Genomic DNA, 72,089 nt, shown 5'->3' on the forward strand with positions numbered 1-72,089 from the left:
GGCTAGGACCGCATCTGCGAGCACTGGGCCGCACCTACGAGCCCGCTCCTGCGGTCCCCAACCGCTTCTGCGCCTCCGCTTTTGCGGACCCCTCACTGCATCTGCGGACCCAGCTGGACGAGGCCCATATCCAATTCTGCGGTTCCTTAGCCGCTTCTACGGCTCTGCACCTGCGGCCCAAAGAGTGCAGATGTGAAAACACCAAGTGCGGCAACTTCAGCAAATTGCATAAGTCTCAAACCAATCCGTTAAGCACCCGAAACTCACCCGAGGCCCCCGAGACCTCAACCAAACATACCAACCAATCCTAAAACACCATACGAACTTATTCGAGCACTCAAATCACATCAAACAATGCTAAAAACACCAATCATCCTCCGATTCAACCTTAAAGAACTTAAAACTTCCAAATTCGACAACCGATGCCGAAACCAACCATACCACGTCCGATTGACCTCAAATTTTGCACACAAGTCATATTAAGCTCTACGGACCTACTCCAACTTCCGGAATCGGATTCCAATCCCGATGTCAAAAATTCCACCACTGGCCCAAAACTCCAAAATTTTGACTTTCGCCATTTCAAGCCTAAATGAGCTACGGACCTCAAAAATACAATCCGGACACGCCCCTAAGCCCAAAATCACCCAACGGAGCTAACGGAATCAACGGAACTCCATTCCGAAGCCATTTTCACACCGATCTAACTACGGTCCAAATCTTAAAACTTAGGCTCCCATTTAGGGACTAAGTGTCCCAAAACACTTCAAAAACCAAAACGAAACCTCCCGGCAAGTCAAAATAGTAGAAATAGATACAGGGAAAGAAATTAATAGGGGATCGTGGCTCTAACTCTCAAAACGATCGGCCAGGTCGTTTGTGGAATTCGGAAGTTTAGAAGTTCTTAGGCTTGAATTCGGGGGTAATTTGGTGTTTTGATGTTGTTTTGAGTGATTCAAAGGTTCTACTACATTCGTATGATGTTATGGGACGTGTTGGTATGCTTGGTTGAATTCCCGAGGGCCTCGAGTGAGTTCCGGGTGGTTAACAAAGCATTTTTGGCCTTGGTGAGATTGCTTACATCTGCTGTTGCATTTTTCTGGTTTCCTCTTTTGCGATCGCGAGAGGGCCCTCGCGTTCGCGAAAAGTGTTTTTGAGATGACGAGGATTTGTTCTTCACGTTAGCGAAGGGGTAGACGCAAACACGAAGGTGTGTTCTGCGTGTGCATTGCGAATGCAGGAGCAGGGTAGCGTTCGCGAAGTGGGGTGAGGTAGTTAGGAACCCCAGGTCCTTGTTCTATGCGTTCGCGAGGTGATGGTCGCGTTCGCGAAAGACTGATCTAGCAAACCATCGCGTTCGCGAGGCATGTGTCGCATTTACGAAGAGTAAAGTGAAGAGGCAGTCAAGTTGTTCTACGTGAACACAAGAGGACGGTCGCATTCGCGAAGAAGGAAATCTGGGCAGACAGTGTTAAATTCAAAATCGAGGGTTTGAGCTCATTTTTCATATTTTGAGCTAGAGATCACGGATTTGGGCGATTCTTGAAGGGATTTTTGCGGAGTTGATTGGGGTAAGTGTTTCTCACTTGGTTTTGGTTAAATCCCATAATTATATCTTTGATTTTATCATCTAAATTGTGATTTGGGGTGAAAATTGGGGAAAAAGTGGAAGTGTTCTTGAGATGGAATTTTGAGGTTTTGAATGTGATTTTGTTGTCGTATTTGACTAAATCTGGTATGGTTAGACTCGCGAGTGAATGGGATTTTGGGTTTTGTGACTTTTGTCAGATTTGGAGACATGGGCCTGGGGGCCGGGTTTGAGCCGATTTCGGATTTTGGCTATAATTTGGTATTTTTTGTGGAATTGGTATCTTTAGCCTATATTGATCGTATTGTATTGCTTGTGGCTAGATTCGGGACGTCTGGAGGCTGATTTGAGAGGCAAAGGCATCGCACAGTAGGATTTTGCTTGGTATGAGATAAGTAACGCTTCCAAACTTGGTTCTGAGGGTACGAAACCCCGAACTATGTGTTATGTTATTAGTATTGAGGTGATGCACATGCCAAGTGACGGGCGTGTGGGTATGCACTGTGAGAATTGTGACCTGGGTGATTCCATGGCACCGTTTAGTGACTCTATCATGTTGACATCCATGTTTTCATCATGTGATAAAGTAGTTGAGCTGTAAATCATGCTAGATATCATGTTTAGGCTTTGTGCCGGTATTGTTTGGACCCTTAGCGGTTGTTTCTTGTTGTCATCTCACTAGTTTTCATTTAATATTCCATACTCAGTCGTGATCATGCATTTTTTATATTATATCTCAGTCTCAGTTATTTATTGATTCATCATATCATTGTTCCGGGTTGTTTTCATGATATTGTGAGCCCGTGGTGAGATTGGAGAGGTTGATGACTGAGTGAGGCTGAGAGCCTGGTTATGAGTGATAGTTATGGGATTGGGCTGCACGTCGTAGCGGTTATATTGATAAGCGCTTGGGCTGCAGGAGCCCTGGAGTCTGTAACACACCCCCAGTGAGCGTCGATGATATTATTGAGGATGGATTTCCCTGGACATGGATTTTTCCGAAGTACTTGATACCTGGAGATGGATTTCTCCACAGGGTTGGATTGCCCTTTTTCCTCGGTACTGGGTGACTTATTGTCAGCGTTGTATATGTTCAGGGATGGATTTCCCTAGGCCGGGTGGCCATATACAATACCGAGTGGTTGAGCACTTGAGAGTGAGAACACATGGTGCATTTCATACAGTCTGTGCATTGGCATGTAGAGATAGCTGAGTTGTATACCTTACACTGTTCAGATCTGTATTTCCTTTACTGTTTTGAACTGTATATTTGACTTGAAAGTATGCCTACGTTTCTGTACGTTTATTTCTGTTATACCTGTTGAGGTTGAGTTTGTCACTACCTTTCAGTCCAAAATTTGGACTTGTTACTTACTAAGTTGGTGTACTCATGTTACCCCTGCACCTCGTGTGTAGATCCAGGCGATACCAGTCGTAGCGCCGATTGCTGATCGAGGTTCTAGAGTTTTGAGATTATCGAGGTAGCTGCATGGCGTTCGCGGGCCTTGACTCTCCTTCTTTATCTTTATCGTACTTTTAGTTTATATCTTTAGACACTGTAGCAGACTGTATTTTCTGATCTAGACGCTCATGTACTCAGTGACACCCTGGTTTTGGGCTGGATATTATCACTTTGGGATTTTCTTATGTTTCGAACAGTTTTTCTCTAATGATTAGTGCTTCCGTTAATGTTTTCAAACTTATTATTGTTGGTGATGGATTGTTGAGTTAAGGCTAGCCTAGTTTCACGATAGGTGCCGTCACGGCGGTTGATTCTGGGTCGTGACAAGTTGGTATCAGAGCCTAGGTTACATAGGTCTCGCGAGTCATGAGCGGGTTTAGTAGAGTCTCGCGGATTGGTACAGAGACATTTGTACTTATCTTCGGGAGGCTGCAGAACTCTTAGGAAACTTCACATTCTTGAATTCTAATCGTGCGAATCTCTTGATACTGGTAACTAAACTTTTGTTACTCTATTCTATTCATAGATGGTGAAGACACGTGCTACTGGGAAGGACGAACAGCCGCCAGTACCACCAGTCAGGGCCGCGAGAGGCCGAGGTCGCGGTCGAGGTCGTGGTAGGGGCAAAGGTGTAGCCCGCATAGCAGCTAAGGCAGCACTTGCAGATCCACCAGTTGCCCCAGTTCAGGATCAGGTCCCAGTTGTGGATGCACCAGTGGGACCAGCTCAGGCACCAGCTGTGCCCTTCGTGATTCCAGGTTTTCAGGAGACCTTAGCTCAGATTCTTACCGTGTGGACCAGTCTTGCGCAGACGGTCTCTGTTTCTACTGCAGCAGCCACTTCCCAGGTCGGGGGAGGTACTTAGACTCCCGCCGCCAATACACTAGAGCAGGTGGTACAGGGACTCCAGACACCGGGGGCACCACCAGCCCAGCCGGTTGCACCTACTCAGGACTATGTGGTTCCAGTCATGCCTGATGATGAGCAGCGTAGATTGGAGAGGTTTGGGAGGCTCCAACCTCCGAATTTCAGCGGTGCAGAGGGTGAGGATGCCCAGGGTTTCTTGGACAAGTGTCAGAGGATTCTCCGTATAACAGGTATTCTGGAGACCAGTGGGGTCTCGTTCACTACTCTTCAGTTCACTGGAGCTGCCTTCACTTGGTGGGAGGCTTATGAGAGGCGTAGGCCGGTTGGTGTAGCGCCACTTAGATGGCAGGAGTTTTCTGTTCTCTTCTTGGAGAAATATATGTCGCGGTCTCACATAGAGGAGCTGCGCAAACAGTTCGAGTAGTTGCATCAGGATGGTATGACGGTGATGCAGTACGAGATGAGATTTTCTTAGTTGGCCCATCATACTTTTGGTTGGTTCCCACAGACAGGGAGAGGATCAGGAGGTTCGTTGATGGCCTCAGATACCATCTGCTAATACTTATGACTAGAGAGAGGATGTCTGGTGCTACTTTTGAGGAGGTTGTTGACACTGCTCGGGAGATAGAGTCGGTCCGCAGTTGGGAGCGGGTTGAGAGGGATGCCAAGAGGTCTCGTGGGTCAGTTTCATCGCGGCAGAGGTCGTCTTTATAGGCATGCTCAGACAGCCCGCCCAGTTCACCGTGGTGCATCATCTGGCCACGGTTCTCACAGTTCTCATCAGGGCCACACATCACTCAGTGCCCTTCCAGCTCAGAGTTTGTCTCATACACCATCAACTCAGGGTTCATCTATGTCGGGGCCTTCTAGTGGGTATCCCGATACTTGGGGTTCCCTTCAGTCCCCATCGCCAGTGGCTGGTAGAGGTTGCTTTGAGTGTGGAAATTTGGGTTATATCAAGAGGTATTGTCCCCGCCTTATAGGAGGATCGTCTCAGCAGAGGAGTCAGCCTTTGACTTCAGCACTAGTTACTTCACCACCCGCCCAACCAGTTCGGGGTGGAGGTCAGTCAGCTAGGGGTCGCCCTAGAGGGGGAGGCCGATCAGGTGGCGATCAGGCCCGTTTCTATATAATTCCTGCCAGACCAGATGCCATTTCTTCAGACACAGTGATCACAGGTATTATTCCTGTATGTCATCGAGATTCTTCTGTATTATTTGACCCTGGTTCCACCTATTCATATGTGTCGTCATATTTTTCTCATTATCTGGACATGCCCCGTGAGTCTCTAGATTCATCTGTCCGTGTATCTATGCCGGTGGGTGATACTATTGTTATGGACCGTGTATACCGATCGGGTGTAGTGACTATTAGGGGATTAGAGACTAGAGTTGATCTGTTGCTTCTTAGTATGGTTGATTTTGATGTGATATTGGGCATGGCTTGGTTGTCTCCATGTCATGCTATTCTGAACTGTCACGCTAAGACGGTGACGTTGGCTATGCCGGGGTTGCCACGGATTGAGGTTCGTTGGATTATGTTCCCGGTAGGGTAATTTCATTCTTGAAGGCCCAGCGGATGGTTGGGAAGGGTTGTCTTTCTTATTTGGCCTTTGTGAGGGATGTCAGTGCAGAGACTCCTACTATTGATTCAGTTCCGGTGGTGCGATATTTTCCGGATGTGTTTCCTGCAGACCTGCCGGGCATGCCACCGGACAAGGATATTGACTTCGGTATTGATTTGGTGCCGGGCACTCAGCCCATTTCTATTCCACCGTATCGTATGGCACCGACAGATTTAAAGGAATTGAAAGAGCAGCTTTAGGAACTCCTTGATAAAGGGTTTATTTGGCCTAGTGTGTCACCTTGGGGTGCACCAGTTCTATTTTGGAAGAAGAAGGATGGCACTATGAGAATGTGCATTGATTACAGGCAGTTGAACAAAGTCACAATCAAGAACAAGTATCCTTTGCCTCGTATTGATGATTTATTTGACCAGCTTCAGGGAGCGAGGGTGTTCTCCAAGATTGATCTGAGGTCAGGGTATCACCAGTTGAAGATTAGGGACTCGGACATTCTTAAGACAGCTTTCAGGACCCGATATGGTCAGTATAAGTTCCTTGTAATGTCTTTTGGGCTGACCAACGCCCCAGCAGCGTTCATGCATTTGATGAATAGCGTGTTTCGGCCTTATCTCGACTCGTTTGTTATTGTATTCATTGATGATATCCTGGTGTACTCTCGTAGCCAAGAGGAGCACGCTGAGCATTTGAGGGTTGTATTGCAGCGGTTGAGGGAGTAGAAGCTTTATGCCAAGTTCTCCAAGTGTGAGTTTTGGCTCAGTTCAGTAGCGTTCTTGGGACACGTGGTGTCCAACAAGGGTATTCAGGTTGATTTGAAAAGGATAGAGGCAGTTCAGAGTTGGCCCAGATCGTCCTCGGCCACAGAGATTTGGAGCTTTCTTGGTTTGGCTAGTTATTACCGTCGGTTCGTTTAGGGTTTCTCATCTATTGCATCGCCCTTGACCAAATTGACCCAAAAGGGTTCTCCTTTCAGGTGGTCGGATGAGTATGAGGCAAGCTTTCAGAAGCTCAAGACTGCCTTGACCACAGCTCCAGTGTTAGTTTTGCCATCAGCTTTTGGTTCTTATACCATATATTGTGATGCTTCTCGGATTGGTATTGGATGTATCTTGATCCAGGAGGGGAGAGTGATTGCTTATGCTTCGCGTCAGTTGAAGCACCATGAGAAGAACTACCTCGTTCATGATTTAGAGTTGGCTGCCATTGTTCATGCTTTGAAGATTTGGAGGCATTATCTTTATGCTGTGTCTTCTGAGGTGTTTACTGATCATCGTAGCCTCCAGCACTTGTTCAAGCAGAAGGATCTTAATTTGAGGCGGCGGAGATGGTTGGAGCTGCTAAAGGACTATGACATTACCATTTTGTACCATCCCGGAAAGGCCAATGTGGTGGCCGATGCCTTGAGTAGAAAGGCAGTGAGTATGTGTAGTCTTGCATTCCTTCCTATTGGTGAGAGACCCCTTGCAATTGATGTTCAGGCCTTGGCCAATCGGTTTGTGAGATTGGATATTTCGGAGCCCAGTCGGGTCCTAGCTTGTGTGGTTTCTCGTTCTTCCTTATTCGATCGCATCAGAGAGCGCCAGTATGATTATCCTCATTTGCTTATCCTCAAGGACAAGGTTCGGCACGGTGATGCCAGAGATGTGACTATTGGTGATGATGGGGTATTGAGGATGCAGGGCCGGATATGTGTGCCCAATGTGGATGGGCTACGGGAGTTGATTCTTGAGGAGGCCCACAGTTTGCGGTATTCCATCCATTCGGGTGTCGCGAAGATGTATCAGCATTTGAGACAGCACTATTAGTGGAGAAGAATGAAGAAAGACATAGTTGGGTTTGTAGCTCGGTGTCTCAAATGTCACTAGGTGAAATATGAGCATCACCATGGATTTCGTAGTTGGGATCCTACAGACTTCGAGGAAGTTCGATGCTATTTGGGTGATTGTGGATCGGCTGACCAAGTCCGCGCACTTCATTCTTGTGAGTACTACCTATTCTTTAGAACGGTTGGCTGAGATTTACATTAGAGAGATTGTTCGCCTTCATGGGTGCCAGTTTCCATCATTTCAGACAGAGGCACGCAGTTTACATCGCAGTTTTGGAGGGCCGTGCAGCGAGAGTTGGGCACTCAGGTTGAGTTGAGCACAACATTCCATCCTCAGACGGACGGACAGTCCGAGCGCACCATTCAGATATTGGAGGACATGCTACGCGCTTGTGTTATCGATTTTGGGGGTTCATGGGACCAGTTTCTTCCACTAGCGGAGTTTGCTTACAACAACAGTTATCAGTCGAGTATTCAGATGGCTCCGTATGAGGCTTTATATGGGAGGCGGCGTAGATCTCCAGTGGGTTGGTTTGAGCCGGGTGAGGCTAGGCTTTTGGTTACACATTTGGTTCAAGATGCATTGTACAAGGTGAAATTAATTTAGGAGCGACTTCGCACGGTGCAGTCGAGACAAAAGATTTATGCTGATCGAAAGGTCCGTGATGTGTCTTACATGGTTGGGGAGAAGATCTTGCTAAAGGTTTTACCCATGAAGGGTGTTACGAGATTTTGAAAGAAGGGCAAGTTGAGCCCTCGGTTTATTGGGCCGTTTGAGGTGCTTCGGAGGATTGGGGAGGTGACCTAGGAGCTTGCTTTGCCACCTAGCTTATCGAGTGTGCATCCAGTATTTCATGTTTCTATGCTTCAGAAGTATATCGGCGATCCATCTTATGTTTTGGATTTCAGCACAGTTTAGTTGGATGGTGATTTGACTTATGGTGTGGAGCCGGTGGCTATTTTGGGGCGTCAGGTTCGAAAGTTGAGGTCAAAGGATATAGCTTCAGTAAAGGTGCAGTGGAGAGGTCAGCCCGTGGAGGAGGCTACTTGGGAGACCGAGCAGGAGATGCAGAGCAGATACCCACACCTATTTGAGGCTCCAGGTTTGTTTCTAGACCCGTTCGAGGACGAACGTTTGTTTAAGAGGAGGAGGATGTAACGACCCAACTGATCGTTCGACAGTTCTAGCCCTGTTCCCCCATTTCCTACTTCTTCAATGTTCTACAGCAATATTATGATATACCGGGTTAGTTGGTTCGGGTCCGGAGTGGTTTCAGAGTGAATTGAGACACATAGTCTCTTATTTGAAAGCTTAAGTTGGAAAAGTTGATTGGATGTTGACTTATGTGTAAACAACCTCGGATTTGAATTTTGATGGTTCCACTAGCTCCGTTAGGTGATTTTGGACTTAGGAGCGCGTCCGGAATATGATTTGGAGGTCCATGGTAGAATTAGGCTTGAAATGGCGAAATTTAGAATTTTGGCAAATTTGGCCGGGAGTGGAAATTTTTATATCGAGGTCAGATTGGATTTCCGGAAGTTGGAGTAGGTTCGTGGTGTCATTTCTGACTTGTGTGCAAAATTTGAGGTCATTCGGACGTGGTTTGGTAGGTTTCGGCATCGTTTGTGGAATTCGGAAGTTTAGAAGTTCTTAGGCTTGAATCCGGGGGTAATTTGGTGTTTTGATGATGTTTTGAGTGATTCGAAGGTTCGACTAAGTTCGTATGATGTTATGGGACGTGTTGGTATGCTTAGTTGAGGTCCCGAGGGCCTCGGGTGAGTTTCGGGTGGTTAACGGAGCATTTTTGGCCTTGGTGAGATTGCTGATATCTGCTACTGCATTTTTCTGGTTTCCTCTTTCGCGTTCGCGAGTGGGCCCTCGCGTTCGCGAAGAGTGTTTTTGAGATGATGAGGATTTGTTCTTCGTGTTCGCGAAGGGGCAAACGCGAACGGGAAGTTGTGGTCTGCGTGTGCATCACGAACGTGGGAGCAGGGTCACGTTCGCGAAGAGGGGTGAGGCAGTTGGCGACCCCAGGTCCTTGTTCTACACGTTCCCGAGGTGGTGGTCGCATTCGCGAAGGTCTGAGCTAGCAAAGCATCGCGTTCACGAGGCATGTGTCACATTCGCGAAGAGTAAAATTAAGAGGCAGTCAAGTTGTTCTGCGCGAACGCGAGAGGACGGTCGCATTCGCGAAGAAGGAAATCTGGGCAGACAGTGTTAAATTCAAAATCGAGGGTTTGAGCTCATTTTTCATATTTTGAGCTAGAGATCACGGATTTGGGCGATTCTTGAAGTGATTTTCGCGGAGTTGATTGGAGTAAGTGTTTCTCACTTGGTTTTGGTTAAATCCCGTGATTATATTTTTGATTTTATCATCTAAATTGTGATTTGGGGTGAAAATTTGGGGGAAAAGTGAAAGTGTTCTTGAGATGGAATTTTGAGGTTTTGAATGGGATTTTGTTGTCATATTTGAGTAAATTTGGTATGGTTACACTCGTGAGCGAATGGGCTTTCAAGTTTTCTGACTTTTGTTAGATTTCGAGATGTGGGCCCGGGGCCGGTTTGAGCCGATTTCGGATTTTGGCTATAATTTGGTATTTTTCTTGTGGAATTGGTATCTTTAGCCTAGATTGATCGTATTGTATTGCTTGTGGCAAGATTCGGGACGTTTGGAGGCCGATTTGAGAGGCAAAGGCATCGCGGAGTAGGATTTTGCTTCGTTTGAGGTAAGTAACGCTTCCAAACTTGGTTCTTAGGGTTCGAAACCCCGAACTATGTATTATGTGATTAGTATTGAGGTGATGCACATGCCAAGTGACGAGCGTGCACCGTGAGAATTGTGACCTGGGTAATTCCGTGGCACCGTTTAGTGACTCTATCATGTTGATATCCATGTTTTCATCATGTGATAAAGTAGTTGAGCTGTAAATCATGCTAGATATCATGTTTAGGCTTTGTGCCGGTATTGTTTGGACCCTTAGCGGTCGTTTCTTACTGTCATCTCACTAGTTTTCATTTAATATTCCATACTCAGTCATGATCATGCATTTTTTATATCATATCTCAATCTTAGTTATTTATTGATTCATCATATCATTGTTCTGGGTTGTTTTCATGCATTGTGAGTCCGTGGTGAGACTGGGGAGGTTGATGACTGAGTGAGGCCGAGAGCCTGGTTATGAGTGACAGTATGGGATCGGGCTGTACGCCGCAGCGATTATATTGATGATTATGATAACGCTTGGGCTGCAGAAGCCCCTCCGGAGTCTGTAACACACCCCAAGTGAGCGCCGATGATATTATTGAGGGATGGATTTCCCTGGACATGGATTTGTCCGAAGTACTTGATACCTAGAGATGGATTTCTCCACAAGGTTGGATTGCCCTTTTTCCTCGGTACTGGGTGACTTATTGTCAGTGTTGTATATGTTCCAGGATGGATTTCCCTGGGTCGGGTGGCCATATACATTACCGAGTGGTTGAGAACTTGAGAGTGATAACACATTGTGCATTTCATACTGTCTGTGCATTGGCATGTAGAGATAGCTGAGTTATATACCTTACACTGTTCAGATTTGTATTTCCTTTACTGTTTTGAACTGTATATTTGACTTGAAAGCATGCCTACGTTTCTGCACATTTATTTCTGTTATACCTGTTGAGGTTGAATTTGTCACTACCTTTCAGTCCAAAGTTTAGACTTGTTACTTACTTAGTTGGTGTACTCAGGTCACCCCCTACACCTCGTGTGCAGATCCAGGCGATACCGGTCGTAGCGGCGGTTGCTGATCGAGGTTCCTGAGTTTGGAGATTATCGAGGTAGCTGCATGGCGTTTGCGGGCCTTGACTCTCCTTCTTTATCTTTGTCGTACTTTCAGTTTATATCTTTAGACACTGTAGTAGACTATATTTTCTGATCTAGATGCTCATGTACTCAGTGACACCCTGGTTTTGGGCTGGATAGTATCACTTTGGGATTTTCTTAGGTTTCAAACTGCTTTTCTTTAATGATTAATGCTTCCGTTAATGTTTTCAAACTTATTGTTGTTGGTGATGGGTTGTTGAGTTGAGGCTGGCCTAGTTCCACGATAGGCGCCACCACGACGGTTGATTTTGGGTCGTGACATTTTATTGAATTAAAATCCAACAAATTTTGTATGCCTACAAATGCCCCCTACTTCAAGATTTGTCAGGGTATATATTTTGTCCATTGAAGACAAGGCTTCAAGTATCAACTTAGTTTTCACGTGGCATTCTGTTAGCCATAACGTTACTATCCAACTTTTACTTCTTTATTAGGAATCTATTATACTATCAAATTCCAATGGTCAAATTTAATGTCCGGAGCCAATTCTTAATTGGTTTAGACTTTCAAATTAACCACTCCACAATTTGTCGTCCGCAGAATGCATCTCCATTTCTCATTAGGAAACTAATTCCCTCCTTATTGTAATGATTAGATAACTTCACGTGTGCATTTTAATTCCAAATAGCAATGCGAGTTACCTTTGGATTCCTGCAGTAGCCGAATCCCATCCGGAATGCAAAATACATAATCCCATATCGGTAATTCGCCTTCAAGATCTGCCTTATGACTTCTATAAATACAATACTCTTTATTCTATTTGTTTCACTTTAAGCATTTGCAAACCACTTTGAGTCTATTTTGACGACTTGGAAGCATTGACGCGAAGGTAATTTCTTCTTCTTTTCTTGTGCTTTCTTCTTTGTTTTACTCTGATGTCTCTTTTTTCTTTTTAGAAGTAACATCATAAAACTATGAATTCCTTTATAAGTTCGAGACGAAGACCTTCAAAAGTTCACATTGAAGACATTTAAAATTTGCGGCGGAAACCGATAAAAGTTCGCGATGAAGACCTTTAAAATTTGTGGCGAAGACCCATAAAAGTTCGTGTAAAGATCCTTAAAATCTCGTGGTCAAGATCTCTAAAAGTTCGCGGTGAAGACCTTTAAAAGTTTGCGGTGAAGATCTTTAAAATTCATGGCGAAGATCCATAAAAGTTCGTGGCGAAGACCCTTAAAAGCTCGTGGTAGAAATCTTTAAAAGTCGGCGATGAGGACCCTTTAAAACTTGCCACGAGCACCTTTAAAAGTTCGAAACATATGACTTTTAAAAGTTCGGAATGAAAACCTTAAAAAGTTCGAATGCCTTTAGTAGTTCGAGATGAACACCTTTATAAGTTCGCAACAAAAACCTTAAAAATTTGAATGCCTTTAAAAGTTTGAGAAAAACACCTATAAAGGTTCGCAATGAAAACCTTTAAAAAAACTCCTTCAGAACTGTCCCAGACAACATTTTAAAACCAACTTTATATTGCACCACGCTGGCGATTTCAGATTTGCGCAGTCTCATCAAAATATTCATATCTTGGTGTAGAAACGTCGAAATTACGAACCGTTTGATTTCTTTGTTATAATTCAAAATATAAAACATGTCCAAAACTTGGTATTTAATACCTTAAAAATAGTTTCAAATAATATTTCAAAGTCAACTTAAAATTCCGACACGCTGATGATTTCAAACTTGCACGACTTCACCAAAACTCTTATATCTTGATGTAGGAACGTCGAAATCACGAACCATTTAATTTCTTGAAAACAAGAATTCAAAATATAAAATAAGTCCAATATAGGATTTAATACCTTAAGGATAGTTTCAGATAATATTTTGAAGTCAACATAAGATTTTGAAATACCGACAGTTTCGACTTGGCGCAATTTCGCCAAACTTTTATGTTTTGGTTTGGAAGCCTGGGAATCACAAGACGTTTTTCTTGCTATCAATTGAAATTCAAGACCTCCATTCTCACCAAACATCTTGGGTTCAAGTCGCACTGAATTTGAAACGTTGTGCCAAGGAATCTTTCTTCTTATATTTGTGTTCCCTTTTGACGCCTCTCTTCTCTTCCCCCTTTTTTTTAGGGCAGCGACCGGATATAAAGACCAACAAACTTGAAGGTTATGAGAACATGAAGACATAGCGAATCCCCAGACTTTAATGCAAATATTGTCATCATTTCAGCAAAGATACCATTTTACCATAGCAGCTTGCCCCCTTTGAATCAAATGGGATCCAAAGCTTAACAGAAGAATGGTATCTCAGCTCGATTTTCAAGTACTGATTGAATGGATTAGATTCCATCGTACTTTATGCAGACAACGATTGGGGGATTATGTATCTTTTGAACTTATGCGACTAAACATAGAATGAAACTCTAAGCTGCCTACGTACCTCGGTGAAGAGGATCAAGTCATACCGTAGTTCAGAATGGGTGGATTTTTTTTAATTTTATTATGTCCTAACTTTTGCCTAGGCCGCCTCTTTCGAGGTTTTCAACCTAGCGGAATTTTTTTTTTGATGTCCTAATTTTTGCCTAGGCCGCCTCTTTTGAGGTTTTCAACCTAGAGGACTCTTTTTTTTTTGGGCCGTACACAGTTTATACTCTTGCGGGCCAGGAGTATAGGAACGTGCTGTTTAGGCTCATGCATTAAGGAGTGGTTCAACTTCAACGATAATACTTCAAAAACTTGCCATTGATAGGGCCGATTCTCATGTCATCTGCATAACCAGCTTGTAAGCCCCACTTGAGTAAGATTCTTGTACGACATATGGCCTATCCCATTTTGAAGTGAACTTCCCTACAAGTTTATGGGAAGTAATTATGGGTCTTCGCACGACAAGGAATTGATCTCCTACTTGAAAGGATCTCGGGCGAACTCTTTTATTGAGGCACGAGACAATCGAGCTTGATAATATTCAAGACTCGGTTGAGCTTTCAACCTCTTCTCACCAAGAGCCTCCAACTCTGCTAATCGAAGTCGAGCATTTTCTTCATCAGTGATCCCTTCTTGAATAACTAATCTCAATGGAGGTATTTGACGCTCGAGTGGCAAGATAGCTTCGACTCCATAAACGAGTGCATAAGGGGTCGCTTGTGTTGGCGTGCGGTGAGTTGTCCTAATGCCCACAAAACTTCTTCCATACGGTCATGCTAGTCTCATTTGGATTTAGAGACGACTTTCTCCAACAAGTTGCATAGAGTCTTGTTGAATGCCTCGGCTAGACCATTGGCGGCAGCACTGTACATAGAAGAGTTGCGTTACTTGAAGCCAAAGAGATCATAAATCTTGTTCATCAACCTATTATCGAATGGCTTGCCATTATCCGTTATTATGTAACGAGAAATGCCAAAGCGATAGATTATGTTTACTCAGATGAAACTTGCAACATTCTCCTTCTTTACTTCCTTAAGAGCAACAACTTCAGCCCATTTCGAGAAGTAGTCAGTTGCAGCCAAGATGTATATGTGCCCACCAGAGGACTTTGGCAGTGGTTCAACAACATCTAATCCCCAAGCGTCAAACGTCCAGGATGCAACAGTTTGATGTAATACTTCAGGAGGCTGATGAATAAAATTTGCATGAAATTGGCAAGCCTTGCATCTTCGAGCGTAGTCCAAGCAATCTTTCACCACCGTTGGCCAATATTATCCCATCCTTTTTATATGAAAGTGGAGCTTTGGTCCATACAGGTGTGACCGACATACACTAGAATGGTGCCTCTTGCAGAGTTTGGAGTGCTTCTTCTTCCCTTAAGCATCGCAAGAGCACTCCCTCGAATGACCTTCTATATAGAGTATCTTTGTAGTAAAGGAAGCGAGGTGCACGACGATGGATTTCAGTCCTTTTTCTCGGATTTTCTGAAAGTGTCCCATAGCTTAATGGGTTGTCGCCATTCTTCTTTCTCAGCTTCAGAAACAACGACAAGATGCTTGAGATCATTTTCTTCACCTTCAGCCTCATGTGGCGGCGGTACTACCCATTTTTTGCAGACAGTAACTTGCACTTGATCAAGCAGGGTTAACGATGAAGCTAGGGTAGCTAAAGCATCAGCCTTCTTGTTTTCTTTCCCTGGCACATGTTGAATAGTCACGTCACCGACGCACCCCATTAGTTTTTTATCATAATCACGATATGGGCATAGTTCAGGTTTCTTGACGTTGTAACTACCTAAAAGCTGGTTGATCACCAACTGGGAGTCACCAAAGACTTGCAACTGCAACTGCTTCATATCAACAGCCATTTCAAGCCTAAGTATTAATGCTTGATACTCAGCAACATTGTTGGAACAGAGTTGTGTCAAGGTGAAGGAGTAGGGCAAGACTTCACCTTGGGACGTGACAAATACTACGCCAGCACCAGCTCCCCCGCGATGCACAGCACCATCAAAGTACATCTTCCATGGAGGTTGAACTTCAACGACCATTGCATCCTCATCAGGTAGTTTGTCAGTTAGCTCCCAGTCATCAGGTATCGGATGATCCGCCAAGAAGTCTGCCAATGCTTGTCCTTTTACAGCCTTTTGAGGGATGTACAAAATCTCGAATTGTTGAAATTGGAGATATCATCACGCTAGTCGATCACTAAGAATAGGTTTTGCATCACGAACTTGATGGGATTTGCTTTAGAAACAAGACGAACAACATGAGCTTGAAAGTAGTGCTTCAACTTTTGAATTGAGAAGACTAACCCCAAACACAACTTTTCAATTGGCGAATAATTCAGCTCGTTTGGTGTCATCGTCCTACTTAAGTAGTAAAGAGAGTTTTATTTCCCCTCACTATTTTCTTGGGCCAACAATGCTCCAACAGACCTTTCTTGTGCTGAAATGTACAGTATCAGCGGCTTTCCAAGTATAGGGGCTGCTAAACACGGAAGCTTCATCAAGTAGGATTTAATGCTCTCAAAGGCATTGCTACACGCTTGGTCCCATTTGAAAGGGACACCTTTCTTCATAAGGCGACTAAATGGTAGGCACCTCTCAGCTAGGTTTGAGATGAATCTCCTAAGGTACGCTGACTTTCCTTGCAGAATTTTCAATTCGTGAATATCCTGAGGCTCAGGCATTTTCAAAATTGTATCTATTTTGGCTTGATCAATTTCAATCCCTCGATGTCGGACAATGAAACCAAGGAACTTTCCGGAAGTAACTCCAAAGGCGCATTTCAATGGATTCATCCTAAGTTGGTACCTCCGGAGCAACTCAAACACCATTCTCAAGTCTTTCAAGTGGTCGCCCCTCTTTCTTAATTTTACCACCAAGTCGTCCACATAGCTTTCGACATTTTTATGGAGAAGGTCGTCAAAAATATTCTGCATATCCCTTTGATAAGTAGCACCCGCGTTCTTCAAGCCAAAAGGCATTACCTGTAGCAATAAATACCCTTGTGGGTACGGAATGCAGTAAGCTCTTCATATTTTGGTGCCATGCAAATTTGGTTATAGCCTGACGAACCATCCATAAACGACATTACATCATACCTAGTAGTAGCATCGATCATCAGCTCTGGAATAGGAAGCGGGAATTCATCTTTGGGACACGCATTGTTGAGATCCATAAAGTCGACGCACACTCGAATCTGGCCATTCTTCTTCCTTACAGGGACAATACTTGAAACCCACGTTGGGTATTTAACTTCCCGAATAAATCCAACTTCAATGAGTTTGTTAACTTTGGTTTCAATCAAGGGAACCAAGTCCGACCTAAAGCGCCTTTGAGCTTGTTTAACAGGGCGAGCACCATTTTTGACTGCAAGGTGATGGACTGCTACTTTCGGATCCAAGCCAGGCATCTCTTTGTAACTCCAAGCAAAGACATCCCTGAACTCCTTGAGTAACTCAATATAAGTGTTTTCTTTATCAACTTCTAGTAAAGCACTTAGGTAGGTGGGTCTTGGTTCTTCATCGGTGCCAAGGTTAACTTCTTTTAAGGCATCAACTTTCGTCTTCACTCCTTCTTCAAGTTCAGGTGGAGCATCTTTCGCATCTTCTTGAGAGTCCCCATCATTGAAGAATATGTGATAACACGGTGAAACATCCTCCAATTTTGCATTTTCCTCCATTGAAGATGGAACACCATCCTCGTCTTGTACAGTAATGATAAGCAGAACCCACACTTTCTTTATCTTCGTCACGTTCCTTAGTGTAGACCACAATATATGGCTTTACCTTCAGTACTTCTTTACATAAAACCACAAGTTTTGTTTGTCGCCTCATTCTAGAAGGAACCAAACTTTGGAAATCCTTAAAGATCTTCTGAATTTTGGGCGAAGCGGGTGTTCTTGTATTTCGATAATTTCTCTGGAATTATTCCCTTTCTTTAATGGAACTAATCTCTCAAACACGGAAGTCCTCACAGTTGATTTTCCAAGTCGATCAAAGACGGAAGGCTTGTTAGAAGCAGCAGATTCATCTTCTACAGTGATATAATTGTTGCTCGCCCTTCTTATGGAGATGCGCACTGGTGACGGTTGCTTGTATCCCAAACCTTCACGTGGTTGCCTTGTCGCAACTTCTGATGGGAGCTTCCCTAACTTTGAGGGCTAAACTGTATCCAGCTTTTGCAAATAGCCTGCGTTGGGATCAAAACCTTTATTTGTTCGCTTTGTAGCGGGTGCCACATTCTACAAATGATTTTGGGCTGCAAACCCTACAAGTGGCTTTAAGGATAACTTTATTGCCTCAATTTGTTTTACCGGAAGAGTTAACTCCTTTAGCATGTTAGTTTGGAGATTAGATGATTCACCTTCATCTTTCTTCCTTTTAGGGACATATTGGAGTGTATGAGTTACTTTCTTGCCATAAGATGCAATATCCCCTCTATAACATTTATTCGAATTAGGTTGTACCTCCTCAGTAACAGTCTTGGCTCTACCAGCAGTCACCTCAGCTCTTTTAGTTGTGGGCTCATCATTCTTGCTTTTCATACATCATCAGCTTTTAGCTCCTTCACAATGCGGTTCTTCAAGTAGAACTTTGCATCGGCGAAGTGTGACTCACTCTCGGTGAATGGCTCATCATCAGAAATTATCTTCTTGTCGACTTCACCCTCATAGTATTTTAAACATTGATGGTAGGTAGACATAATTACTTTATTCTCATGTATCCAAGGCCTTCCAAGCAAGACGTTGTATGAAGTCTTTGCGTCGATCACATGCAACCATGCACTTGATTGCATATCTTCAATGGTGATTCCCAACCTGATCGCGCCTACGGCTCTTTACCCCCCTTGGTTGAATCCTTGAATCATCACACGACTTTTCGAGAGTTTGTTCATGGGAATGCCGAGTTCTTTCACAATGTGAACTGGCAAGATGTTCACTGAGGATCCTCCGTCAACCAAAATTCGAATTACTCTTTCATCGTGCATATAGCCAACCAGGTATAATGGGCGATTGTGAAGAGTGTCACCCAGTAGAAGATCGTCATTCGTGAACGTAACTTTTTCCTCACAAACATTAACTTCTTAAGGAGTGGACTCGATGAGCTTTTTCGAAGATGGTGTCAGCGGTAGTGGGTCACTCATTTTGAAAGTAAATTCCGTGTTCCGAGGCCTTAAAACCTCCTTTTTTGCCTCACCTTGATTCGCGTGCGCAGTCCGGACGTGTCTCCGGAAAGCCATTGTGTAAAAATTTGTGGAAAAAAAATTGATGAGATTTTTGCTTTTAAAATGAATTTAAGTTGACTTCGGTCATCATTTTGGATAAACAGACCCGGACCCGTGATTTGACGGTCCCGAAAGGTCCGTAGGAAAATATGGGACTTGGGCGTATGCCCGGAATTAAATTTCGAGGTCCCAAGCCCGAGAAATGAATTTTTGAAGAAAATTATTTTCTGGAAAATATCAGAATTTTTGAGAAATGAAAGATGATGAAATAGATGGTATCGGGCCCGTATTTTGGTTCCGTAGCCCGGTACAAGTTTGAAATAATAATTTAGTTGAATCTGTGAAGTTTGGTAACAATCGGAGTCCGTCTAATATAAATCGGACCTTATTTGAGGAAATTGGAAATTTTGATGTTCTTAAGTGATTTCATGAATTTGAGGCTTAAAATCATAGTGGTTGATGTTATTTTGATGATTTGGTCGCACGAGCAAGTCCGTATGATATTTTTGGAGTTGCGTGCATGCTTGGTTTGGAGCCCCGAGGGCTCGAGTGAGTTTTGGATAGGCCATGGAGTGGATTTAGACTTAGAAAAAAATTAACTGTTACAGGTTCAGAGAAGTTGCAGGTCTCTGAACCTGGCTTCGCGGTCCGCAGTGCTTTCTCACGACCGCGGTGGGGCCTCCGCGACCGCGGTGGGATTTATGCGATTCGCGGTGAGCTAGGCCAAGCCTTCGCGGCCGCGCTCGATATTTTGCGGTCCGCGGTGGAGCTCCGCGGCCGTCGTCCTTTTTATGCGGTCCGCGGTGAGGGTCTGAGAGGAGTATATAAACGGGACCTTTCAGTTATTTTTCCATTTTCAGAAACCTAAAACATAAGGGGCGATTTTTCAAACACTCTTTCTTTCCCAAAACACAAGTAAGTGATTTTAAACTCATTTCTTTCACTTCTTAACTTCTTTTTAAAAGATTTCATCCTAGAATCTAGGGTTTTCATGGTGGAATTGGGAATTTTCGGTAAAACCTAAGAATATTGAAATTTAGGGATTTAGACCCCAAATTGAGGTCGGATTCCAAAACCAATTATATACCCGGGCTCGGGGGTGAATGGGTAATTGGGTTTTGGTTTGAACCTCGGGTTTTGACCATGTGGGTTCGGGGTCGATTTTTGACTTTTTGGGAAAAACTTTAGAAAAACCTATTTTCATGCATTAGAATTGATTCATTTAGCATTTATTGATATAGTTAAGTAACTTGTGGCTAGATACAAGGGAATTGGTGGTGGAATCAAGAGGTAAAGCGGTAGTTGAGGCTTGAATTGTATTTGTGGCATCGAGGTAAGTGTTTGGTCTAACCTTAGCTTGAGGGATTAGGAGTCGTGTCTTATCTACTATGTGTTAATTGTTGAGTACGATGTATAGGCATGGTGACGAGTATCTATACGTTGGTGTCAAGCATGCCCGTGAGTCTTATACTATGATTAATGTGACTCTGTTTTGTATTGTTCATGCCTTATGTGAGGATTTCTATTGTTGAACGAGGCTTGTGGTAGTAATGTTGATAATTGAACCTTGATGAGTTGGCTCAAGTTGTGAAGTGATTTGTTGAAGTATTATTGGCAATTAAGCATTATAGAGTATTGGCTAAAGTTGCGAATTGAGTTGTGAAGTAAATGTGAAAAAGAGAAGAGGATTATGATGTTGTCTCCCTTGCCGGGATGTTGTTGCTTTTAATGTTATCTCCCTTGCCGGGATGTTGTTGCTTTTAATGTTATCTCCCTTGCCGAGATGTTAATGCTTTTGATATTGTTTCCCTTGCCGGGATATGATTGTTGTTATACTCTTGTTCCCTTGCCGGGATTCTTTTGTGATTGGTGTTGATTTGAAATGGGAGCGGGTGGCACGCCGCCACGGTAATATTTCAAATGGGATCGGGTTGCACGCCTGCAACAAGGTACATGAAATGGGATCGGGTTGCACGCCTGCAACAAGATATATGAAATGGGATCGGGTGGCACGCCGCCATGGTAATATTTGAAATGGGATCGGGTTGCACGCCTGCAACAAGAAAGAGATGAAAGTGAATACTGTGTTTGTTTCTCTTATTCTTGTTAGCAATTGGATTTTGGTTTCTTTACATTCCTCTCTGGTATTCTGTTGTTATCTGATACTCCCCGCAGCATGCTTTTCCCCTCCCATCTTTAACTGTAAATATCTGCCTTTACTTTCCGCTGTATATGATTTAACTGCACAGGTTTATTGGTAGTCTGGTCCTGGCCTCGTCACTACCTCGCCGAGGTTAGGCTGGGCACTTACCAGCACATGGGGTCGGTTGTGCTGATGCTACACTTTGCACTCTTTTGTGCAGATCCTGGTATTGTAGCTTTCGGACCGCAGTAAGATTGCTGTTTCCAGTTCATCAGGCGACCCGAGGTAGTCCTGCAGGCGTCCGCGGACCTTGGCGTCTCCTTCTATCTTTTCATTCTGTTTCTTTCATGTATTCCAGAGACAGTGTTGTATTAATCTTTCAGACCTTTATTTGTAGTATTCCTAGACCGTCTGTGAAATTGTGACACCAGTTCTGGGTAGTTTGTGTTACGATTGGGTATTGGTATCATTATTAAAATATTACAATTCAGTCTACCGCTTATTAAATTCCGCTGTTTATATGATATTGTTTCTTTATTGTTAAAGGATTAAAAATGGGAAAAAGGTAGATAATAGAATTGGTTGGCTTGCCTAGCTTTCACTAGTAGGCGCCATCACGACTCCCGAGGATGGGAAATCCGGGTCGTGACAGGTAGGTCATCACTCTTTTCTTCCCCTTTGTCAGCATGGCAACAAGAGGCATCAATACCCCCGTGGGAAATCTTCGTGCGGAACCAACTTGGTAAAAAATCCTCCAAGGTCATTGGATGTCGTGGCTTTTGAGGGTGGTGCACCTCCACTTTTGCTTTCTTTAAATGCTTAACTGGATTCCATCTCCTCGGTCTTTTCACCATTATTTTCCTTGTTGGTTGTTCCATTGATCCTTTTCGTGGGCTCCTTTTGTGGAGCCTACGACGAGTCACCAACGTCCAACCTTCATCATCATCAGGTTGATCGTCTTCAACTTTGTTGTTCTCCAGTAATTCTTCATCTTTACTTTCTTTAAAACTACATAATTCATCTGGACCGAATGAGCCAGATGTGATAGAGACTTGGTTTGCGCTTGCTTTCTCATCTTCAAGCACGATCTTCTTTTCACGAGCCAAGTCCATAACTTTGTCCTTGAAGACAAAGCACTTCTCTAGAGGGTGGCTCACAAGTCGATGATATTTGCAGTAATTTGAGTCATCAGTTTTCCCAGCTTCATTTGGCCGCTTCATCTCCGTAAGCTCAATGAGATTTAGCTCGAGGAGTTCTTCGAAAATGGCTGGCACATCAGAATCCAGAAATGGGTACTCTTTCTCTTGCATTTCCTTTAGAATCAACTTTCCACTTGGCTTATCTTGAAAAGAAGTGGATTTCATACTCTACTTCTTGCTCACCTTCGTCGTGAACTTCACAGGTGATGTGTTGACATTCATAGCTTCTTTGCTTTCAAACTTGGGTACGAACTTGCCCCACTTCCTGACTTCTTGCTTGTCGTTCCCTTTGTGAGGTTCATAGATGGGCAAACTTTCATTTCCAGTGGAGGCCATGCTCAATTCCATGTCATGGGCACGAGTTGCAAGTTCTTCAAATGTTCTAGGCTTGATACCTTGCAAGATGTAGCGCAATCCCCAATGCATGCCTTGGATGTACATCTCTATGCCAGAAGCTTCACTAAGCCTGTCTTTACAGTTGAGGCTTGCATTCCTCCAACGATTGATAAAGTCGATAACTGGTTCACCCTTCCGTTGATGAGTATTTATGAGTTCCACCATGCTCACAGTGCGCCTTGTGCTATAAAAGCGATTGAGGAACTCTTGCTCTAGTTGATCCCAATCAAAAGCATTTTCTTTTAGCGAGCGGACAAACTATTTGACGAGTTAATCTCCATAAGTCCCAGCGTTATTGCATGTCTCAATGAAGTGCGCCACATGTTGCTTTGGATTGCCTTTACCATCAAAATGTTGAAACTTTGGAGGTTGATAGCCAGCAGACATCTTCAACATATCGATCCTTGCAATGTACGGTTTGCGTATGGAAGGGAGGACTTGGCAGTAACTTCATACTTATTCTTAATAGTTCCTTCAATGAACTCCTTCAGTTGATCAATGGGAATCATCCCTTCAGATGAGACAGGGATAGCCTTAGCGGATGCTACTCGTCTTGGGGGAGAATCAATCTCTGGAACTTCTGGGAGCTTGCCAGGTGCATGGGTGGATTCTTCTTCCATCAAGATTCCCACCCTGTCTGTTAGCTTGTCAATTCTAGCACCTTGATTTTGCATGCACTTGGTCAAGCCAGCGATTGCTTCCGTCAAGTTTGCCAACTGCTCTTCCACAGATGAAGTGTTTGTCACCATGGCTTGCATGATTGTTGTATATGATGGGGAGTAGCATGAATTGTCGCACAGATTGATTCTCGAATTGCTCACGCTATGTGGTTTAAGTGGGGAGGATCCATCACTTGAAACATCATCATCTTCCTTCACAGCAAAGTTCTTGGATCCGGAGAGGTCAAGCAGAGCAAGAGTTTTCTTGATCTTTTCAGCAACATCGCTTTCTCCTTCGTGCGTTTGTGGAAGATCTTGCTCTTTTTTAGGATGAAGATCCAAAAACAAGGGTTGATGCGGATGACACTTGGAGTGCTTGTTGTCCTAAAGAGCTTGCTTTGCTCCTCGTAACTGGTTCGAAGCTTCCAAAGGTAACATCGATGATGCTTTCCACATCAGCATAGAACCTGGAGTTAGACCCTTGGTGGATGTTGATCTAGAGTTGATTTTCTTTGAAGCCATTTCGACGTTCTTGGACTTTGGTGATTGAAAAGTTGAGATGAGAGGTAGAAATTGTCCCACTGGGCATGCCAGAATTTGTAGATAAAAAATTGCGTCGAGAAAATAAAATCAAGACCGAAAAATATTGCAACAATCGTAGTATTTTATTTCAAATATTTGAGTGTTACAATCTCTATGAATCCTTTTATTATACTCATGAACAGTAAATAAAAGAGCTTTTGAACTTAATCTTGAATTTTCTTGTATTTTAATCCAAGTGCTTGAGGCCTGATCTTGATCTTGATGTATTTTTAATCCAAGGGCTTGCAGTTTGTTCTTTAATCATCGTCTTGATCTTTTAATCCTTAGAACACTTGAACGCTTGTAGCTTTTAGAGAAATCTGCAGCTTTTGATCCATGAGCTCTCTTTTGCTTCTTGTTATAACTTCTTGTCCTTTTTCTGGGTTATGAAGACCCCTATTTATAGTTGTGGGAGGGAAGAGTTATGATAAGAACAAACTCTTTCCGGCCAATCAAATTAAAGTGTGACAATGCCGCATTTGATTGGCCAGAACATGTCACTTGCACACGTGGCGCGATTTCATTGGCCTTTTAATATGACTTGGCATGCCTTGTCATTTTGACACATGGCAGAATCCTATTGGCTCTTTCGTTGACTTGGCATGCCTTGTCATTTTGACACATGGCAGAATCCTATTGGCTCTTTCGTTGACTTGGCACGCCACGTCATTTGACACGTGGCACCAAACTAGGCCTCTAGAAGATGACATCTTGGGCTTAATGAAGCGGGCTCATCACTTTAGCCCAATTTAATGGGCTAACACAATGGATTAAGACTTATTTATTTAGTCCATATAAATTGGACATATAGAATTGATCCAATTATATTAGCCCATAATATTTATTTGGACTAAAATGTATTTAATTTAAAGTATAGTCCAAATGATTTTATTGAATCTAAATCCAATAAATTTTGTATGCCTATAAATATATCAAATAAGATTAAATATATATTTCACTATTCAAAATATAGTAGAATTAAATATAAGCAACTGAAATGTTATAAAGCCATAACTTAGTACAATTCTTAAGTTATAAAAGAAATTCAATAAAATCTCATACTTTCACTCTTCACTAAAACAGTATTCTTATGTTTCACACTTTCGTTCTTAATAATATATGGTCAATACAACCTTATTAGCTTAGATATTCGAGAAAATATTTTCGTATGAACTCATTTTTTTTCCGATTCTGATGCCAATGATTTTCATATCCTTTAATTCAGGAAGGGGAAAACAACACTTCCAGCCCATACTATAATCCACGCCGACTCCGACTCCGACTCAGCCCCACTCCCCGCGCCCTGCCCCCCTCCCTGGCCCCAACGCACCCCTCCCTGTATCCACCAACTCCCTCATCCCTCCCACCCCCTCGTCGCAAACCACCAATTCCTTCCATCACTCCCCTGCTCACCCCATGCCCCAACACCGACCTCGACCTCCGAACCCCACCACCCACCCACCTCCTTTTTTTCGAGTATTTTCCTAAATTTTATATAAATATTTTTTGCTTAGTAACAAAATATCAAAAAATAAGTAAGATAATTATCTATTCTTCAGAAAAATATTTTCCCTTATACCACACGTTAAGTGTGTATTTGCTGGTTATTTCGTAATTTATAAATTTAATTTTCGATCGAAAACATGGTTTGACCCGGTCACTCAATATCTTTAATATTCTCAAATATCAATTCCTCACCAAACACCGTCCATTAATGCTTTCGATCTCCGTTAATTGAGAATTAAGAGATGATTTCTATTATGTTGAACAAATTAAGTTTACCTAAACGATTAGGTTGTAACTTTTAAAGGTAAGAAAAAGAAATACTTAAATTACACAAGAATAATTATTTGCAAACAACCTCTCCATTTCATAAGGTAGGGGTAAGATCAGCCTACACATTATCCTCCCAAATCTCATTTGTGGATTTTTATTGTTGTTGTTGTTGTAAATTACACACAAAAAAAAATTCTTAAAAGAAATAAATAAAGGTTGAAAAGGGGCCAAATCTGTAGTTTAATTGAACCTAGAGGACTACCAATACAATTTCCACCACAAAAAAAGCAAAAAAGCCAAGTTCTCTTCAATCAAAAACCCTACGTCCTCCTCCATTCTTCTTCAAACCCTACAATTCCATTCACCCCGCCGTATCTCTCCACAGCAAAAAAGTTCTAAGGCACACACACAGAAGCAAAAACCAAAATCATATCGAGTAATGGCAAGCAGTGCAGAGCCTAAATTGGAGAAGAAAGAAGTAGAAGAGGAAGTAGTAGAAGAAAACCCAAGCGCTGCTGCAGATGATGAAGACACTGGTGCTCAAGTTGCTCCAATTGTGAAGCTGCAAGAAGTTTCTGTCTCTACTGGTGAAGAAAATGAAGACGTTCTTCTTGATCTGTTAGTATCCCCTAATCCTGTATTTACCCACTTAAAGAGTATAGATTTGTTTATTATTTTTTTCTTTAAGCTCTTCGAGATTGCATAAAATACTACTGTGTCTGAATACCAATCTAGTTGGGGTCGGCTGTATGAATGATCGCTAAATCATGTTGCTCCATTTAGACTCTTTCATTTGATTGTGATTTCAAATATTTTTTAAAATTGTTTTTAAGTATAAAAAAGCTTTTTGTAGAGTTATCTCGTACCTATGTTGCAGAGTGTTAGCAAATACCGGGTGGAATAGTTGAAGCATGCCATCACATGACTAAAAAATATTTTTAAGTATAATGCATGATTATATTACTATCTTTTATGTCATTTTTATGTATGTAATCTTATTCCAAAAGTTCAAGGAAAGTGAATTGAGTTTATTCTTGCCAAACCCCATTCTTGGGGGGGATGGAGTTGTACATAAAATTTTGGTGAACTATCCCTTTTGGCAAGCAAAAAGAGAGAATTGTTTGTGAATGTTTGTGATTGTGATTGTGACGTGGTTGTGGGTATTGTAGGAAGTCAAAGTTATACAGATTTGATAAGGAAGGGAATGCATGGAAAGAGAGAGGTGCTGGGACTGTGAAGCTTCTCAAGCACAAGGAAACTGGAAAGGTTAGGCTTGTCATGAGACAATCCAAGACACTGAAAATCTGCGCCAACCACTTGGGTCAGAATCTCTCTTTATCGTTTTGTTTTTCTATTATGTGTTTGTGATTGTATTTATTCTGAAGTGTTGTTTGATAATCGTTTGTGTAGTCCTTCCTACTATGTCGATTCAAGAACATGCTGGAAATGAGAAGTCTTGCGTGTGGCATGCTGCTGATTTTGCTGATGGGGAACTAAAAGAGGAGACCTTTTGTATTCGTTTTGCTTCAATTGAGAGTGAGTACTCTGTTTATGCATCTTTTGGATTTTATTGTTCTGCTTTTAGCTAAAACATGCTTTTCGAGTAATTTTTCTTCTTTGTATTTGATGTCCTACCACGCGAAAGTGCTTTGGATAGGATTGCCATATGCTATTTTACGTGTTCTATGTCAAAAGGTGATTTATCAAGTGCCAGATGAAAAAAGAAATAAGTTAACACAGAGACTGGGTCACCAGTTAAATCACATGCAACCTCTTGGAATGAGTATGACATTAACAATATGAAGACAGATGAGCATTATCAGCATATAAATATAGGTTCTTCACGTCTATGATAGCTCATACTAAGGAATGATGTTTGGGAATTGGTACTTGTATGGGTTTAGGTACTGATTAGAGTTTGCCGATGAATTATGGTAATTAAGTAATGTTTATTCACTAATATGATTTTGAGGTTGATGAATCTAGTATCAGAAATGAATTTTCTGGGATATTCTTGACTTGTAAATCGCAATTTTCTGAGTCCATTCCACATTATAGTGATTACTGATTAATGGCTCCAACCTCCTTGAGTACATTCATTAAACTTGATAACATTTCTTGCATGGGTTGTAAAGCTGCAACTCATCTTAAATCAACGCTGCACAACTGTCTGATATTACTCAAGAATTGTAGACTAGAGTTATATAAGATAATGGAGCGATTCTTCACATTACCTCTGGGTGCTTCAAAACCATAGTATAACTTAGTTTTTATCTTGTCTCTCAGATTGCAAATCTTTCAAAGAAAAGGTTGAAGAAATTGCTGAATCTCAACAGACGAAATCTGAAGAAAGTGAAGGAGCTGCTGCTGCTGCTACTGAACTTATTGAAAAACTTAGTGTTGAAAGCAAAGATAAAGATGACAAGGCTGAAGACAAAGAAGCCCCTGCACCTACAGAGGAAAAGAAAGATAAGAAGGAAGAGAATGCTGTTGAGAAGAATTGAATTATTTGCCCCTGCACCTACAGAGGAAAAGGAAGATAAGAAGGAAGAGAATGCTGTTGAGAAGAATTAAATTATTTGTATTTGTCAGTCAGGGTTTTCTTTTTCGAAAGGTTTATAGTATTCATTGTTTCTGTCTGATCCTATAGATATGATAGATATAAGCAATGTCTCTTGTGGTCTTATTTGTTGGTCTTTGTGGTGCTTTGGATTTTAATTGGGGTCTGGAGTCGAGTGCAGTTTCTTGTTTTAATGGTTTTTGTTGTCTTCTTGTACTTATTGATTGTGAGTTTGAAATTTTGGTTCACAGGGTACACCACCAAGTATAAGAGAAACATGAGTCAAAAACCTTAGTCCTGTACTAAGGTTATTTCGTGGTATAGTTTATGTGATTTCTCCTTTGTTTGGAAAGTGGAGAAGTGATTAGGAACTTAACTTTCGTCATTTTGGTTTTTTCAAGAGGAGAAAGTTGAAAGGTGAATTGATTATTTTTTTTAATTATCTTTTACATTCATTTTAGTCTTAAGGAAAAAAGACGCTCTGTTATATTGAAGAACAGATCTGTACCTAACCTATGGGATAGGGATCGAGGAAGGGGAAAAATCGAAGATTTCACATGGTACTTTTATCAATCTGATTTATTTCGTACCTTTCGTTTAATGAGAAAATGGATTTCCTTCCCGAGTATGTTCACCCACTCCGCCAAATACGGATACGCCCCCGTGAGCTTTAGCAATATTAACACTCCGCCAAATACGGATACGCCCCTGTGAGCTTTAGCAATATTGTTAATCAATTCCATAATAAGTACTGTTTTACCCACTCCAGCTCCCCCGAATAATCCGATTTTTCCTCCACTGCGATAAGGGGCTAAAAGATCTACTACTTTAATTCCTGTTTCAAAAATAGATAATTTTGTACTTTAAATACCATTCCTTTTAGTTCCCTGTTTACCTACCAAAGGTTCAACGGACACAAGCCAGATTCTATAAGGCATTGGATGAATGAAAGCCAAAATGTAAATTTTAAGGACCTTGGAGGGAATATAAGGACAGCATGTCAAAAGCCCAAGAATGTGGCTTAGCCATCAATAAAGTGGTGAAAAACTTGGGCTAATGTTCAATATCTAGTGCAGGCTGATAAAGAAAGGCAGGTAATTTTTTCCAAGTCTTGATGGACTGCAGTCCGATGCATGTTCGCAAGATGATCTAGACACCACTATTATATATACATATAAAAATAACGAGAAAGGGTCAAAACTACCCTTATTGTTTACTAAATGGTTTACAGTTGCCCTCCGTCCACCTATTCATCCAAAACAACACACAGAAGTTAATTCTATTAACAAAATTACCCCCGCGACTAATGGCAGAACCTGTGGGCCTTCTATTTAATGAGTTGGCATATTTTTATTGGGCCACGTGGCATTTTGGGTTAGACAGCACATATGGGTTCAGTACCCGCCCCATAAACCGAACCTGCCCCAATTCTTTTACAATGCAGGTTAAAAAATAACCTTTTCGGCTTCTTCTTCCTCCTCTATTTCATCCTTCCATGGCTTCTACGGTCTTCCGCTTTTCCTAACTGATATTTTTTCGTTTTCGCCACTTCCAAGATCCTCGCGAACAGATTTTAGTACAAAAGATGAGAGCATAACATATTTTAGTACAAAAGATGAGAGCATAAAGCACTGAAACTATACATTTAATTTGATTGAAGAGCTTTGAGTGATACAAGTAGACATATAGACCAAATTGATGCGTGATTTGTGTCTACAAAAATCAATCAGATGCCGTTCTACATCGAAGATGATCATCTAAAATCACAGAATACCACATACAGGCACCAACCTTAGCTTCATATTTTCCCCTTCCCTCTTCCTCTACTTCAAAAGAAAGATAAAAAATACAACATTGAAGTAAAAGAGTTTAAAAATTCAAAACATAAAATCTGAAACTTAAAGTTATATATTAATACAATAAATCAAGAACATCAAACCACATAAGATAAGAAGAACCACTTTACATTCAAACAACACACTAAACACAAAATCTTAAAAGATTGAAAAAATCCCAATTGATTCTCACCAAAGCAGAAGTCTTTCTGCTGGCCATTGTTCAGCCTATACTTCCAGCCATGTCCACTCCTTAGCTTTATCACAATCCTAATAATAATAATAATGATAAACTCATTAAGTCAAATCTGCTTAGCAGATGACTCTTTTCCGTGTTAATATAATTTTGACCCGGATAAAAAAAACTAGGGTCGAATACTGTGAGTAAGCCGAGTTTGGCCCATTTACCTGATCCAAAATAAGACCCAAATGTTGTTTCAGACCTAAATTGCCACGTGGCCCAGTGAAAAATCGCCATGTCACTAAATAGAAGGCCACATGTTCTGCCGTTAGTCGCCGGGTAATTTTGTTAATAGAATTAACGTTGTGTGTTTTTTGGACGAATAGGTGGACGGAGGGCAACCGTAAACCATGGTAGTTTAGGCCCTTTTCCGTAAAAATAATGATGGCATGTTATCTTTTGCATGCAATACTATGTTTTGGACTTTGGGAATGCTCTCAACGAATTCTTTGCCATGTCTCAATGCTTCTGCACAAAAGGTCTAACATATCACGGTCCTCAATAATGGAAAAGCCTCACAAGGGAGAAGGAATAACCAAGAGAGAAGATGGAACAGGATATCAATATTTTCTGGTCTGCAACAGATGAAAACATGAAAATACAAAGTTGAAACCTCACAGGCAGATGCAGAGTTTTGCCAGTATATGAAGAAGAAACAAAACAGTATGATTGACCCCAAAAGTCGAAGACTTTATGCTTATTTCCATTAATTAAAATTTATATGACCAGAAACTGCCACAAGAGAAAGCATTTGATTGCCAACCTGGGCAGCCAGGGCAATATACACCAATCAGCCTAAGTTTCTATTGCACAAATCTTCCATACAAACAGTTTTCCATGTCCTACAAATCAACGAAGTTTCTCAAACACTACTGTACACTTACACGATATTTCTGCAAAATGCAGAGGGAACCATCTTGAATGCTGATGAAGGGGTGAGCAACCTGATCAAATACAACAGGTGTATGCTACCTCCCCTTGTAGTTCCCTTGTCTTTTCCAATTAAACATTGGCAATATCATGGAGATATTGCATTACCAGTAGATGTTATCATCTCCGTATCTAGATCCCCAGCTCTTCCTTTTCTTGCAGGATAGTCCGTAGAATCACCTGCAGACATATTAATTAGACAAGTAGAAAAACAAGTTTGGTATAAAACAACATTCAAGGTCTAACACTTACTGAATATGGAATCAATAGATGGTCGTCTAGGTGATGTGTCCCTCGTAGGATCTGGGGAAAAATGAAATAAGGATGGCATCACTCTCTGCAATTAGAAGTAGACTAGGATACAACTAACTTTTTCCATTTCATAAAGCAAACAGAAACATGAAAACTAAAGTATATTACTCAGTGGTAGAAGGCCTTGAAAAGGGAACAAATGACTTACCAGGAGAGTTGCGTAGTGCCTTGACAGCGTCAAAGTTTTTGTATGTATAGCCCACAAAACTTAAATCTTTGGGAGTTAATAACATCTATAAACATGAAACCCAAAGTCAGATAACTAACTTCCAGAGGCTGCAAAGAAAAATTAGTAGGACCTTATTTTGCATCGATTACTTTAACTTGAAATATTGATAATCTTCTTATTGGTTAGGTACAAGAATACTAAGATAAATGGGACTACTGACACATAAATTTCTAGATGTACCACAAATCATGCAGCCTGCACCAGGAACATTAAGGAAAACTTACCATCCTTTCAGAACACTTGCAAAGTTATGCTCAAACCCACGTTTCTAAAACACTTGCACAGACACTTTTATGTCCACTTTTAAATTGTATCTAGCTTTGTTTCATTACTTTATCATGTAAGGACAGGAATCCCAGGAAATGGACATGTATTCTGAATGCGAAATGTCATGACTTTTAGGAGGACTAATGTAAGCTGATGTATAAGAAACAAAACAAAAAGATCAAAATAAAAGATCCACTTCACTTTTTTTTTTCTTTTTGGTAGTAGAGATATGAGTAAAAAGATCTACTTTACTGACGATTCATAAAGCATGTTATACATGTCCAGACGGGTAAGTTTTACCCAATTGTCTGTATGCAATTATGTGGTGTCAACTGGATCGATATATCTATTACTAAAGAAGAAAAAAGATATATCCTTCTCAAAAAAAGAAAAAGATATAGAAAAGATATAAAAAATCTACAGGCCTCAGAAGTATATATATACATAATTTAAGAGCAATTGTTTGCATAATTCATAATAGCTTGTATATATATTTTGGATAAGAGTTGATAAAAACATATTTAGATAGTTTATTTTTTTAAAATGGAACCAAAACACGATTCAATAGTATATTCTGAGTAGTAAACCCTTCTAAGCTTCACTCTTTTGCTCGTTGCTGCAGAATTTCAGGCAAGTGGTGGGTTAAGGATGCACATACTTTATCAGATTATTGGCCATACCATTCTACCATATTTATAAGGTGCTGAAATAGATACAAAAGAAACACTCGGTTACTAACCTTACGAGAAGGTCCCGAACCGGATCTTGCTGATGATGTAGTAACCATCTAAGAAGAAGTTCAGAAGGCAAGAACAAAGTTACTTACAAGGAGAAAGACATGTACAAGATAAATAAACCACTAGAAGACTATATTTGAACTAGAATAAGATCGGTGACAAAGTACAATTTTAGTTATGGAAGCATAAACTGTGAATCAAGCATATTCCTGCAAATAGGTTAATCAAAGATTGAAGACTGCAAGTTCGAAAATCAAACCCAAAATCCTCACCAGGAGTTGCCTTTAAAAGATGGCAGAACTATAGATCATGCACACTATCGAGTTGACAAAGTTTGACTAGAAACAGAGATAAGGAGAAAGCTTGACTAACCTAACACACGTATAGCAGTAAGTATAACATTGAGATTTCAGCATAAAGTTAACTAGTAGAAAAGAATAAGCTACTCATGGAGTCATACAAAGCAACTCTTAAAGACTCAATTTAAAAAGTGGGATGACTAGGAAAGAAACAAATTGCTTTATCCTCCAGCTTCTTCGTGAAAAGAGAACCGAAGAAGAGAGAGAAGTCTTTTTGAAAATGGTCATTAGGGGACGTGTTGCAGATATAAATAATTAAACAGAAGTGCATCCTCTCTAATAATTTAAACCTCAAGAAATGAGGCGATTCACACTTCAACACTGTACCAAAGTAAACAAAAATCCTAGATTTGAGTCTGAATATTACACGTCAACAAAATTCTGTGTGTGCTTGGGCTACGAAAAAAAGTACACCCAAAGAAAATGGCATGTCGGTTCCTTTCTATTAGGTTGCCTATCTAAAGATACAAGTAGATATGATTGCAAGCTGTTGCAATGACGGTTTCTTGAAGAGCGTTATCTTACTCGAACAAATAGTAAAAATCTCATGATGGTTATTGTTGTACACAACTTAGGCCCCATTTGTTTCTTTTAAGATTAAGACGTCTGAATTAAGACATCTGAATATGAATACACATCTGAATATATAAAATTTATCTTTATTTGAAAATTAATAAACATAAAATTCAAATGAAATACTAACTAATCTAATATTCTATCAATAAAATATATAATTTTTTAAAATATGATAGTTGGTGGTGGTGATGGCTAACGGGTGAATGCCGACTAGAGGCGGTGGTTGGTGGTAGTTTTGGTTGATGATGGTGGTTCATGCTAGTAGCTAGCAGTGATTGGTAATGGTGGTGATTATGATTGAGGATGGTGGTGGTGGGTGGTGATAGTTAATAATGGCGGGTGGTGGAAGTAGTTGTGACTGAGGAAGATGGTGGGTGGGTGGTGGTAGGTTATAATGATGGGCAGTGCCGGCTGTGGTTGTTGATGGTAATGAGGTGGTCAGTTGTGGTAGTTGAGGTAGATGAGTGTTGATTGTGGGTGAGAATGATGGTGGTCGGAGTGGTGGGGATAGTGGGTGGTGATGGTCGATAATGGTGGCGGCTATGATTGAGGATGGCGGCGGTGGTGGTGGTTGAGTATGGTGTTGGTGGTGGCGTTGTGGTAGTTGATAATGGTAGGCGATGGCGGCAGTTAATAATGAATATGTGATAGTATCTTAAAGAAATTAAGTCTCTGTTATAGATCTTAATCATACAGACCTATTCAGACCCATCAAGTGGTTGTGAAGTAAAAAAAACAAACACACTTAATGATTAAGATCTGAATAATTAAGATGCAGACTTTAAAAACAAACGCACTTAATGTCTGAGATCTGAATGATTAAGATTCAGACCTCCATTAAGTGCAAACAAATGAGGCCTTAGTGGTTCCCTCAACTGTATTGTTCATTAATTCTGGGGTTGAATGGATAATATTCAAGGTAGTCGACAAGTTGTTGACATTCAAACTAGAGAACTGTGGCTATCAGATGAAATTAGGATTGAAAAAGGGCCAATAAGAAAGTAAAAAATAAATTTTATATATATATATATATAAGAGAGAGAGACCCTAGACACCATTTATGAGATTACACTGGTTTTGTTGTTGTTGTTGTATATATAAAGAGAGAGAGTGTGTGTGCCTGCCAACTAATTTTCGAGTAAAGAAAAATATGTAGAAATGTGCTTGTCTCTGTAAAAATGAAGAAGCTTGGTTTCAGAGGACCTTCCCTTCTAACAGACATTTTTTATATCTATTATTCCTGGAGAACTCTGGGAAATTGTTTATCTGAAACCAGTACTAATTCTTTAGCATCAATCTCTCTTATTGCTTTCCTAACTCCTTCATTTCTGCAGAATCACACATTTCCTGTCTCTTGGCCCCTTTTAAACCTAACTCCAGTGCATGCCCATAGCTATCGAGTTCAAACTTCAGCAACTCGTCGACAAAAGACGTATCTATCCAAATTAAGAAAAAAAAGAACGCACAATTGAGGAAACACACGCCACTGAGTACGAGAATAACCAATCATGGGTTGATGTTATTTGTTTGAGAAAAAATAGCGCTTCAAGAAGCTGCCACTGTAAAAGGTTATACGCAATGCCTACTATGTGACTTGTATCTTCTGAAGGGCAACCTACATAAAGGAATAGATCTCTTAGATGAGGGGGTCTGCACACTTCACATGGTTACATAGGAAGCACATATCCTTATTCGAGTTTCACCAACGCCAATCAAAAAAATAATTTTACGTACTCTGACCAAGAAAAAGAATCAAACCCGCATGTGAGAGGGTGTGGTGCAGAAAACTTAACCTTTTGGATGAGGCAATTCACACATTACCAATATTCTAAGCAGACAGTGAAAAGAAGACACATGTTGCCGTCCATTTTGTGAGTTAATGCAGATGGTGGGACAGTAATGCATAAATAAAATAAGAAAAATAGTACTGATAAAAGCATATAAGAAAAATACTATAGGTGTTAAAAATACATATTAGAGATTTAAAAGGATTAAAAGGGTGTACATCACTGGTAATGACTTTTCCTAATTAAAAAAAATGAGTCCTTGACTTTTGTGAAATACCTCATCAAACTTCATAAAATTCTGGGTGTCCAGCTCTCCATTAACTTCTGGTTTGAAGGCTGCTTCCATTTCATACAGCTTATCCCATACAATATCCTTGAACCAAGGATGAGCCTGATACCAATCGCTTGGAATAAATTTAACAGAGCAAACATGAAAGTTCCAGTAAAAGCAATTGAATGTAAATGATTTAAATAGTACCTTTATTTGGTTTGAACCTCCACTGCCCAGTCTATGTTCAACATCACATAGTAACCTGCAGATAAGATCCTTTGCCTCGTGGGAGAGCTTGGCCTCTTCAGGAAATTTTAGCTGATTTCTCCAGTGAACTATCTGGCAAGCACACACATGGAGTCAAAATCTGATAGATTTGGCGATTAACAGGAGAATCCTAAAAGAAGGTTAGTTTCAACATGAAGGCAACCAGTACATTGTGGATAATACAGAAATGGGTGTCACTAACGCTACACATCTCATAGTAAACATTGATTGTAGCAGTGGCAAAGCATATCAGTGTGAATGCAATACATCTGCTGAGACTTCTAGTGCAAAAAGGTAGAAAAATTGAACCATTTGACCCAAACAACACAGGCTAATCTATGTGGTCAAGTACCAAGTGGAAAGGTCTCAGGTTCGGTAACACAAAAACGAAAGTTGGTTCTTACTTGGACCAAATTACATATACGAATTCTAGTTCTTTCTCTGTGGACATTTTGCAGAAAGTTCTTAGCACTGAACTTTTTCTCTTAATCTCTATAGGTTTTAACAGTGAAAGCAGCAGGGCACTTTTTGTTATCTCAGCAGCAGCAGATATCCTTATCATACAAAGAGGAAAAAAACATACATGAAGAAATGCAAGAAGTAAAAATACAGAAGCAAAGATGCTACCTTTCTGCAAGTAGTTATTGGATCATCAGCATAGAATGGAGGGTAACCAACGAGCATTTCGTACAAAATTGCACCAAGGGACCACCTGCATGCAGTATAGCAGATAAAAGATGAGAAACAGATAAAGCACAGCATGGTTCATTTTTTTTATTTATTTATAGAAAATAACGAGTAGATACCATACAATGGGTTAGAAAACAAAAGCATTTCCTGCAGTACTCATCAAACTAAAGTGAAAACATAGGGACTACATCTGTGGAAATGGTCTGGCTATCAGTGAAGTTCCACGGAATCCCAAACTTCACTGATAGCCAGATGAGGGACTGGATGTTGTAGCATCAGATATCCTGCCAAGCCCAACTATCTGCCAATTCCAGCCTATATCATCCCCGGAGTGGTTAAGGCATGAGGGGGGAGGTAGGTAGGTTAAGCACTGAATTGACAGTTTTACACTTAGACATAAAAGGACGAAGGGCAAACCCTTCACTGATTTTTCAAACTCCCTTCTTCCTTACCCCTTCCATGGCCCAGCATCTAGAAACTCTCTATTCCCTTTCCCTTCAACTTAACGTGCTCTCTCCTCCCACAGTGAACTCTTTCGCTAGCCCCCTTTGCACCTGCACCAAAATCTTTCCTTCTTCTCCCATCCCTCTCCTATTCCCGTTACCTCATGCAGCACCCTCCCCTGCTTACACTGATGTCCTTGCTCCTCCCTACTTCTCCTTCGCCTTCCCAACATAAGCAAGCTGCCCATAAAATAACAGATAACCTTAGACTGCTTTCTCAGTTAGTGAGGTTATTTAACCATTCCACTCCTCGTCCAGTAGGTCTTTTTTTTTTTTTGCTGCTATATTTCTTCGTTCGCAGATAATTGGTATTTGCTAGATTGAATTTTGTTAAGATGGACATAGAGGTACCACAAATATTTTCTGCCATTGCTTCATTTTATTATTGAGACTTCCAAATATAGAAGTATGTCAATCTTTATGGAGCAGACTGAAAAGGAAAGAGTCTTATAAAACAAAACATAGAGAATACTGTTTTTAATTATCATTATCAGTAAATACATGCCACCACATATGTTGGAAAGCAAACTAATGAAGACAGAAGCATAGTAGGCAATTTATTGGGAGGGAAATCCATCAATTAGTTAAATGATCGGTAAAGTCCTCTTGTCAGATTTATGCACCAATTGAACAGGGTCTCACTATAGATATTTGTCAAATAGAGTCATGCACAGAACTGACATGTATGAGCAGAGAATCCAAGATATCTTGGTGATCTATCGTAAAAAAGCTTACTATAATTTCAGAATAAACACTAACCAATCGCATTCCATCCCATATCCCTTCTTCAATAGTACCTCAGGAGCAATATAGTCTGGCGTACCGACTGTTGAAAATGCCTTTTAGATAATGAAGGCAAAAATTAGTTTCAAGTACATATAAAATATAATACTGCTGAATAACAAAGAACTATGGTGGTCTACAAAAGCGAATATTTCGATTATATGACAGTTATTGTCATATGCAAGAAAAGCATTATTCCATGGACAGAAATACAAGCCCATACAACTTCTGGTTCCTGCCATGATCTGGCTTTGTATAAGTGCATATGGTTGGGAGCACGACAAAACTTAGTTCAATTATAATGCAGCAAATTGCATCTTACACACATCAAATAGTTAGGTTTCAAAGGGCATAACAATAGATTCGAATAGTATTCAAATGGATATTATTTCAGCTGGAAGTACCATTAACCAAACCTTTGTTAAAACATAGATCTTTCATCGTTTAAATGAAATAGAAGAGACTCCCTGTTTCACAATTAATGTGCTATGGTTTCGACATCTTTGGGCAAATTTGGCTGTCAAATTTTTGTGAACTAATTCAATTATTCACTTTTTGGTCCATTTTACTTTTTACAAGGTAAAATAATATTATTTATATGGGAAATCTCTGTATACAAGAATATGCCACCAAGTTGATAGCCTACAACAAAATACGGTTCTCTACAAAGTATCCAGTTTTCTATACAGACTGGAACCTAATGGGTGATAAAGGGGAAACTAGAAATAAGAGGTTATTCTTCATATACACAAAATTATTCTCTACGCCAGCAGGGCCCACATAAGAGCTAGTGGGGCAACATCCTATGCTTTGCGTTTTCTCTTCCTTCTTTCACGGGCCAAGTTGAAAGCTTCCTTCACTATACCCGACATCATCCATTGTACACCAACCATTTCCACTACAACTGTGTTGCCACCTTGCGTTGTATTTTGTTGATAACCATGAAATCACCTACTATAGCTTCAACACTCGATGGATCATGGACCAATTCCTCTACCCTTCTCCACTTAGATATCAGAGTTGGTTCACCCAAAAAGTTTGAATCCGTGGTGTGCGTCCACCACTATTCTTGTCGTTCTTGTTCTCGATTAGTTCAAAAGATTTAAATTGAACTCTGAAATAAGTTCTTTCAATTTTCGGTCTCAGAATGGTCTATTGTACTCTAAAATAGTTTGGTATTATTCTGGTATTAGCCCGAATTTGAAGTTAAAAATAGGATTGAAGTTGCAGTGCAAAATGGTGGATTTGACACGCAAGTTAAATGGTGACAGAAATTATGCTAAAACGGATTATTTGACTTGAAGTAGGAAAATAAAATGACCAAATCAGAGAATCTTTCATGATTTGGAAGGTCCTAGTGTCTGCAATAAATAGTTTCCTTTTATTGAGTTTCTGTGTCTGCAATAATGAGTATAGTAACAGCAAAGATGACGGCGCCTTCACTACTCAAGTGTGCTGTTGGAGAAACTCTCTCATTTTAGGAGCGTTTGCTTATTTTTGCGTCAATAACAGTATAACTGTAAGCCTTATGACACAATCCTCACACAACCCAAAGGAAAAAAAAACATATATCAGTAATATAACATACCAATTTCCTCCTGTTCATCTGCCAATGATGAAGTTGTTCACGGGGACTTTTCCACTTACTTCCGTCACGGGCATCTGGGAAGCTGCTATCTATATCCATCGGATCATCTCTATTCTCATCATCCATAGTTTCATGTTCTTTCAACGTGGATAAAGTTCTACAATCAAGAGGCTTACAGAGACCAAAATCAGAGAGCTTCATGTGACCGTTTTTGTCCAAAAGAAGGTTGTCAGGTTTGATATCTCTGAAAAAGAGAAAATGGAAAATATGAACACCAAACAGTCTCCCCGTCAAAAGAAATATGCCTCAAGAAATCTATTGCATATTTGCATCCAATATCATACAAATAGATTATCTTACGTCTTAATCATCTCACAACAATAACTTTCACAAATTGGAAGTTGATGCAAGCATATACCTGTGAATGTAATTATGCTTGTGAATGGACTCTATAGCTAGGACAGTCTGCGCAATATAAAATTTAGCTACACTTTCAGACAATGTGTCTTCTCTAATGAGCAGAGTCATCATGTCACCGCCAGGAAGATACTCCATGATAAGATAAAGATACTCAGAATCTTGGAATGAGTAGTATAATTTTACAATGCAATGGCTGGCCACTTCCGCCAATAAATTTCTTTCCGCTCTCACATGCTCCACCTGCGAAAATCAATTTGTCAACAGGGAATACGCAGTTGGGGACATATTACATTTGAACACATCATAAAGAAGCAGATGTTACATGCAAACATGACACAGACCCCGCCCCTCCAACTTCCTATTAAATAGAGAATGCATGGGCTATGTTAAGCTCTGCAGTACAACAACCAAAAGTCTTAATCATTCATACACTGGAGCCAGTAAAAACAATCTTAATATGACATTCGATCATTTCATTTCATAAGAGGAATAAATGAACTTGGTATGATACTCGATCATTTCTGTTCTCTAAGGCAATAAGGTTCTTTATTGTAAGAATCACTGCAGAAGCTTCATGAGAAAGGGCTCCCGAAGAAGGTTAACTCGGTTAAGTTTCAAAATAAAAGATGTCCGGGAAAATGAGGAGAAAGACCAGTCTCCCCATTGAACATGCAAATAAGATATAGCCCTAAAGAGCATGCTATGAATTCTCTGAAAATTCCCATGATACACTCAAATTTAAAAGATAAAGAAAATTGAACAAGAGATCTATAACTGTTTCTAGTGATAAGTTTTTTATTTCGATGTTTGTTGTTTGGTCAAGCTAACAAGCACCTCGACTAATCCACTAGACAGCCTGTCCATCCCAAAAGCACAAGTTGCCAAAATAATCCTACCCACTAAAGTTGGAGCAAATGGGATGATAAATCGATAATATAATCTAGCATCACATGTTAGATAGATGAATAAATAAAACACCTAAAGAGACAAACCTTGTTTCTCATAGCGAAGAGAGAGAGGGTATTAGGATACTATTATGGAGGACTAAAGGGAAAACCTTTAGCTTTAAAATCACAAAGAGCCCTAGAAAATTGAGCATAATGAGGAAAATTCCAGTTTTGAAGTTTTTTTTGTTGTTAAATTCCAATTTTGAAGTATTCCTAATTTCTGTCCTAAATTCAAAATCTTAGTGAAAGTTGATGAGATAATTTAACTTTGAAATGTACTGTATAACTTCAGCCATTTCTACCTAGCAAAAGAACAATGCAGAAATACTTGAAAGTATGGCTACACAACAGCTCAAGCAATCATGCACCATGCAGGATATAAGAACTAGCTATCACATGCATTTGGAATAATTCTCAAACTGGCCTTTTTGCACATCCAGTGATGAAGTTTGAATCAGAGCAGAGTACTAAAACGCTGTCGCTCCAGGATGTATTAAGAAGCCCTCTTTACTCCCTTTTACATGTTTTAATGTTAAGGTGTTCAAGGGAAGGCTGCATGGCAGAATCAATTAACCAACTATGTGTCGTCAACCCCAAACTAGTCGAGGTCCGTGAGAATCCTTTATATATCTGCTCTATTACCATTCATATCGCTCCAATATTTTTCTTTTATGACAGTGGTATTTGGGCCAGCTTGCGCCTACCTCGACTATTCCACAGGGTACCTGCTACTCCCAACAGCACTTATATTGGTCATCTCTGCCCACTAAGGCTTAGATAGAAGGGAAGATATCACCTAGTTTTTTTGTCTTTTATGGAATTTGAACTTGAGACCGCATGGTTGTCCCCCCGCTTCATTGACCACTAGGCCACACCCTTGGGCGAACATATCACTCTAATATTGGTAATCAATTTGTCTTTTAAGTCAAAATACAGATTTTCCTGACACTAGAAGTTCTCTGAATCTCGCAATTGTCCCTTTCTGGACATGCGCAAGTGTAACAACAATAACTAAACCTTAATCTCAACTAGTCGGTACTGCATATGTGGATCCTTGCTTTTCATAAACCACACTTAGTTAAATCCTCATTAATACTAAGAGATTGTAGGTTAAATGGGAGTTTGTCAGAACAAAATTATTAGCTCTAGAGTCTGCTCATTAGTTTGGTCTTTTTTGTGATAAGGTAAATAAATTTCATTAATAGAAACGGCAAAAGCCCCTATACAAGAGGTATAGCAAAAAGTAGTAAACCTACAAAAAGAGATGGTTCTCTAAGAAAGTCACCCAATCTTCTAGACTACAAGGAATCTCATGGGTGCACCAAAAGGAAATAAGGGATAAAAGGATATCCCTCAAATGTACAAAATTCATCTCTATGCCCTCAAAAGCTCTCCTATTTCTTTCTCTCCAAACAACCTACATGAGTGCAAGCGGGGCAACACTCCAAGCCTTGTGTCTTCTCCTTATTCCTCCACAGGTTCAACTGAACATTAAACCCTTCGCAGGACCTGGCATCACCCAATAGGTTCCAAACCATGTTAGGATTTCCCACCATAACCTCGAGGCAACCCGACAATGTAGAAGAAGGTGCTATACATCTTCCCCTGACTCCTTACACATAATGCACTAACATAAGTGCCCTTCCTCTTCCTCAAGTTCTCGGCCATCAAAATCACCCCTTTGCTGCTAGCTAAGTGAGGCAACATATCTTCCTCGGTATCCCAGGGATCCACACAGAAGTATGAGGAAAAGCGACCTCGTCACTAGTCAAAAGCTTTTCATAAGAAGTCTTCTTTGAACATTCTTAGATCATTGCAGAATATAAAAAGATTAATATGTTTAAAGATGAAAGGTGACAGTAACTGGACTTGAATGTTACTGCAGGATATCCTAAGAAGTAAAACCTCTTAATATGTCTCAAAATGAATGATAAGATTCACAATACAAAGGTTAAACTATGTAATCTTTCGGGCTGATTTTGGATATCAATTTCTCCACCTTTTGGAAATTAAATTTACATATTCGGAAACTTGAGAAAGAGTTCTATAAATGACATTCAAGAAATTAATTTTTTTTTTAATAATGTTCCCGAGACTCATAGTTGAAGAAAAAGTCTTACTCCCCAGGTAATAATAGAACTGTATAAAATGGGATAGTAGGAGTAAATGTTATCTAATTTACGACTAGTTACTTGAAGGTATTTATTGTGCAATAGCAGCTAAACATAGAAGAAATTAAGACCTATCTTCCTTCAAAAGCAGGTCTTTCAGAAAGCAAATTAAGTAATTCCTGTAAGGAGAAATCATTGCATAAAAAAAAGTTCTATAAATGACATTCAAGAAATAAATTTTTTTTAATAATGTTCCCGAGACGCATAGTTGATGAAAAAGTCTTACTTTCCAGGTAATAATAGAACTGTATAAAAGGGATAGTAGGAGTAAATGTTATCTAATTTATACGACTAGTTACTTGAAGGTATTTATTGTGCAATAGCAGCTAAACATAGAAGAAAATAAGACCTATCTTCCTTCAAAAGCAGATCTTTCAGAAAGCAAATTAAGTAATTCCTGTAAGGAGAAGTCATTGCATCAAAGCAATGTTCGGCTTTTCTTTCATCTTATTTTATTCAAGTGGTGCACCAAATGCTAAGGTCATTACAATCAAAAGGCAAGATCCTCTGAAAATGTTCTTCGATCATCCAAAGACAACCCATTGCCATCCCCCCATCCTCCCAAGGGAAAGGGAAAAGAAAAATAGCGAGCAAGTAGAAAAGGAAATAGAGATGAAATTAAGAAATAATGGACATAGAAAACATAAATAAAAAGTAAGAGCGGCAGGATATATGCTGAATTGGGCAAAACAGCTTGGCAGTAAATCACCATCACCAGTGGTATGTCAATGCGTATAAGCAGTCAATTTCCAACTCTGAGGTTTCTTAGCATCATAATAACATACTCTACTAAAGAGTAGCAGGAAAATTGCTAAACCTAGGCGTATAATGACAACTCAATTGAAAAATAATGGAGGCAATATTCCTCTTCTCACCTGTCCTTTGATGAGCATTTCAGATTTCTTTAACTTCTTCATGGCATAAATGTTGCCAGATTTCTTCTCCCTGCATAATCTTACCTGCAGAACACAAGAATCCACATTCTAGAATCAGGAATGATCAGTAAAAAGATACGTTCAATTATAGCAACACAACCACGTACATGGAAGAGGAAGATATTGGTAAAGAATAAGATAGACAATACTGATTTTCTCCTCCAAAGATGATAAAAGACTGACTAAACTTCAACAATGGAAGCCAACTGAGAGCATTGGTACATAGGTATTGGATCAGATAGAGATGATCTTCATGGTCCAACAGGTGCTAGTCATTATAGTCTCCACTCTTCCCTAAAATAGAATAGATAGTTCTTTCTGGGACATGAGGTGCAACTAATCCATTCAAGCTTCGTTCTTGTGTACTCTGTTGAACAGCAGCCATTTTAAAAGAGATCTCTCTGATTTTGGAAATTCCATGCAATCATTGTTCTGGCTAGGCTTTAGGCTGATTTTTGTCTGTACTTCATTATGCGACATCTTACAAGAAAGGCGTTAAAGATTGGGCCCAAACGCCAAAAAACTAGCTCATCGGATGAGGATTCCCTAAAACGATATGAGGAGACAACAATACATAGCCTTAGAGGCCATTTGGTTGGAGGGGTTGAAAAGATATCCCAGCATAAAATTCGCAGAACTATTTTTTGCTAGAACGATTCAGAAAAATAATCTCTCCATAAGTTATGCAGCATTTGGTTGGTCATAACAACAACTACTATGGCTTAGTCTCAAACAACTTGGGGCCGGCTATATGAATCCTCATGTTTCTCCATTGGACCGCTTTTGGTTGGTCTTAAATAATACCCGCATTAAGTTATGCAGGAATTTATGTACTATTTTATCCGGATAAAATGTGGATACAAATACATGTAATAGCAAAATAGAGATTTTTTTGGATAAGTGAGAATACATCCTGTGTTGATGAGGCGTAGTAAGTACCACGTGGATGGTTGAGTGCGCACAAGCTGGCCCGAACACCACATTTAAAAAAAATGTCTATTAGCAATATAGAGATAAAAGTATCTAAAGACACAAATGCCTTTAAAGTAGAACATCCATAGAACATTATTCACCACATAACAATCCCTATTCCTTCGCATCCACATGAGATCCAAAGGAGTTACAACTAAGGTTCTTCTTCTCTGCTTCTTCCTTGTAGATTTCCATCTCAAGCGTCTATCTTACTGGTTGTGACCCAGTCAACTCCAAACATGTTCCTCAATACTCACAGTATCCTATATGCAATAGAACAATAGAGTAACAAAAAGTTAATGTCCTCTCACTTGTTCCTACACAGAGACCACAACTAATCTAAATTACCGTTCTTTTCGGGTTTCCCTGCTGAACCTACTATCAAGAGGGTTCTCCAAGATCTTGACCAAGTTAATCAAAAAACCCAATCTCAATCTGAAGCCGGATCCATATTTCGTGATCTGCAAGGTTGTTTCTCTAATTATAATTGGTGTGCTTGGTCCCAGTTCCCTCTAGGTCGATTCTCCTCATAAAGACATAAGTTCATCTTTGTAAGCACCTGGAATCTTCTTAAAGGTCATACTTGCATTTCAATCTTTTATGTATGGGGACATCCGACCCACGCTTGGTGATTGAACTTTTAAATTTCTATCTGCCTTATGATAATTAAATGCATAATCTTATTAACTAATGTTTTCTGTATTTTGCTTCAATTAACTTTTCCTTTTGTTCTGGTGTTCTTCGGAGGGACAGACCTGGTTTCTAACTTTTTGGTCCTAAACAGACCAACTAAACGGCATTAATCTTTATTTAAAGTCCAATGCTTTGAGTTTGTTTTGATTCGGCAAATGAGAGGCTTGATTCAGCATATGAGAAATTATATGTGGTTTGTTTTTTATAACCTGTTCAGCGGCACCCATGGGAAGTAGACCTAATTGCATTTCAGAAAAAGTGAAATCCATACAAAAAAGTTAACTTAGTTTATAATTCGCATATCAAACTGAATAGGTTCAGACAACTTCTGGGTTCAAGTGTTGCATCGGACACACCTAGGCGGTTGGAATGAGTTGTCAAAGGCTGGAAACCAGGGAAGACTTGATTGGTATAATAAAAATGAAGGCTGCGCGCCCAATAAATCAACGGCAAAAGCTGGCGTCTACTCAACATCTTAACATGGTACTCTTATGATCAATTGTTCACAACTTTTTTTTTTACAAAAAAAAAATTAGACCAACCAAATTAGGGATCAGGATCACCATCTTACACACCTGGTAGGCTTAAAAAATGAGAAACCTTCTTGATATATGGCCTTGTACTATTCCTCAAGATTTGTATGGTATACAAGGAGAAGAGTCTAAAGTGAGGGCTCAAAATAGAATGTACTTTCTACTCCCTCCATCAATATTATTCGATGAATTTTGCAGAGTACGAAATTTAAAATATTTGTTTTGACTTTTGTACTATGTCAAGGGTGATGGAGATTAATACTGTACAAGCTGAGAAAAGTTTGTTTGATAAAGAAATCATTCTAAATTTGATTAAAATATTAAATGAATTTGAACTTTTTTTGTCGGATGTCCCCAAAGGGACAATGTGAACTATTGCAATCTGTGAAAGTTGCATAAAAAAAATATTATAAATAGAAACGTCAAACCTTTTGGCATTTACCAAAATACAAAGCGTCATAAATGGAAGGAATAGATTACTACTTTCTACTATCAGTTTGTCCATATTCAAGCATATGCAAATACAGTAGAAATGGAACCAGAAATTATGAAACAAAATCGTTTACTTGCAATCAGAACAAAAAAAAAACAGACCTTAAAGGAATAATACTGACCTCGCCATAGGCTCCTCTGCCAATAATTGTAAGAAGTTCAAAATCATCCACGCATATTTTGTGCCGCCTTAGTCTCATATACTCTGTCTCCTTTTGCTCTAGATCTTTGATCAGATGCATTTGCTCTTCTTTAGGCACATCCGAAGATGCTAGCTTTCTTTCTAGAATCCAACGCCTATTTTTAAGCAATATTATAACAAATAAGAGATGAGGAAGAGATCTAGAGAAGCTTACCTCAACTATACCCTCAAGCTATTGTGTGTTTAAATAGTGATGTACATATTCTAAAATAGGAAGGAGTATCAAGGTTACATAATTACAGGAAATTAACATTCATAATGGTACTTACACATCCTAATTGTATGTTTATGTGTGTGTATTATATGTGTATGTACATATAATATGCATACACACACATATGTATATAACTTTTTTTTAATAGGAACATATAGTATATTTATAATGTATTCTTAAAAATTAATATGCCAGTACACACAACATGCTAAGCTTATTTTACTTCTCTCTCCTTTTTTAGCGGGAGAGGCGGAAGGGGAGTAAGTGGCATACTGAGATGCTATTCTTTCTTTTTCTTTATTTTTTAATCAGTCACATTGAGATGTTATTATTCTTAGCGAAATATAGTCAAAGAAAAGTCAGAGATTCACCAGTGAACTCTAGAAAAAGATCAAGTAAATTTTTTCTTAAAGTTTAAATTACTACTCCCTCCGGTCCAAAATAAGTGATTTTTCGGATGTTTTCACACAAATTAAAAAATCCACCTTTTAGCATTAATTAGCAATGGAATTGACCATATTAACCTTTACTATCTCACATAAACACTCCTAACACATATTCCAACATCATTTACTTCAAGGACAATGTAGGAAAGTAAATATGGCTTCTTTTAACGATGTAGAAGTCATGTTGGATTTTTTGAGCAAATTACAAAACCTGTACCGATGCTATATTGTACATATTCCTCAGCACTCACTTGATGCTGATATCTATTTACTATATTATTTACCAATCAGAAAAAAATAAAGACGTAAGATAAGTAAATAATATCGTAGAATACATGGTTTTCTACAAATAGCACCCAATCTTTTATAACTGGCATACCCATGGGAAAGAAAATGCTGATCACCTTTTATATCCTTCGAAAATTACATTAAGCTACATTCCTTGTTGGATAAAACTGTAATCACCATTTATATCTTAACTTTTGAGGTTGGACATATTACGCCTACATGAACTAAATTTGAGCCCTATTAACTCTTGACAAGCTCTACAATTTAAACTGATAGATTTTCAGATTTTATTACAAACTTCCATACCCATGGGAAAGAAGGCTCAAAACTGCTCTCTCTAACGGGTTCCAAAGTTGGCATTTGTGATTTTGCCACTTTGCCAGCTGGTCCTCTGACCAAAGAAAACAAACTAGTCAAATCGGAATCTTTAGAACTGTGAGATCCACAAACACCCAGCTTAAAAGTGGGGCTTTCAGTATACAGATTTCAATGCTTCCCAGTGACATCGAAACCAAATGCTTATCCTGGAGAACGATAATGTGACCATCATAGTGTAAGCTTCTTAACTCAAGCGGAGGCAGATTCATGATTTAAACTTTATGGTTCCACCTTTAAGATTTTAGCATTGAATTCCTTATATTGTTAAAGTTATGGGTTCATATCAACTATTTGTAGCAATTTTAGTAAATTTTTACGCATATTTTTATGTTCCGCATTGAAAGTACCGGGTTCAAATGAACCCGGTACTAAAGAGCTGGATACGAGTGATACCTTCACACATAGTACTACAACAATAAATGTGCCTCAATCCTAGTTGGATCGACTATATGAATCCTCAATGTCCGTTAGTCCGTTCATCTTCATTTGGACCCGTTTCATTCCACTACTTATAATTAATGCATCATCAACCCTGTGACAAGTCACCACCGAAATGCCCCAATTATTTATCACAAAAATACTCCCTTAGTTCAACCAGCTGATCCAACTGAGTATAACAAAATTAAGTCAAGTTGGTCCAAACAAGAAAGGATGATGAATCCCACAAAAAACCCATAACTCTTGTTGTATCTAATTCCAGCTTCGAAACACATAAGAAGCCAATTAAAAACAAGCAAAAATAAACAATACAATCAAATTAATGAAATAAACAAAAGATGTTTCTTAAAAAGAAGTAACCTTACCTTTGTTTGCGTTGTTGAATAGTGTTGATGTGGGTCTTGTAGTGATTCTCAATAAATTGCTTAGCAGCAGCTACTTTCTCCATTGTCAACCTTGATCCAATTACCACCTCCTCTTCTCTCTTCCCTTCCTCCTCCATTTTCTCTCCCTCTATTAAACCAAACAAAACCAACCCCTTTAAATTACTTCTTCTATATATATATATATATATATGTAGAGAGTGAAACTTCAGAAAGTACAGTTAGGTTGGGGGAGAGGGATTCGCTGCACTTCACAGCTTTCACTTGACAACTGGCAATTCTTTGCGTCTTGTTTGAATAATCATTGATTCGTAAGAATAATTTCGTATTATGAAATTATTATTATTCATACAAAGCTAAACTCATCAGTTGCATTATTGCTATTGTTCAATAACTTTCTTTTTAATCAGTCTAAAGAATAAAGTTTCTGACTGCCACGTGGCAGTGAGATGAGCAGATTGTATAACTCCCTAGATCTATGCTAATAAAGCCTTTGTCAGCAGTACAGCTAAAAGAGGAACCCAAAACCCAGCTGCTAATGTCGGCACGTGTCTAGCAATCTCGAAACCGACTACTCGCCGCGAAGGATATGGTTTGGCTAAGTTGCAAAAATTAGCTTATTTTGAAAAATACTTTTTTTTAAAAGTGTTTTTTTTTTAAAATACTTTTTGTAATTTACTTGAAAAGAATCAGTTTGTATTTGGTTAACTTATTTGAAAGTATTTCTGAGCAATAATTAATGTTTAGCCAAACTTTTAAAAAATGCTTCTAACTGTATTTTTCTTAAAAGTGCTTTTGAAGAGAAGCTATTTTTTTCTGCTTCTCCAAAATTGTTTCTGCTTCAACTCAAACGCAATTTTTTCCCTCTAAAAGCTTGGCCAAACACTTCAACTTTGAAAAAAAAAGCACTTTTTTTTAGAAAAAAAAAATACTTTTAGCTTAGAAAAGCTTGGCCAAACAAGCTATAAATCAGTTAGGTTTTAAGGTAGATCATTTTCTAGTCTAGTACAGAGAAAAATGCTATTGTTATTGAATGCTCGAAAAAGGACACATCAAATACCATTTGCTTGTTTTTTTTTTTAATCAGTAAATTTAATTTATGAAGGTCTTCTTTAATTCTCCCTCTCCACATTGTTTGCTTATTATGGATTGATTTATTTATCATTCAAACTTTTAATTGGATTAAATTGATTATTAATTACTATCATTTAGATACTAAGATTTACAAGGATTATATAATACAATTTTCTCGTATTAAAATAACGAAAGAATACATCTAAAGTTTAATAAAATATCATACCTTACTTCGAATCTTATAGAATTAGTGCCAAATATTGATCACTATTTGCGTTGAATTGAGGAACTGATATCTATATGCTAACCAAACTATAATTGTTTCACTTTTGGGTTATACAATTTTGGTTAGAGTTTTCATCATACTCATGTAATGTAATCAACAAAATTATATAATTTAATACTGTGACCACTGAACACATCAAGAAAATGCATTTATAATTTTGACAACAAAAAACTTTGGCAAATTTATATTATGTGAACATTGACCGCTTATTTACTTCTTAGGTCTGTGCATTAGAAATGTTTGTTTTCAAATGATATAATGTTTGGTAAGAATCCCTTTATCTTATCTATCAACTTAAAAATAACTGATAAACATATTGTACAGGATAGACATGTAATTTAAATTATTTTAAATTGTTGTTATACTTAGAGTTATCTTATATTTTAGATATACGTATACTCCATATATATTTTATTGTACTTCTCAGAATATTTGATCAAGAATAGAACTTTTTTATGGTATCAGAGGCTTAGATTCTTTTTTTTTTCCAATGCTTCCTTCCTCATGGTATCTTCTTCAGCGGTTTCTGACGTTCAAGTCCCTCTTCCATAGTTGCCCCGTTATCTCAAACCCCCCCCCCCCCTTCGCTTTTTGCTATTTGTCTCTCAAATATTAAAAATCTTGTTCCTACAATTCTTGATTTTACAAACTATATTTTGTGGAGAGAGCTCTTCTTGCCTATCTTCAAAGATCATGGAGTTTAAGGTTTTATTGATGATAGTCATCCCTCTCCTGAACCCACTATTCTTGCTGATAATGGTGTCTCCATGATCAATCATGCATTTCAACAATGGGTTCAACTTGACTCTATTGTTCTATCATGAATTCAAGCAATAATTTCTCAAGAAATTCTACAAGCAATTATTAAGCCAAATCATACTCTCACATCTCGTGAAGCATGGCTTCAAATTGAACGCTTGTTTCGTGATCAGGTTAGCTCTCGTACCCTTCAACTGAAAGTTTAGTTTCATAACCTCAAAAAGGGAGAGCTCTCCATCAATGATTATGTTCATCGTCTAAAATCCATAGCGGATGCCTTAACCTCTATTGGCAACCCAATCTCTGAAACCGACCTTGTTTTTCAAATCCTCTCTAGCCTTCCTATTGACTACATGTTTGTAAGTACCTCCATATCTACTCGTGTTCCTTTCCCTACTTTCGTAGAAACTCACTCTCTTCTCTTTCTTCATGAGTCCCAACTGGCCAGCATTACACCTCCCTCCCTAGATTTTACTACAACAGCCTTTGTTGCGAAATAGCAACCATCATATTCTAATGTTCGAGGTCGTGGTAGGCATTCCAATGGTGGACGAAATTCCAATGGTGGTCGTGGAAGAGGTCGCTATAATCAAGGGTACAATAAAACTTATGGTTTCAATCCTCAAAACTTGAACACTCGATCTCGAGGTCCTTCTATTTTGGGTCCACCGCCGACCTCATTCTTTCTTTCTATAGTTCATTGTCAACTTTGCTTTCACCCCAATCACTCTACCCCCGATTGTCCTTCTCTTGCCTCTAAGGCCTTCTTATCAAATATTCAACCCAACCCAACTCTTCCGCTTCTCATACGACTCCTAGTGATGGTCGTTGGTTTGTCGATACCGGATTTTCTTCACATATAACTCCAACTGCTACAAATTTATCATCTGTTACACCTTATCATGGTAATGATCGGGTCATTGTAGGCAATGGTACTGAGCTTCCTATATCCTTTACTAGTCATGGTATTATTTTCACTCCATCTTCTAAGTTTTCTTTAAATAATATTTTAATTGTTCCAATTATCTCGCCAATTTGCTTAGTGTTCAAAAATTTATTTCTAATAATAATTGTACAATTGAATTTGATTCTTTTGGGTTTTCTATCAAGTACTTCAAGACGAGGAAACACTTCTCAGGTGCAATAGTCATGGACCCTTGTACTCTCCCTTTTCTCCTTCCAGTGGTGTTGATGTTTCTTTTACAGCTTTTGCCGCAGTTCGTGCTCCATCCTCTCTTTGGCATCATCATCTAGGCCATCCAAGCTCCATAATTTTAGATTATTAGTTCAAAATAATAAACTGTCTTGTAATTCTTTCAGGCGTTTTGATTCATTATGTAATGCTTGTCAGCTTGGCAAGCACAAAAAATTGCCATTCAATAAATAAAGTTCTTCCTTTACTTCTTATCCATTTGAGTTAATACATAGTGATATATGTACTTCCCCCATCCCATCCTTCACAAGCTTTCGCTACTACATTCTTTTTCATGATGATTTTACCAAGTTTTCCTTGGCATTTCCTCTGCGACAAAAGTTTGAGGCATTTACTATGTTTAAGAATTTTTACGCCTTCATTTTAACTCATTTTTCCACTAAAAAAAGTAGCAATGTGATGGGGCTGTTGAATATGTCAAGCTTAAATTATTTTGTTCTTTTCTCAAGGATAATGGAATTTCTCTTCGAATCTCTTGTCTTTATACACACCGGAAAAATGGAAAGGCTGAGCGAATGTATCGCACAATCTTGAATATGATTCACTCTCTTCTTTTTCAAGCCTCCCTTCCTTCTACATTTTGGGTAGAAGCATTGCACAGTACAGTGTATCCTAAATATTCTTCCTGCTGCTCTTAATCATCACAAAACACAATTTGAATTATTATTTGGTAGGTCTCTTACTTATGATCATTTGCGTGTCTTTGGTTGTTCTTGTTATCCTAATCTTTGTGACTATCACGCAAACAAATTAAGTCCTCGTTCCATGCAATGTATTTTCCTTGGTTATCTCCCTAACTACAAGGGTTTCTGATGTTTTGATCTGTTAAGTAATAAAGTCTAAATCTTAAGACATGTTCGTTTAGATGAGAGTTTATTTTCCTATCCTCGTCTTATTTCTTATAAATATTCTAATTTAAATAATAATTTTTTGTTCAAGTCTCCAGTTTGTAGTTCATTTTCTATTCCTTCTCACTTATCTTATTCTGGAAAGATATAAAATATGCCATAAGTTCCCTGCTCCTCTTTATCTCCATCGTCTCACTCTCCTTTTTAAATTAGTAATTGTAATTTGCTTCATTCTAATATTCAAAGTCATGTTGCTGGACAACTCTCTCCCAACAATTTGCAAGATCATAGGTAACATATCTCTTCTCAATCTCAAATGCCTAATCCAACACAATCTACAGTTTCTAACTCCTCGCTTATCTCACAAAGGTTCTATCCTAATTCATATCTTCCCACTTCAAAATTAATTCAATATGAATCCTTCCCACGACAGAATACTGCACGCCTTGCACCAATCTTATTTTAGTTCCAACTACCTATTCTCTATGTAATTCTTCCTTACCTCCTGTATCAACTCTAACTACACTTCCTATATCTTCTGTTATTCCATGTTCAAAAAATATTTCATCTATATCACTTAATTCTCCAACTCCCCAGCCAACTTTAATTCAAAAATTTACTTCTATCTCATCTATACTTTCACCCTAATCTCTTCCACGGCCTTTACATCCAAATTCACAAATATTATCCTCAAATGTTTTTGTACGTGATCCGCTCCAACATCCCACGACTATTGCAATTCCTTGTGATGATTCTTCAAGATTACATCCACCTACTTCTAAACTGCATCACATGATCACAAGAAAACAAACTACTTCACTTAAACCTCGAATTCTACCATCTTTAATATCTCATATTTCACCACTTTCAACAGAACCAAATTCCTTTACAAAAGCTAACAAATCGCTCATTGGAAATGTGCAATGGCTGACGAGTACAATGCTCTTGTATCCAACCACACTTGGAATTTGTGCCTCCACCATCTAATGCTAATATTATTGGTTGTCGTTGGGTTTACAGAGTTACACAAAAGTCTGACGGGTCTCTTGAACGTTACAAAATGTGACTTGTATCTCAAGGTTACAATCAATAATATGGACTAGACTATGATTAAACATTTAGTCCAGTGGTGAACTCAGTCAGCATTCGTATTGTTCTTGCTATTGCTGTGTAACACCCAGCCAGTCATTTTGAGCATTTGTATTCCGTTTAGCTATTTGAAGTCTTGAGTAGCTCCGTATGATGTTTTATGACTTGTGTGAATCGTCGATTTTGGTTTTCAGGTGATTCGAGATTGATTTGGAAGAATGATCTCATCTAGGAAGCTTTAAGTTGGAAGAGTTGACCAAGTTCGGCTTTTATGTATTTGATCTCGGATTGGAGTTCTAATGATTCCGTTTGGTCAGGATGGTGATTTGGACTTGGATATATGCCTGGATTTGCATTTGGATATTTCTAGAAGGTTTCTGCACTAATTGGCGAAAGTTGGAAATTTGAAGGGTTGGAATGTTCATAAGTTTGATCAAGAGTTGACTTTGATGAAATCGGGTTCGGATTGTGGCTCCCGGAGATTTTAATAGCTTCATTATGTCATTTGAGACTTGTGTGCAAAATTTAAGGTCATTCCGGGTTGATTTGATATGGTTCGGCATGGGTTTTGGAAGTTGAAAGTTCAAAAGTTCATTAAGCTTGATTTGAGGTATGATTCATCGTTTCGTTGTTGTTATGTGTGATTTGAGGCCTCAAGTAGGTCCGTGTTATGTTATGGGACTTGTTGGTATGATCGGAGGGGGTTCCGAGGGCTCGGGCGTGTTTCGGATTGATTTCGGACCAATTGTCTTCACATTTTCATTGTTGTTTCTGCTGGTGTCTAGTGCCCCAATTGTTATTCGCAATCGCGCAGAGGAAAAATCTGGATCTGGGCACTTTCTTCATCGCGGTCACGTAGGGCTGAGTTGGTTACAGTTTGCGTTCTCATATGGGGCACCGCGATCGCGTAGAGCTGACACAGGGAGCTGGGAGCTAGTGAATTCTCTTTCGCGTTTGCGAGGGTCAGTCCGCGTTCACTGAGAGTTGGCTTGTGGGCATTGCGTTCGTATGAAGAGGCTCGCGAACGTGTAGTGAATTTAAGGGGAAGTGCACTTTCTTCTCCGCGATCGCGATTCATTAATTCGCCCAGTGATTATAAGAACTCTATTTCAGAGGGTTTCGACCGTTTTAACATATTTGGAGCTATAAAGCTCGGATTGAGGCAATTTTCACTACATGAATTGGGGAAAGCATTCTTAACTCGGTTTTGATTATATTTCATGAATATATCTTCGTTTTTGGAACTTGATCGATGGTTTCAAAAGAGAAATTTGGGGGGTTTTGTCTAAAATTTCATAGAGTGAATTTTTGAGTTTTGAACATCGATTCGGAGTCGGATTTGAGTGAAACTAGTATGGTTGGACTCAAAATTGAATGGTTTGTTGGATTTTGTGAGTTTTGTCAGGTTCTGAGGTACGGTCCCGGGTTTGACTTTTTGGTTGACTTTGGGCTTTGACTAAAGATTCAACCTTTATCGATTGTTTTTTTGGCATTGTTTGATGTTCTTGAGTTGCTTTTGGCTAGTTTCGAGCAGTTAAGAGGTCGGTACGCACGGGATGGCATTACTATAGTATTGTTTGGCTTTCTCGGTATTGGATTCGGCTTGTTCGAGGTAAGTAATACTTCTAAATTTGGTGTTGAGGGTATCAATCCCTGAATATACGTGTTATGTATTGGTGTTGAGCAGATGCACATTCTAGGTGACTAGAATGCGGACGTGCACCGTGTGAATTATGACTCGGTTGATTCAGTGGTACTGTATAGTTATCTATCTTATTTTTATCCATGAAATTCCTACGCGTTAGAGAAATTGAGTTATGATCCATGTTAGAAATCATGTTTAGGCCATATACTCATTCTATTAGGACCCACTGAGTTCATTACTGCTGTTGAGTTATTTGCTTAAATTACAATTACATACTCGGTCATATCATTCATTTACATATCATATCTCAGTCTCTGTTATCATTCGTTGTCGCATCATGTTATCATTATTTGGGCTGATCAGTATGAGATTTGTGAGCCCGAGAGACTGGAGAGATTGATGACTGAATGTGGACGAGGTCCTGATTGTGAGTGGTATTTATGGGATCGGGATGCACGCTGCAACATGCTTTATTGATTTATGATGTGATCGGGCTACACACTGCAGCACGCCATGATTGGCTTATATTAGCGCTTGGACATGACTCACCCCTACGGAGTCTGGTATACCAGCAGTGAGCGCAGGTACCGATGAGTGCAAGTGCCGAGTGCGAGCCAAGTGATTAAGAGTGCTGAGTGATTGGGAGGTGCTGAGTGATTGAGAGTGTCGAGTGATTAGGAGGTTCTGAGTGATTGAGAGTGTTGAGGATTGGGAGGTGCTGAGTGATTGAGCGTGCTGAGTGATTGAGCGTGCTGAGTGAGGTTAAATACTTCGAGAGCATGAGCACATGAGTTTATCACTGTGGTGCATTACATTTGACATGCATACTTGGCATGTAGGCATAGAGATGCATTTTCTCATGCTATACGGTATTGTGACTTTTGTGACTTCTCATACACATTGACATATAGGCATAGAGATGTACTTTCTTCATGCTATCTGATAATGGGGCATCTTATCTGTTGTTGAAAGTTTTTGGGACAAATCATAGTTTTTCTGACATACTCACATTTTGGTGACTTCGGTAAAAGATTTGGGTTTTACTGTTATACCTGAAAACCATGCCTATTTTCCGTAACTATGAACGAGCTGAACATCATATCTTTGAGTATTACTTGTACTGTTTTCATTATATTATTACGAGTTGTTCTTGGTTGTTGGTGTTGGACTTTGACTGTTGTCCACGCTCGTCATTACTTTCAACCTAAGGTTAGGTTTGTTACTTATTGAGTACATGTGGTCGGTTGTACTCATACTACACTTCTGCACCTTGCGCGCAAATTTTGGAGATGATATTGATGTGTATCGTGGGAGTTGGCTTTGAAGATGAACTTGTGTTCCGGTTGTAGCTTCCTCTTGTTCATGGTAGCTTTAGATTTATAAAAATCTATTTATGTACATTTCAAACAAATGATGTATTTATTTCATACTAGCTTTGTAAACTCTAAATCTTAGAAGCTCGTGATTTGTACTACCAGTCCTTGGGGATTCTTTCTATACAAGTTCAATTATATTATCATTATTTTTCTTAGTAGATCTCCTTTGAGTTAGATTATTATTAAATTGTATTACCTAGCAAGTTGGGTTAGGTGCCATCACGACTAGTTGGATTTTGGGTCGTAATAAGTTGATATCAGAGCCCTAGGTTCATAGGTTCTACGTGTCATGAGCAAGTGTCTAGTAGAATCTTGCGGATCGGTATGATGACATCCATACCTATCTTTGAGAGGCTACATGGCATTTAGGATAAACTTCATATCTTTCTTTCCTTATCCTACGACAATGATTTAGCTTGAAGCGTATCTCTTTGAATTCCTTCCACTCACTCGTATGTAAATGTGAGCGCTCGGTATCAGCTGTACATCGACGGCTTGTGGATTCCATAGATGAGTGCGAGATGTGTTTTCTGTATTTTGGTGATGGGCCAGTCTGGTGGACTTGAGGTCCGATTTGGACCGCAACTTAGGCTCAATAGTTTCAGCTTTGTGAGCATGCGCTTTTGGACTTCTATGTCCAATGGTGTCCCTATGAGTGGGACTGGTGGCTCGGTGAGTGGTTGGATGGCTATGAGTAGGATGTGACTGCGGGATGTGTTCAGATGGTTTGAATGTGACGGGAAGAGTTTGCTTGAGATGTGAAAAGGACTATTGGATGCTCGATTTCTTGTGGATTTTTCATACATTCTTGAGTGATGAAGGTTTTGACAGATTCTTTCGTGGTATTTCATTGTGGAACGAATTAGATTTTCATTTCTTGTTGATGAGTTCAAACTTAGGAAGATTAAGTGATTGCGTAGTGGCTGTGAAAGGTATAGAGAGATGTCAGTTTGAGGCTAAGTAGGTGGGTTATCACCTGTGTGGTAATCTACGGATGTGTGATCCTTATGATGTTGTGTGGAGGCCTTCTTTTCTACCCGTAGGTATAGGTGTTGCCATTTGAGTTTGGATTGGTTGAGAAAGTCGACCTGACCGTCATGAGGATGAATGTGAGCTTAGCAGATGATTTGATGTATTATATGGTTTGTGTTACATGAGCTTATGAAGTATTTAGTTGAATCTCAATGCATTATTATGGCAGTAATAGAGTATGGGCATTGTGAGTTATCGAGTGTTTTGATCTATGGATTTGAGCCAAGTGGGGGAGTCTTCTATCAATGATTTGATTGCATGGTTATGTGTTGTACTGGCTTCGGTTTGAGGCGTACATGTGGATCGGTTATGACTTGTAGAGGTTGGTTTTGAGGATGACTTAAACAAGGAAATTTCTGGATGCATGGTGCATTACACTTTATGGGTATATGGGAATCGTGGAATGATCGAGTTGTTATTCGTGAACGATGTAGTGCGCATGTAGTAGGAATTTGCTCGGTTGCGTTAAGGCGGGGTTACTTCTTTGGGTGTTGTCGTGCTAATGAGGCACAAGTTGTTTGGCCTGTTTGGTCGGTGCAATTGAGATTTAAGTAGAGTGGATGACTCTCGAGAAGGTTCTAATGGACTCAAGATTTATATATGGCAATTGAGAACTTTTCGGACTTGTATATGGCTAGAATATGAGATTTGCATCGGATGATGTCTGGACTTGCGGTATTTCTGTATCACTATGGATTCTACATTTCTATATCAGGAAGGTAAATGAAACAGTTTTAGATTCACATAAGGTCTCTGAGAGTGGGTATCCCCGATACAGTAATTTGAGTATTTAAATAGGAATGCGGTAGCTCATGGGCTTTAGGGCGACGTGGTTTCATGCTAGGATCTCGTGTGGTGAGTTTTGGTTGAGGATCGTGGTATTATAGCGAGGAGAAGTGTCAACTTGAAGGCAATTTAGAAGGAACTCAGAGGAAATAGGACAACTTGGTAGTAGGTTGGATCAGTATGGTAATGGTATGATTGATTCTCTGGGTACTTATGATGTGGTGAGTCTCTACAGGTGTTTTGTGGAAATACTCTTGGGTTTTGCGACTTGAATGGATTGGTTGAGTTAGAGAGATTCAGTTCTGATGGATTAGTTATGTGCAAATGGGTTTCGAAGAGTTCTCGATGGTTTCTACCACGGTTGAGATGGATATTTCCTACCGGCGTGAGGAGTATGTTGCATATTATGATTTTCTCCTGGATGGGATCAAATAAAAGGCTCCTGATCAATCGGGTATGTATTATGCTGGTGACTCAGAGTTGATTATGAGATTCTCGTGCTTTTCATATGATGGCATGATAGAAGCGGTGTGTTGGGTGGGGTTAAGGATTGCATGTGCAAGGTCATGGTTCAATTTTGAAAAGAAGGTCATGAATTCTTAGACAACATGGATGGTTTCAGACGACTAGACGAATGCTATTACTACATGGTATTTTCTGAGAAAGGTGTGCATTTAAGAAGGCGCACTGTGTTTTGGCTTACAGATGCTTTATTGGCATTGCAGTACCCGTCTCGTTGATCGACTGCTGATGTTAAGATATTTCTATGTGGCACGGAAGAATTATGGAAGTATTTCTCATGGGATGATTGTGTACGAGATATGTGTTATACATTCGGGTGGTGGAGTTGGCATCTGGTATGGTGATTCATGGGTTCTATGGATTTGGAGACTAGGAGTTCTCACAAGCAGATTGTTTCGGGGTTGCGGACTGTGAAAATGTGACCAAATTTAGCTAGATGGTGGTATGTATTATGGTTAGTTAGATCATTGTGGACTTTTGGAGGGCTATTTATCTATTTGGGATGACCGGAGTTGATTTGGGGGCCATTGGTAGGCCCGAGGAGGGTGTATATTCCACACCAGGTCAGATTTGTTGACTCAAAACTGTTAGTGTTGAGAGGTGTGGTATTCGGTTAGAGTTGAGCTTATTTGTGTTTTGAGATGTTATATGCGCTACTCTTCCATGCTACGAGGGGTTGTAATTTGTTGGTTATATGCGCACATGGTGTGGTTCTATGTGGGCCTTGTAGCAGAATTCGAGCGAGATGGCGATTGGGGTGTGGTATGGTCGATTGCGCCTTGGTTATGATCTTTCCGGGCTGTGGTATATTGTGTCATTTGTTTCTCCATGGTTATGGTCATGCACTTCGTGAACTTGATGTCGAATTGCGTGTGGTTGTTGATTTTACGTATTGTGGCTTGAGGTATTTCATATGACCGGTGTTTGGACGGGGTCACGCATTGCAGCGCAGTTATGTTGGGAATGATCCTTTGTGTTAGATTCGTATGTCTTGGTCCTACTATATGTGATGGGTTCGTAGAATTACGTTTGTGGTGGCACTTGTTGAGTTTGCGGACGGTTCTATCATTTGAGTCATTTTCCATGTTTGAGTACATTTGAATTGCTCATTGGTGCACGGATTACACAGTTTGTGGCTCTAGGTAATATTGGTGTGGCATGTCAGTAGAGTAGCTTACATTTGATGAGATAAAGTCTTTGGCCTGAAGTGATTGCTATCAAATTTGATTACGGTATGTTTGGAAGGATAATATTGGAAGTCGGCTTAGAATTTGGCTTTGGTTCTTGTCGGATGAGAGAGAGCTCCATGACTTGTTGATCTGATGAGTGGTTATCAGTTTCTGCGTGTTTCTTTCATCATCGGCAGTGTATGAAGGTTTTCGAATGAGTTTTTATTTGATATGAGGTTCATTACCGGTATCGGGTTTGTTTTGAGCAGCTATTCTTATCGGGAATTATTGCTACGAGTATGCGAGTCGTGTAATATATCATATGATTACATCTTCGGTCATAGATGTGACTTGATACAGCTTGATCAGACTCATACAGTGTGGATACGAGATTCGGGTCTTGTAAGGAATTCCGGATGTTGAAAATTAGGTCCTAAGGTTTACAAACTAAGGGTGAATTAAGGATATTCAGTTATGTTTTGTTGTCAGGCTTATATGGATTGGGGTGACATGGGATCATCCTCGGGTATGAGTGTGGTAAGGCTATACGGCGATTTGTTGGCTTTGGAACGACTCTTGGCACGTTCGAGGATGAACATATGTTTAAGTGGGGGAGAATGTAACGACCCAGCCGGTCGATTTGAGCATTTACATTTTGTTCAGCTATTTGAAGTCTTGAGTAGCTCTGTATGATGTTTATGACCTGTGTGAATCGTTGATTTTGGTTTTCAGGTGATTCAGAATTGATTTGGAAGAAAGATTCTCAACTAGGAAGCTTTAAGTTGGAAGAGTTGACCAAGTTTGACTTTTGTGTATTTGACCCCGGATCGGAGTTCTGATGATTACGTTAGGTCCGGATGGTGATTTTGGACTTGGGCGTATGCCCGAATTTGCATTCGCATATTTCTAGAAGGTTTCGGCACTAGTTGGCGAAATTTGGAAATTTGAAGGGTTGGAATGTTCATAAGTTTGACTGAGAGTTGACTTTGATGATATCGGGTTCATATTGTGGTTCCGAGGATTTGAACAGTTTCGTTATGTCATTTTGGGATTTGTGTGCAAAATTTGAGGTCATTCAAGGTTGATTTGATATGGTTCGGCACGAGTTTTAGAAGTTGAAAGTTCATAAGTTCATTAAGCTTGATTTGAGGTGCGATTCGTTGTTTCGATGCTGTTATGTGTGATTTGAGGCCTTGAGGAGGTCTGTGTTATATTATTGGACTTGTTAGTATGTTCGGACGGGATCCCGAGGGGTTCGGGTGTCTTTCTAATAGATTTCAGACCATTTCTCTTCACATTTTCATTGTTGGTTTCTACTGGTGTCTGGTGCCCCAATTGTTCTTCGCAATCGCGAAGATGGAGGTGTGATCGCTTAGAGGAAAAATCTGGAGTTGGGAACTTTCTTCATCGTGGTCGCGATTGGAAGACCGCATTCGCGTAGGGCTGAGTTAGTTATGGTTCGCGTTCGCATATGGGGCACCGCGATCGCGTAAAGCTGAGACGGGGAGCTGGGAGCTGATGAGTTCTCCTCCCCGTTCACATGGGTTAGTCTGCATTCGCGGAGAGTTAGCATCTGTTGGCATCGTGTTCGCATGAGGAGGCTCGCGAACACGTAGTGAATTTCAGGGCAGTGCACTTTCTTCTCCGCGATCGTGATGGTACTTCCGCGATCGTGATTCATTAATTCGTCTAGTGATTATAAGAATTCTATTTCGGAGGGTTTCTGCCATTTTAGCATATTTGGAGCTATGGAGCTCGGATTGAGGCTATTTTTGAGTCGATTTTCACCACATGGATTGGATAGTGTTCTCTACCCGGTTTTGATTATATTTCATGAATCTATCTTAATTTTTGGAACTTGATTAATGATTTCAAAAGAGAAATTTGGGATTTTTTGTCTAAAATTTCATAGAGTGAATTTTTTAGTTTTGAACATCGATACGGAGCCGGATTTGAGTGAAACTAGTATGGCTGGACTCGTAATTGAATGGATTGTTGGATTTTATGAGTTTTATCGGGGTTTCGAGGCGCGAGCCCGGGTTTGACTTATTGGTTGGCTTTGGACTTTTGATTAAAGATTCAACATTTATCAATTGGGTTTGTTTCCTTTGATATTAGTTGATGTTCTTGAGTTGCTTTTGGCTAGTTTCGAGCCGCTCGGAGTTCTGTACGCGCGGGGTGGCATTTCTAGAGTATTGTTTGGCTTGCTCGATATTAGATTCGGCTTGTTCAAGGTAAGTAACACTTGTAAACTTGGTGCTGGGGGTATGAATCCCTAAATATATATGTTATGTGTTGGTGTTGAGGTGACACACATGCTAGGTGACGGGCGTGTGGGCATGCACCGTGTGAATTATGACTCTGTTGATTCTGTGGTACTATGTAGTTATCTATCTTGTTTCTATCCATGAAATTCCTATATGTTAGAGAAATTAAGATGTAATCCATGTTAGAAATCATATTTAGGCCATATACTTATTCTGTTGGGACCTACTGAGGTCATTTCTGCTGTTGAGTTATTTGCTTAAATTGTAATTACATACTCACTCAATCATTCATTTGCATATTATATCTCAATCTCTGTTATCATTCGTTGTCACATCATGTTATCATTGTTTGGGCTGATTGGCATGAGATTTGTGAGCCCGAGAGACTGGAAAGATTGATGACTGAGTGAGGCCGATGGCCTGATTGTGAGTGGTATTTATGGGATTGGGTTGCACGCCACAACAGGCTTTATTGATTCATGATGAGATTGGGCTGCACGCTGCAGCATGCCATGATTGGCTTATATTAGCGCTTGGGCAGGACTCTCCCCTCCGGAGTCTGACATACCAGCAGCGAGCGCACGTGCCGATGAGTGCGAGCGCCGAGTGATTGAGAGTGCTGAGTGATTGAGAGAGTTGAGTGATTGGGAGGTGCTGAGTGATTGAGAGTGTTGAGTGATTGGGAGGCGCTGAGTGATTGAGCATGCTGAGTGAGGTTAAATACTTCAAGAGCATGAGCACATGAGTTTATAACTATGGTACATTATATTTGACATGCATACTTGGCATGTAGGCATAGAGATACATTTCCTCATGCTATACGGTATTGTGACATTATGACTTCTCATACATATTGACATGTAGGCATAGAGATATACTTTCCTTATGCTATCTAATAATGGGGCATCTTATCTATTGTTGAAAGTTTTTGGGAAAAATCACAGTTTTTCTAACATGCTCACATTTTGGTGACTTCGGTGGAAGATATGGGTTTTACTGTTAAACCTGAAAAGCATGCCTATTTTTCGTAACTATGAACGAGTTGAGCATCATATCTTTAAGTATTACTTGTACTATTTTCATTATATTGTTACGAGTTGTTCTTGGCTCTTAGTGTTGGACTCTGACAGTTGTCCACGCTCGTCACTGCTTTTAACCTAAGGTTAGGTTTGTTACTTATTGAGTACATGAGTTCGGTTGTACTCATGCTACACTTCTGCACCTTGCGTGCAGATTTTGGAGCTGATATTGCTGTGTATGGCCGGAGCTGGCTTTGAAGATGAACCTGCGTTCCGGTTGTAGCTACCTCTTATTCATGGTAGCTTTAGATTTATAAAAATCTATTTATGTACATTTCAAACAGATGATGTATTTATTTCATACTAGCTTTGTAAACTCTAAATCGTAGAAACTCATGATTTGTACTACCAGTACTTGGGGATTCTTTGTTTAAAAGTTCAGTTATATTATCATTATTTTTTTCGGCAGATCTCCTTTGAGTTGGATTATTGTTGAATTGGCATACCTAGCGGTTTGGGTTAGGTGCCATCACGACTAGTTGAATTTTGGGTCGTGACAGACTGCATGAAAGAGATGCCCGTCCATCAATTAGATGTCAAGAATGCCTTCTTGCATGGCACTCTTAATAAGCTGGTATACATGAAACAACCTACAGGTTTTGTTCATCCACAATTTCCACATCATATTTGTCGGTTGAACAAAGCTCTTTTTATGGCTTAAAGCAAGTTTGGCATGGTTTCGACGTTTCACTTCTTTTATTCTTCGTCATGGTGTTAAAAATAGTATGCCTGATTTTTCTCTTTTTATCTACAAAAATAACAGTGACACTGCTATTCTTTTCCTCTATGTGGCGATATTCTTCTTATTGCTTCTTCTTCTACTTTACTTAGTTTTTTTTTATCACAGTTTTAAAATCAGAATTTTCCATGAATGATTTAGGTTTGATTAGTTTCTTTCTTGGCATCTTTGTAACTCTCGAGATGGTGGTTACTTTCTTTGTCAGTCCAAATATATTGAAGATCTTCTCAGTCGTACAAACCTTCTTTCTTCCAATCCTGTTACTTCACCTATTTCCCCAAAATCTATACATAATTCTAGTGGCTCATCTCCATTCTCAGATGCTACTCTCTATAGGAGCCTTGTTGGTGGCCTTCAATATCTTACATTTACTCGTCCAGATATTGCATTTGTTGTTAATCAAGTGTCCCAGTTTATGCATTCACCCTCGGTGACTCATTTTACTGCAGTGAAACATAACATACGATACTTGAATGGCTCTTTGACTCAGAGTTTGTTAATTCCTGGTGGTTCTATTGATAGTTTGTCTTGTTATAGTGATGTCGATTGGGTTGGCTGCTACCACTCGACGATCTACCTTAGCTTTTGCTTGTATCTTGATCTTCTAAGAAGCAGAGTGTTGTATCTCGCTCCAGTGAAGCAGAATATAGATCAGCTGCTCATGTTGCTGCTGAGATTACTTGGGTGCAATCTCTCTTACGAGATCTACATATGCCCCTTTCCTCTCCTTCCACTATTTTTTGTGATAATATTAGTAGCATTTACTTGGCTCACAATCCTATCCAACATGCTCGTACCAAACATATTCAAATTGATATTCATTTTGTACGGGAAAAGGTTGCTTTCAGAGTAATTCAAGTTCAATATGTCCCTACTCAAGACTAGCTTGCTGATTTATTGACAAAGTCTCTTCCATCTCCGAGGGTGTTGTTTTTGCGTGACAAGCTCAGTGTTCTTTCAGACCGTGCTTCGCTTGAGGGGGAGTGATAAACATAATATATAGGATAGACATACAATTCAAATTATTTTAAATTGTTGTTATACTTAGAGTTATCTTATATTTTATATATATTTCATTGTACTTCTTAGAATATTTGATCAAGAATAGTACTCTTTCAATAATAGCTAAAAGGTGTAAGATATGGCCATTCTAATTTATGCAATTGACATCTTGACGCAATTAACCTAATCATTTCAATTAAACAAATTGTCCCACTACGTGTTGTTATTAGTTCGATGCCATTAAGATTAGCTTTAAAATCATATTAATATCTTGTACATATGCTAACTATAAAAACTAACTAATTGTTCAATATAATATTTCCTGGAATATCGTCTATATAAGTCCAAGTGAGCAATATAATATTATAATAAAGATACTTCTCTTGAAATTAACTTTATTTAGAATTTGTCAGCACAACATGGTGAGTCATATATTATCAAATTTAAGTTCCCCAAAATTAGAATAAAGAAATAAGTTGTATTGGAGTAAACATATCAACTTTAATTTGTAATCAATATTTTCAAAGTATTTATCAAAATAGTCATATTACCTAAAATGTTATTGAGTTAGGTGGAGAAATGCAGTTTAGTTGTTATGTAACTTGGTTTCTACTCATTACTAGATGAGGAAAGGCCCGTATACAGGTCCAATATTGTACTCTTAGTCAATTAATTTTTTGATAAATAAATTGATCCTTGTTATATTCATTTGATCACGGATAGATGATGATATTGGTGATCACAATTTATAATTTATTTATTTTAATAATTAACTTAAAATTAAACTATAAATTATAATCTTTTTAAGTTGCTCCAATTAACATAAAATAACTACGTGCTATAATACTCATTTTTAACATCCATATCAAACATACAAAAATCAAATTGAAAATTTAATTTCAATGGTATTATTTTCCCGATGTATTTGAATATTTTACAAGAGTATACATTAAACCTACAAGTGTCATCTATGATAACAAATTTTCTAGAATTAGAAGCTTTTTTTTAACCAATCTATCTGTAAACTATTCTTGAATACATCTCAATTGGGTTCGCAATAGTTTTAACAGTGGGAACAATCAGCTACTTGATGAAAGTTAACATGAACAACATCATTCTTTACAATACGATAAAATATGAAAAAAAATTACCATGATTTTATTTCATGTCTTGTATATAACAAAATCAAGAGAAATATTTAGTACTGTAAATAAAGAGAACTTCCAAGGGGACTTGCATCCCTAAAGACGCAATTTACTACTTCAAACAAAGAGAACCAAAGACACTAAACAAAATATTAACCTGATATAAATGGTAGTGATTCAATATAGTAGTTCAAATTATATTTTATTACAACTCGTTTAAATGATGTTAATTGGTGATAAGATATTAAACATTCGATAGAAGTCGATATAAATTATTATTGGGTTTTTAATTTTTTCTTAATTAAGGAGATAAGAGAAATATTTTTATTTTTCTATAGATTTATCATATGTTAGTTTACATAACGAAACACTATAAAAAATTATATCAAATAATGTTTAGGATAATTCATTGATACTTGAAAACTTAGCAGGGAAGAATAAGTTCAAATCATGTAGATTAAATTTTCACATCAATCAAGCATATAAGAGATAGTCCCTTAATAAAGTATGAACAGATCTCATCACATAAATTAACTTTTGAGATTTAATAAACTATACTTTTTAAAATTATTTTTGAATATGAAATTTCTAGATTGAAATCGCCTTCAAATAGTATGGATAGATGAAAACCTTTTAATTTTAATTTATAATTGCTTTAAAACAGAATGGTTAAATACGAAAATCTTGTAGATATTTACCGATATTTCTTTTTGCTGCTCTATTATTTAAAAATTAAGTTTACTTTCTCTGTGTAAACTTCTAATTGACTAAACCAGAATTAGTAATTTTACCAAATGGGAAAAAGAACGTTACAAATGAGTATTTGCATGCACTACTCCCTACAAAAGTAGTCTAATCATGAAAAATTTAAAGTAGTGTTATGGTTATGGGAATGTAGGGTCCACGTATATCAATGACATTTTGCATTTAAGAATTACAAATAATCTAGGAGCTTTTCTGAAATGACATATATACCCTTGGTTGACCATCTTTCCTTTTCTATATAATAGAAAATTAGTTATATCTTTGATTTTCCTCAAATTCTAATGATATCATGTGGTTTGTCAGTTGTAATCCTAGGCATCTTCATACCATTCCCCTTTCTTCACCATCACACTAATAATTGCTTAAATTTGTATCCTTTAATTGTTTGACTTCTTTTTTCAGAATTTTTTAGAAGTTTCTTTTTGAAATACCTAAAATGAGTGCCATAGGAACAAAAACTGCATTCATATATGACAAGCAAATTTTACATTTTAGTTGAATAAGAGATTGTGGGTAGCTTCTAACATCAGAGGTGGATCTAGGGTGGGTTATATCGCTCGTCTGAAACTTTTGTTTTTTGTTTGAACTATACACACATATTAATTCGGCCGGTCTAAAATAATTATAGTATCTATCTAAACATATAAAAAAATATATAACATTTATGTATAAAATATGTATGTTATATGTATATTATATAATAATATATAAAAAAAAAACTACGACGGCTACACTATATAAATTTTCTAAAAAAACTAAGTGTATTTTATTAATAAAATCATACTCATTCTAAAACACAACTCTAGATATTGCATTCACCTCTAGACCTATGACCTTATTATATAAGGTGAATAAATTAACTAATAGGAAAGTGTATGGTCGGTGATCAAGAGGTGTTTCAAATATGACAAAAGTTAGAGTTAGTATAGCAGAATTTTTATTAATATAATCACAATAAAGCAAGTAGACCAAACAGAAAATATTAAACAATTCAACATGAAATCTGTCCGAGATCTGCTACACTCTTTTAGTACATCATACTCCATATAATAAGGCCAGACCAAGAGCACCTCCCAAAAGATAAAATAAAATTTACAAAAAGATTTAAATTTTGCTATGTCCTTTATTCCCCCCCCCCCCCCCCCTCCCCTCCTTTTTCTATAAACGTCATTTTCATCTGGTGGAAGAAACTAGAAAGACATATAGGACATTAAAAATGAGAGTATATAAATTTCATCTTAAGATAAAAGGGGATCTCCAGATCGAGCATACCTTATTATTTTTGAAATTACGATTTATATCTACAACGAGGTTGTAGGATGCAAATTTAAACGTCAATGGATAATGAGAAATCGATCGACTATCACTTTGTCTTACTCGAGTAAATCAACTAATTTAATCATGAACTTTTCACTTTCTTTCTTTTTCCAGTTTTATTTTAGATGAAAGTTCAAATTGCAAAATAGACGAGGGAGTTGTAGAACTGAACTATTCCAAATGAAAACGCAAATTGATTTGGGCTGATGTTTCGGACCTTCTAGTCACTGGTTTGGGCTTTGATTTTTGATTGAGGTTTGCTTGGAGGATCCAAGTTGTAGGCTTTAGCTTTTGTGTGAGCTTTGTTTTTTTCTGTAAGCAATGGGGAGAAATTCAAAAATAGCCAGATTTACAACTGGTCGTTCAAAAATAGCCCAGTTTCAAAAGTGATCGAAATTTAGCCACTTTTCATGTAAAGAAAAATCTGAGCGAAAATACTGTTCATAACTCGGAAAATACGCCCGTATATTATGCTGGAGTTGCAGCATAAGTATACTTGAACTCCAGCATATTATACTGGAGTTCCAAGATAAGTATGCTGGAACTCCAGCATAATATGATGGAGTTCCAGCATAAGTACACTAGAACTCCAGCATAATATACTGGAGTTCCAGCAAGTATACCGGTCCAGCATAATATACTGGAGTTTGGAGCACCGGTGCTCCAGTCTCCAGTATATTATACTGGAGCCAGCAAAGTATACCGGTCCAGCATAATATGCTGGAGTTCATATACAGGTGCACCGAATTCTAGTATATTATGCTGGACCGGTATCTGCTGCAGCAAAATAGTGGCTATTTTTCATTGACTTGGTAAACGCTGGGTATTTTTGAATGACCAGTCCGAAAACTGGCTATACCGTGCTATTTTAACTAAGCAATGTGCATTTTTGTGGGCTTTATGTGAGCTTTGACTTTTTCTGCTCACAATGTCAAAAGTTTTTATTCCGTGTAAACTTTTACATCAACGGTATTTGTATGTTGAAAACAATTTCCTTGTTTTGCATTAACTTAAAATAATATTTTGGTTAATGATGAGTGCATGAGTAGAAAGTAATACTTTTTACACAAAGTACTTGCACCAAACAAAAAATTTAGTTAAATCTCAAAGGCAAGGGTGGCAAACGGGAGGGTCAGGTCGGATATGAGCGGGTCAAAACGGGTAATTTAAAAAAACAAATAAATTATCCCACCCGACCCGTATTTGAGACAGATAAAAATGGGTTTATCCAGCGGATAATATGGATATCCATATTATCTATGGTTTCTTAAATATGATCACTTATGAGAGAATTCCTAGTATTCCAAACTTGAGGAACTTCAATTTGAGGCTTTACAAATGTAGAAGTTAAACACATTAGTTATCCATTGGTTAACCATTTTCTAAGTGGATAATATGGTTCTTTATCCATATTCGACCCGTTTTTAAATGGTTCATTATCCAACACATTTTTTTTGATGGATAATATAGGTGAATAACTATTTTCTTTTAACCATTTTGCCACCTCTACTCAAAGGTGACTACTTAGAGTGTTTTGTGCTTGTACATATTAATTAATAATTAAGTGATAAGAAAATTATATGGAAGATACAGGATTGGTGTACGCACCGAATGAGTATAAATTTTTCCATGAGCAGCCATATGACCTACTGCCTCAGTACGTTTTAATTTCGCGTAAAAAATTAAGCAATTGTACTCGTATTATATGTCTGAAAATACGGTGCTTCGTTCGGCGGTGATTCAATTTTTAATTATAGAATTATTGATGACACTTATATATTATGATAAATGTCACTATAACTAAAAGCAACTGTTTCCCATATCTGAATCATATGTTTTAATACTTTCTGTTTTGTTATCTCAGTTTAGTGTGAATAGAATCTGTCGACTAAGCAATGATGCAACGCGTTTTGCAGACTGTTTATTTGCGCAAATCTCTCTTTAATAAATTTTTATTGGCAAATGACATCTGGTTATGTGTGGATTCAGTACATAGAATAGAAAATTATAAAAGAATGATGTCTAGGTAACCAAATACATGCTTAGTTAGTGCATTACAATTTTTCTGAAATAGACAAGTTCTTGACAAAAAACACAGAGATCAAGAAACTACTAAAATCAACAGTTACTAGATCAATCAATTAATTATGCCTCAATCCAAATTAGTTGAAATCCAATTAATTATGCCTCAATCAGATTTAGTTTGAAATCCAATTAACCATGCTCTGTATCTACTCGACTCTATTCATCTATTTATATTCCATCAGGTGATTCACTATAATCTTGGAAAACATGTTTATATAGTAACACTAACGATGTATATACAGTCAGACCTCTCTATAACAGTATTTTATTATAGCGATCAAGTTTTTTTTTGGAACCAATTTTTCATGTTTTGTTATAATATATTTTTTTTATAACAACACTTCACTATAACAACCAAAAAATTTCAAAGCAAACGATATTGTTATAGAGAGATTTGAATAATGCTTTTAAAATTGAAAATATTTACTTCAAATTGTATTAACTTTGACTTCAAATTATAATTAGTACATCTTGGAAAGAAAATGATGAATTTCAGTCATAATTCCTTCTTTTCTGATTGGAGAAAAAAAAAAAGATTAAGACTTCAGATTCCTTAGATCTTTTTTAAGTTTCTCAAAAGTAGCCTCCAGACAGATTTTCTCCTTGGAAACAAGATTAGACTTTAGGAACTAACTATGCTAATCTTGCCCAAAGTATGATGCATTTCAAAACCGAACGTTTCATTCTATGAAATTGTATTATATAGTAAATTTACTTTAATCAATAATTTATTAGCCCAGCTGGTATTTGATATCAATTTCTCACTGCTTTGCTGTCCTATTTTTAAATTCTCAACAAGATTCATACAACAAACTTAGTTATCCTCACTTGTATTTATAGGTTACTAACCATTTCATACTTCTAAAAGATGTTGAAACTACCCTTCAATTAACCACT

General features: G+C 38.8%; 2 protein-coding genes across 2 annotated transcripts; one reads left to right on the top strand and one right to left on the bottom strand.

Moving 5' to 3' along the window:
- Positions 1–25,825: 25,825 nt before the first annotated feature.
- LOC109211554 (ran-binding protein 1 homolog c-like) lies at positions 25,826–28,529 on the top strand. The gene is made up of 4 exons (XM_019375095.1): positions 25,826–26,165; positions 26,717–26,868; positions 26,958–27,083; positions 27,834–28,529. Exons 1-4 carry the CDS (start codon positions 25,987–25,989, stop codon positions 28,049–28,051), a joined length of 675 nt encoding a protein of 224 aa, XP_019230640.1. The 5' UTR covers positions 25,826–25,986; the 3' UTR covers positions 28,052–28,529.
- A 2,318-nt stretch (positions 28,530–30,847) lies between these two features.
- Positions 30,848–49,395, bottom strand: LOC109211552 (serine/threonine-protein kinase tricorner-like). The gene is made up of 14 exons (XM_019375092.1): positions 49,214–49,395; positions 48,977–49,124; positions 46,768–46,942; positions 43,896–43,979; positions 39,901–40,142; positions 39,483–39,726; positions 37,871–37,950; positions 36,546–36,630; positions 35,859–35,990; positions 35,658–35,771; positions 32,661–32,708; positions 31,574–31,658; positions 31,366–31,416; positions 30,848–31,293 (listed from the first exon to the last, which is right to left on the bottom strand). Exons 2-14 carry the CDS (start codon positions 49,111–49,113, stop codon positions 31,202–31,204), a joined length of 1,569 nt encoding a protein of 522 aa, XP_019230637.1. The 5' UTR covers positions 49,114–49,124; positions 49,214–49,395; the 3' UTR covers positions 30,848–31,201.
- Positions 49,396–72,089: the final 22,694 nt, after the last annotated feature.

The sequence above is a fragment of the Nicotiana attenuata genome, unplaced genomic scaffold, assembly GCF_001879085.1.
Source record: "Nicotiana attenuata strain UT unplaced genomic scaffold, NIATTr2, whole genome shotgun sequence".
NCBI classification, from domain to species: Eukaryota; Viridiplantae; Streptophyta; class Magnoliopsida; order Solanales; family Solanaceae; genus Nicotiana; species Nicotiana attenuata.

Excerpts from the sequence above, each read along its gene's own strand:
- LOC109211554 (XM_019375095.1), top strand. The coding sequence starts at position 25,987 with ATGGCAAGCAGTGCAGAGCCTAAATTGGAGAAGAAAGAAGTAGAAGAG. Across the intron at positions 26,166-26,716 it reads GAAGACGTTCTTCTTGATCT|GAAGTCAAAGTTATACAGAT; the intron begins GTTAGTATCCCC and ends TGGGTATTGTAG. Across the intron at positions 27,084-27,833 it reads TCGTTTTGCTTCAATTGAGA|ATTGCAAATCTTTCAAAGAA; the intron begins GTGAGTACTCTG and ends CTTGTCTCTCAG.
- LOC109211552 (XM_019375092.1), bottom strand. The coding sequence starts at position 49,113 with ATGGAGGAGGAAGGGAAGAGAGAAGAGGAGGTGGTAATTGGATCAAGG. Across the intron at positions 37,951-39,482 it reads AGATGAACAGGAGGAAATTG|GCATTTTCAACAGTCGGTAC; the intron begins GTATGTTATATT and ends ATTATCTAAAAG. Across the intron at positions 31,417-31,573 it reads GGCACTACGCAACTCTCCTG|ATCCTACGAGGGACACATCA; the intron begins GTAAGTCATTTG and ends ATTTTTCCCCAG.